General features: G+C 38.4%; 1 protein-coding gene across 1 annotated transcript; it reads right to left on the minus strand.

Moving 5' to 3' along the window:
- Nucleotides 1–20713: 20713 nt before the first annotated feature.
- Nucleotides 20714–22471, minus strand: LOC136864194 (transcription factor hamlet-like). The gene has a single exon (XM_067140874.2). It carries the CDS (start codon nucleotides 22469–22471, stop codon nucleotides 20714–20716), a length of 1758 nt encoding a protein of 585 aa, XP_066996975.2.
- Nucleotides 22472–72089: the final 49618 nt, after the last annotated feature.

Here is a 72089-nt window from a genome sequence, read left to right on the forward strand (position 1 = left end):
TTCAGGAAATGATGACGGAAAAACTGAGTCAGGCTATTGGAAACGTTCAGGAAAACATCAAAGAAATGATAGACCAGGTACAGACAGAGTGTAAGGTAGGAAGGGAGGAAATAAATAAGCGATTAGAGCGAATCGATGAGCGGCAGGACGAATTGGTCGAACAATTGAGAGTCGATCGGGAACGCTGCATTAAGATAACCGAACGTTTAGAAGAACGAGTAGGGAGCGTTGAGGCAAAGCAGGAGGAGATCAGTAAGACCATGGATACGGCAATTGAACGCATTGACTGTGTTGAGGCTCGAAGCACAAGTGTCGCGGAGCAGTTAGACGAGCATATGAAGGCGACAGTCGAATACCAAGAAAATCAGCGTAGGGAAACTGAGGCAATAACTCGAGAAATATCCCAAACCCAGATGAAGTTGAATGACGTACGCCATAAAGCCGAAGCGTTACGACAGGAGTTTACCGACAAGATCGAACTGCGTGTAGCAGAAGAAAGAGAGCTAACGTCCGTAAATATTACCACGATCCGGGAAGAAATCGACAAGAGGGACGATAAACTTTCAGACAGGATCGAGGATTGGTCACATAGGACTCAGAAGGTCAAGCTCAAAGTAGACACCCACGACGCCATAATTCAGGAATTAAAGGAAGAGTTTGGGAAAATTAAAGTAGGGAAGAATTTTCAGGAAGTTGGGAAGGAATTTAGCCCAATGAAACCAAGTCAATTTAATCCGTTCGACACAAAGCCCCAATCCGAAAGATCAGGACTCTTCCAGACAATGAATATGAGTCCAGACCAGATAGCGGGGACATTAGGGCATAACTCAACACTCCTTCCTGTCGAACCTATCCCCATCTATAACATGGTGAAGATGGCGGACGACAAACCAAAACGTTTCAAACCCGGCGGCAATATGACGCCAAAGAAATTTTTGATTGAGATGGACGGTTACATGAGCGATAACCGGATCTCGTCTGAACGAAAGTTACGGGTTGTCGAGAAATTTTTAGAGGACCAGGCCCTTGTGTGGTTCCAAGCATTTCGATACTGCTTCGATGGGTACGAAAGCTTTAAGAGGGCATTTCTAGACAAATATTGGGGAATGCAAACGCAGCAGGGTTTGCGCCTCGAATTGTACTCACGTCGGTATTCGATGACGGGACCGACGCGCTTCTGCGAGTACTTCACAGGACAGCTAGTGAAGATGAGGGAGTTGGACAACCCTCCGGCAGAAGGCGAACTATTGGCAGCGCTCACAAAACAATTTCCCGCTGACGTGCAGCGTATCTTGATAGCGGCAGATGTAAAAACAGCTGTTGAGATGGAGCAAGTGTTACGGCATCTGGACCAGACGTCGGGTGGCCAACACATGCGGACCAGGCAGACTGAAATGGTAAACATCGTGAACTGCCAAGGAAATGCTAATTTGGTCGGTCAAAAGGACCAAGGGACAAGTACGCGGGAATTGTACGCTACAAATAACCATTCAAGGGATAGTAGGTGGAATCCTCGTCCGTGGAAAGAGGATAGGCGTAGTTACGGTCGGCAAACCTATACGAGAGACAGTTACCGTAAGGACCGGCGACCCTATCCGAAATGGCAACCTAGAAACGATAGGAATCCGCAACCACGGGGAGATTATCGTCAGGGAGACCAGAACGACCGTAAGAAAGAATCTCAACGCTACGTTAAAGAACTGCGCGAGGCGCGAAGTAATGGAGACATATGGGAGCAGCCCATAAGGCAACTCTCCCAAACAAATGAGTGTCAAGGGGCAGAGAGTCTTGCGTTACAGCAGCATAACGCGAATCAAGGGAGGTTGAACCCCTGTGCGCCAGAGTATGAGGCCACAGAGGGGAATCGCCTTAAAAAAAAGCCCAACTACTAAGCGGGGAGATAGCCGGATTTTCGGAAGCTATCGATCCTCAGGAGACGTCATGGACGGTCATTACAATAGACACCTGGGTGGTGCAAGCTGATGATTTACTGGAGGAACAGTTGAAAACAGACATTAAGGTCATAAGAGAACTACCCGTTATTTACATCAGGGTTAACGGGGTTCGAGTTCGTTGTCTTGTGGACACGGGAGCCAGCGTGAGCGTTGTCTCTAGAATTCTATTACAAGAACTTCAATCCAAAAATGATATCCCGGTTATCCCAATATCAAATGTCAAGGTTCGTGGAGTAATTCCGGACAGGACCACCATCTGCAATAGCCAAGCGTATCTGGAACTGGAGATTGGGAAGGATATTATTTCCCATCCATTTATCGTTTTATCCAAAATTGAATATAATATCATCATCGGTTCAGATTTCCTAAGGGAATATAAAGCCCATATTAATATGGAAACAAACGAAATTTGTTTAAAATTTGATTCGGCCCAAACCGAGATGAAGTTAAATGATTTTGAAGACTTAGAAACCGAGGAAAGAATTTGGACGACACGGATCTGTTCAGGAAACCCGGAGGGAGAAGAAAGCGGGATAGGATTGGACGTAATCTGCCACAAAGTCTTTGAGGAATCTGGAATGACAATCGCAGCATTGGAGACAGAAGAGGAACCATCGTTGGATTCAACCATTCAAGGGAAAATTCATGAAGCCAAAATTGGGGAAAATGAAAAGGACCAATTGTTCAAAATTTTAGAACAATGTAAAGAAGTTTTCGGTTCACGACCGGGGAAGATCCCAAACTTTCAATATACCTTGGTAGTCAACAGTTGGGAACCATTTAGGCAACGACCGTATCCGGTACCAGAAAAGTATCATGACAAAGTCAGTAAAATCATTGGCGAGATGGAGGCTAGTGGTTTAATTATGAAGTCCCCAACGCCTTTCCTGAACCCTCTCGTAATTGTCGAAAAGGCGAATGGGTCTCTTCGCGTTTGCCTTGACGCGAGGGCTATTAATAAACGCTTAGTCCCCGAGTATGATCAAGCCCCTTGTATCAAGGACATCCTGAAGAAATTTCGGCATATGAAGTTGTTTTCTGGGGTCGACTTAACTTCCTCTTTTCATCATGTAGAGTTAGACCCGAAGACCAAAATTTTGACTGGGTTTATGTTTGACCAGACGACATACGTCTTCAATCGGCTTCCGTTCGGCATTATGAACGCGGGATCTGCTCTTATCCGAGCTCTCGATAGAAATCTTAGCGACGAGGTAAAGGCATTTACGGTAAGGTACATCGATGACATTTTGGTGGCATCTGAGACAGTCGAGGACCATCTCGAAAAGATCAAGAAGCTCTTGCTCGATCTGGATCGAAACAACTTTAAAGTCAACCTTCCAAAGTCACAGTTCTGTCAAAGGAGTATTTTATTTTTGGGACACGTGATTGACTCCGATGGCGTGATCCCAAACCCCGTCAAAATTCAAGCAATTCAAAACTTTCCAAGACCAACTAGGGTCAAGCACGTTCGGCAATTTTTAGGGATCTGTAATTTCTTCTCTGATCACTGTCCTGGGTATACCGAAGTCGTAGCACCCCTCCAAAATTTGCTAAAGAAAAATAACCGTTGGAAGTGGGACGAGGAATGCGAAGCCGCTTTCAATAAGACGAAGGAACTCCTCGCCAACAGCATTAAATTAGGTTACCCAGATTATTCTAAGAAATTCATTGTGCAAACAGACGCATCGAAAATTGGGGTCGGTGCTGTATTGTACCAAGAAGACCCGGAGGCACAACCAAAAATCACGTATCTGGCATTTATGAGCCGCAAATTGAGATCTCACGAGCTCAAATACACAGTGACTGAACTCGAGATGTTGGCTATCGTCACAGCCCTAGGTCACTGGCGGAAGTATATCTATGGCTTCCCCATTGTCCTTCGGACAGACCATAAGGCATTAACTTTCATGCTCAAGTCGACTATGACGAGCGAAAGGGTCAATCGTTGGTGTCTTTTCGTCCAACAATTTGCCTTAACGGTTGAGCATTGCGCTGGAAAAAACAACATTATTGCAGATGCCCTAAGTCGAAACCCGGACTCCAGCGAAACTTCCATTTTTCACATCCAGCTGGAAGATGAGGACCATGCCACTCTAGAAAAGTTGAAAACTATAGGGGAGGAGCAGGAAAGATATCCGGAAACAGGGAAATTGATCGAGTTCTTCAAGCGGAAATTACAACCGGGTACCGCCGAGCACTCAGAAATAGAGAAGAAGGCAGAACGGTACAATTACTTCAACGGGATTCTCCATAAGTTTGTCGATGATAATCACACTCGATACAGGATTGTAGTGCCGCCCGTTTTACAAGAGGACTTAATCTGGTTGGCACACCGAGCCATTGGTCACGCCGGGATCGACAAGGTTGTATCAACGTTAAAGGAAACCTTCATTTGGCCAAATATGAGGAAGATTGTCCGCCGTGTACTGATGACATGCGATATATGCCAGCGGGTGAAGCACAACACCTTTTTGCTTAAACAACTGCCGCGACCTTTGTTGCCGAAGCAGCCCAAAGAGCTCTTCGCGCTAGATTTTTACGGTCCCTTACCCAAGGCACGACGCGGGATGCAGCATATTTTGGTTTGCGTCGATGTCTTTTCGAAGTTTATCCAACTTTGCCCCGTACAAAAAGCGAATACCAGAGCTGTCATCAATCAGATAAAGAATAAAATCATTCCGAGGATGGGTAAACCGGAGTGTATTTTGACAGATCACGGTTCTCAATTCACGTCCGGAGCTTTTAAAAGGGATATTGAACGATTAGGGGTGAAGCATCACCTGAGTTCGATTCGCCACCCCGAATCAAATCCAGCCGAGCGAATCATGCGGGAGATAGGCAAATTTTGCCGGATCTACTGTTCCCGTCAACATTGGCGATGGGTGGACGTCCTTCCTATTATTGAGGAATGTGTGAATGGGACGGTCCACGAGTCGACAGGGATGATCCCAAGCGTCGTTCACTTCGACGAAATTCCAAAAAGACCCTGGGTGAATGCAATCCAATGCCCTCAAGACCCCCGCTTATCCGTGGAACTCTGCATACAGACAACGGCGGAATATTTGAAAGGCCAGGCAGAGAAGCGATTACGGCGATTGCGAGGAAAAAGGTACCATCGTCCGCTGCGAGTTGGAGAACTTGTTCTTGTCAAACGACCAGCGATCTCCGATCCCGCAAATAAAATTTATCATAAGTTTGCGGAGTTATACATTGGGCCGTATCGGATCATCGAAAATTTGGATAATAATTCCTACAAGGTCCAGAGCATGGACGGCACGACTGAGACAGTGTACAATGCCGCCAATTTGAAATTGTACCATCCTCCAGGAAGCAGCAGAATAGACGCCAATCAGGTGGACGAGAATGCCGAAGAAGAGGAAGAGGATTTAGAGAGAGACGAAGATGAGGATCCAGGGGACGAAGAAGGAGATGGTGAAGAAGATCCAGCAGTCCATGTAATGACGGTGGAGGAACGAGATGATTTGAGTGACCAGAGTTGTGAGGAGTGCGTAGAGCTGTACCAGAGACGCGACATTATGGCACGAGTATGTTTCTTGCTCCAGAGAGAAAATGCCCAGTTGAGGTTGGAATCACAGAAACTTAGAGCAGCTAAAGAAGATTGATCTTAGGACGGATTGAGTAGTAATTATTCAAGAAATTCGCAACTCCGTTTCAAATTTCTTGAAACCAACGGAGGGGCAGATGTGACCGTACCGGCACAATTAGTATTTATTTCAAGTGATATGCTTGGTAAGGAGGCTGGCAGCAAGCTTTCTTTGTGTGGATGCTGGGGGTATCGTCAGGTTGTGCAATACGAAGCCCGCCAGAGAGGCGCCTTCACCCGCCCACTGGGTGGCTTAAGGAATCCCCGAGCTAGACACACGTCATAGAAGAAGCAGGAGAAGAACACTATTTAGCGACTCCATATTGGAAAACATCTGCAAGCGTACAGCGATGCCAGAGCGATCGGGCTAAATTTAATGCATTTTTGGCGTAAATAAGGCTTGATTAACAAAACTGCACCTGTTAGAGGAGTGTGCTGAATTTTGGTGGAATTATAAAGTCAAGAGTTCTGATAGAAAATACTCTCCAAGCGAAAGGCGTTGGTAAACAAGTTATATAAGACCCGTAGCGTACGGACGCCATGGCTGAAACCAGATGCTTTTGGGGATTCCCTATTTCCCCTCCAAGATGATAAATTAATTACGGCAGATCCGCCGAACATATCAAATTCCGCATGGCATAGCGTACTTGTGCATATCCGAGTCACACAGTCTAGCGTATTGCTAATTTCGACAGGCTGGTTTATCCAGGAGCAGTCAAAATAAGAGTGGGGATGAAGTCACTAAACCGCCCCTACCACCGGGGCTAGTATAAGTTTTTTGCAGTTCCAGGGAACTGGAGTAGTCGTTGAGGAGCTTTCGACGGGAAACGACGGTCGCTTCGCTATCGGATTACCGCTCCTTGGTATACTCTGTGAACAAAGCGGCAGGGAAAATCTTTCAGTTTTTTTTCTTTTTGTGATTATAATTTGTGATAGGCAACAGACGAGTACGGTAATGAGATATACTTAAGATATCGGTTGCAAAGTAGACTAAGACTTCGTGAAAGATGAAGTAGGATTTTGCATAACAACTACTTGATAGTACGTAGAATTTCTCGAGCAGAACAAAGAACTGTATAAAATCACGCTGTTTCTGAACAGAGCGTAGGTCAGATTATTAACTGATTAACAATCTAGTGAGGAGTGTTCCTTAACTATTAGACCATACAGAAGATAGGGATAGAAAATTCTGCATCATACGAATGCAGGGAACGCCCGGTTTAACAGTGTAATAGACTAGCTGAAAGTAGCCGATATATTCATCTCCTTGTAACTGGCAGTGGGTAGACAAAGAAGTAATAGGAGTGAACGGTAACACGTGTGCAAGAAATTGATAAATTGTGTGAATTACAATCTAGTTTCAGTGATCCGTGTGTTACTAAAATGGATTACGCAAGACAAGATATGGAACTTCTGAACTCCAGGACTACAGGATCCAGCGCCATGGAGTAATCCAACATGGGCAGGCCTCCGGATCCTCCGGGCAGGGCCGAAGACGTCAACTGTTGAGTACCAAGTTATGTTTCTTTCCAATGCTAGTATTTCCCTTTGTAAATAATAGTCATGAAGTATAGGGTTAAAATAACATATAAATAGGTTTAATCCGCCCAAGAATGGTCGGGAATCCTTTTATTCATTTTTGTTTCAATTAATTAATTAGATATGGGAAGGGAGTGATCCTGTGTTAGTGTATGGAATAGGGGACCCCTTTTAGTGGATATATTTGCATGTTATTATAATTTGTTTATTTAGTGCTGAGAAGGAATTGAGGGGGGAAAAGGAGTAGAATGATATGTAGATTAATAATGTAGATCTCATCTGAGCAAGTGCCTAAGTTACGTAGGGATTAGCGAGGTGACAGAGTCATCGACAAGTGCCCGTATGAAAGGAAAAACTTGGGCTAGAATCAGCACTATGTTCGTAAAGTCAGAAATAGCATGTAGTTGCATGGTAATATAAGTTTTGGCTGTAACTGGTGATGTTCAAGGAATGACGTGCCGAGGTTTGAACCCCTGTCCTCCACTACACTATTGAAGTTAGATGTAGAAGGTCTGTTAGTGGTTTGGAAGGATTTAATAATTTAAATTAATTTGAATTTTATTATTATTATTATTATTATTATTATTTTCTTAATGTAACTTGAGCAGTGTGTTTATACTATACATTACAAGCAAAAGGTTAGAAGATTCTTCTTCTTCTTATTATTATTATTATTATTATTATTATTATTATTATTATTATTATTATTATTATTATTATTAGTATTGTTATTATTTTACCTAAGGTGCTTTGATTGATGATTTATACCGATAGATAGGGTAGTATCTGATAGGTACACACACTCGCCTCAGAGGCGGAGAAATAGGAGTATTGCTATGGTCAGGGGCTAACGGATGGTGCACTTTGGAAGGAGAGAAGATACGAGTCGAACTCCAGACCTCCAGAGATATGAGAGAATGAAATGTGAATTAACGGTCGAATTTGAGAAATGATTCTCGTGTACTGAATGTATGTGGGCTGGTCCGAGCATTGAATAAAATGTGCCAGTTTTCTAATGAATTAATTTGATGGACACAGAGAGAGAAAAAGGCCTAGCGGGAAGCAGGCTGAATGGTGTTTTTTTTGTCTCCGGACCGTGGGACAAGTGTCAGCTGAATTTATGGCTGAGAGGGGAGAATCTGGAACAGGGAGGAAGATATACAAGCAGAAAGGTTGGCCGAACCAACATTCTGGTTTCTTTGAGAATAAAGACAGCAAGTGCTTTAATTGCCACCCCGTAGACCATGACCTACAAAGCAATGTAGATGTTTATTTTTGTTATGACAGTTCGATACACGAGTAGATTAATTAGGGCTTGATTACAGTACCCTGGATGGAGACGACCAGAGTCTCAGGTTCGAACCTCATGTGGGCACAGCAGCGATCAACAGCTCGCTAAGACAGCGGGTTACAACGGTTAAATTACAGCCATCGTCTTTATTGATACATGTGTTTGATATATTTTCTTTTTCAGGATGTGTTTTTGTTGGTTACTTTTAATCGATGTCGATTTGAATCTAGACTTCGTGAAAGTCCACTGGTAGTGATTGCAAATGATAGTTCGTTGTTCAAGTCTGTGTTGATTTTATATGGAAGACTTGAGTCCTTTTCCTTTCCTTCTCCGTGTTTTAGTGACGGATTTCTGATATGGTCGGAATGTTCGGATTATTTTTTTTTTTTTTATCTTTACTTCATTGATTCCTAGCGGTAGCCGACCATTCAAAGGCGGACATTTTTCTTTTGTGTAAATAGAGTCTAATGTGTAATACGGGATTCAGTCCCATGGAATACTCGCATTGGGGGAACATGGCTTGTTTTGTTTGTTTTGTGAATATGATAGGGTACTCAGTGGTTTATGCTAAACCGGGTGATGACGCGCACAAAACAATTGCGATAATACACAAAACAATTTGTGTAGCATACATCCAAACTAATGTAATAATTATGTAAGCAATATATGACACAGGCAATTCAAAGTGATAGTATGTGAAAAAGTGAAATCATATTACAACCTCTCGGTTATTCTCTGTTTTGGTAGAGAGGGATATGGATATCTACGTCTGTGTCAAAAAGGAAAATTTATTGGAGTAGAGAAAATAACAGCTAACGTTGCCTTTCACATAGATTTTGTCTGTGGAATGTGGAGGTAACAACCGATGTCAATGGCAGCCCGGATTTTTCCGCTGCTAAAATAAGTGATTTGCTCAGATTAGTTGTGTAACAAGTATCAAGAGTGTATGTAAATTTGTATATTTCACCGAGTGAGTAGTAAATTGTTCCAAACGATTTCATGCCTATCTATACCGAAAAACATGCATCCAGAATCCTCTTCCGTTCATTGTAGGCCTTTAAGGTAGTTTATGTTTTATAGCCTTCATTTGCCGCGAACGTTCTTCGGCCCTGAGGAGTCCGTGTTCAGACCTCAGGAACGGGAGAGTAGCTCTGATCTAGCTGAGTCGAATGGTCGATAACTCTTCATGTGAGTGGATTAAGTATACAATCCCAATGAGGAGAAATCGGCACAGACCAAAAAAGATCCCTTGACTATCGACTTCCATGGAGCATGGTCCCATGTGTTCGTGACCCGAAAAGGTTGGTGTGTTGTCACATGGTCCCATGAGTCATGGGGGACGGTGGGAAAGGTTCCAGTACTTCTGATGGCGTTGGATTGCACATAGCGGGGAGAAAGTAAACATAACCGCTGTTGACCATCAACGTGCCTGAACGTGGGTAATTTTGTTACTTTTTTTTACAATTTTACTTTGTGTGGCACAGACACAGATAGGTCTCATGGCGACGATGGGATAGGAAAAGGCTAGGAGTGGGAAAGAAGTGGCCGTGACCTTAATTAAGGTACAGCCCCAGCATTTGCCTGCCGAAACTGGGAAAACCGCAGAAAACCATCATCAGAACTGCCGACAGCGGGGTTCGAACCCAGTTTCTCCCGAATAACGGATACTGGCCGCACTTAGCGACTGCAGCTATCGAGCTCAGTCGACGTAATTTCGGTGGCATGCGATAGAGGTCACTAAACTCATTGTTCGCTTCTTTCTGGCTGAGAGGTGGTATTTTAGGGTTAGTCCATTGAGAAACAATCTTAAGCAAGGGAATTTTGGATATGCTACTTTAATAATGGCAAATTTCTTACTAAGTATGTTTTGCAAATTTTGCTTTCATCCAATCTAAAGAGAACGAAGACAGATTTTCAAGTATGATAGATATCGCCTCCGCATCGTGTATAATATTAACCCTCTCAAATCTGTGAAAAAGTTGAAGATATATTACATTTTTATTTTATTGGCAAGAAAGGAAGATAATTTTATTTTCTACCTCCTGTTATGTAGGATGTGAGGTGGGATGAATGATAAAATAAAATCACCACAATTTCTTTCGAAGTAATCTGATATTGTCTTTTATTACAAGAAACAAATTACACAATAGGAGTCCACTGACGAGACCATTCATTTCACCAAAATTACACTATCTACAAAATATTACAAATCTGGAATGTCTTTTATTGTATTCAAAAACCCAGACAAAATATAAGACTATTGTCATAAATTAAATACTTAGATTTTGTATTTATGTACAGAGTATGTATAGCATTAGAGTAGACTTTGAAGATGTTCATGCTTTCAATTTCCTGAACGATTTCAACATCTAGTTATGACTAGTGCAGTGTTTAGCACATCGAAAACTACACGTGCCGTTTATATGGGTAACCTTGATTCTTTTAAAATTAATTATATACACTTTATAAGTACAGGTTTGTCTTTTATTAGCTTACTGTATTGAAATTAATTTTATTATACGTTTATTTGTAAGCTATGAAAACGAATTTCAACAAGAAGTTTATTAATTTTACTAAATGTTTGCTTATTTTCTTCGATCAGTTACATTTTTATTTCATATCTAGTAAACAAAATTATATGCTTAAACATATCAAATCTTACTCACTTAACAGTAAGAGTTTTAAGGTATTCATAATAATTCTGTAATTGCTGCACTGATTATTAATGGGAAGAAATTTCATAATCTAGGTTCTAACAAAATTTTACAGGAACGAATTTCGACTTTAATGCGATTACTTACGTATATATAATACGGAAAATTTTCCGCTTTTCAAAATTAATATCAGATAAAATTCGAAAAGGAATATTTTACGTTGATTAATGAATAACTAACAAACATATGTACAAATGCTACTTCATTAAAATTCTGAAGATTTGATATGTTTTAGTTTTAAAAAAAATAGCGTATGGCTTTTAGTGCCGGGAGTGTCCGAGGACAAGTTCGGCTAAACCAGATGCAGGTCTTTTGATTTGACTCCCGTAGGCGACCTGCGCGTCGTGATGAGGGTGAAATGATGATGAAGACGGCACATACACCCAGCCCCCGTGCCAGCGAAATTAACCAATCATGGTTAAAATTCCCGACCCTGCCGGGAATTGAACCCGGGACCCTTGTAGCCAAAGGCCAGCATGCTTACCATGGAGCCGGACAATGTTTTAGTACATACCTGTAAATTACATTTTCAATCTATTTTCCCGTTCATTAAGAAAATCATATAAAGTTATATAAATTTTTTAATCAATACTAAACCGACCTCAAACTAAAACGGCGGCCTTAATGTACGCTCAGGTATAAAAACCAGATAACTTAATTGTTCATACTGAACATTAAAGAAAAGAAACAAACCATCTAAAACTGTTGTACATGAGAACAAAAACAATAAAAGCGATAACCTAAAATACTAGTTTGCTGTCTTTTATTCGGTACTAAAATTAGTTAAGCCCTAGTGCAGTACATTTTGGTATTCCTCATGTTGTATCATAGGTAGTTTGTGTGTAATTATTAAATTTTCATTAAAATAACATTGGAACACACTACTAATCAACACTTGAGTAAAAGGTAACTTTGTAAATTGCACTGAAAAAATAATAGGAACACAAAACACTATAATATTAACTTAACTAATACAATAAAATCATTGAACTGACAGGATTTGTGAAGTAAATATTATTTTAAAAATATTTCATTAATCATTCACTTTTCTATTTCACCGGAACATAATTCTTATATTGTAGATATCCGCACTTCCGAGTGAAAAAGACTTCAATGTCCGATTGTGCAGCTTGATGTTAAACAGTTCCTGCAATGTTGTATATAAATAATTATTGTCACTTGAGCACTCTTCTGAGCACAAAAATTTCATTATCAAACAAAATTGTACACTTTTAGCAAGGGGAGCACCATTACGTAAATTCATACAAAGACAAAGGAATAACTTCATTTACCTTGGTTTACGTTCACATTGATAACACAGTTTATACAAAATAATCACAAAAATTGATTACTAAATCAAATCGATTTTGCCACTGAAGATACCTTCATATTGTTTGTTTACCGTTGTTCTCATTTCAGCAAAAACTGATTTTGTAGCTAAACGGATCCACAATTCAATACCAAAGACTAAATAAAGTACACTTTCATATGTAATTCAGATTTAATTTTATGTTCATAATCAATTTGCATGTTAACTATTTACTGATTTCTTTAGAATAGTGTCCCACGAAGTGAAGTTTCTGAATATCTACGAAGAGACAAGCAACCCATGTGAGGTTTTGGTAAGCTTCTTCAGACTGATTACCTTTTGCTATTACTCATTGAAGAGCAAAGATGTATGAAGGTTCATTTCTGTAGAAAAATCCTTGTTTGAAGAAAACAGATTGTATGCAAGGAGGGGCTCAAATTACATGTTTGTGTTAAGAAAATGTTATTAGAAAACATCAGTAAGAATGTTTCGAACGATTTTGTAGTGAAGTAGCTTAGCATGTGTTAAAGGATATTGTATCAGGTACATGCTAGTATCTCGAGTAATTAAGACAACGATATGCTTACAAGATATCATCTTATGATCTCTATACCATCCGCTCTTAGTTATGTTTGTCGTTAATTGAAGATACACACCGAAATGGCATGTCGTCGAAGGCTATTTACCTGATTGCTAAAGACACTTATAATCCCTTTCAATTATTTAATCTCATCCTGTGAGAAATACACACAGTATAAACGAGTTTGTTGATAACTATAAAAAGGAAAATGCTTTAAATAAGCTGAACATTAGGAAATACGTAACCCTTCCTCGTAATTATTAAAACTCTGCAATGCCAATTGGGAGAGGGGGATACATCCTGCATCAATAGCCTATAATCTTCATTTACTATTATATACGAATGCTAATTACTACGTTTCCTGAGGAGAAACGTCGTGTACTGCATTCATAAGACAAGGTTGTATGTGTGTGTCAAGGTGGTATGCACATTCTGGATAGAGAAGATCTCTCCCTTAGAGATCAAACACCTTTTTCTAATATCTTGGAATTATTTTAATATGATTATATAAATTTGCACTTTTAATTCAGTGATTCATTTAGTATCAATTGAGGGGGTTTCGTGATGATTTTGAAGGAAAATAACTAATGGCACACTAGACAGTAAAACCTAATAAACAAGACCTTAATTGACACGTTAGTTGGAAAAGGTTTGCCATCCCTGCGGTAGACCAATCTTTGAATATGATTTGAATAAATAAATAATGTAGAATACAATTTTGTTTTAATATCTAATTATTACTTGAATCTTGAGCCTAGTTTCTACTAAGAATTCTTCAGATGGAATTTGAAATTTAGTGATAGTGTGCAAACAGTTTATTCCTTAACATCTGTTTGATTTCAGCACCTGATGAGGATTTTTCAAGTGGCAATTGACATTTAGCAAATGTGCAAACTGTGAATTCATAGAAATTATTTCAGTGATCAAATTTAGCAAAGGATGACGTTTCTTGAAATAATCGAACATAGGTATTATATTCTTGAGTACAATAAATTAGGAGTAAATGGCACCTTGAATTAGAATAAAATATTATAATTCGTTTAAATGTTGCCAGGATGCGATACACAATGTGAACTGAGATTAGTGAGTAAACATAGATACATTCTTGCAAACTTTTATACATGATTTACGCAAATGAGTCAGTGCAATTATTGAATTATCTTTGAAAGTATATACCGTAGACCAATCTTAGAATAATATTTGAATAATTAAATAATGTGGAACAGTGTTTTGTAATAATTTCGAGGTATTACTTTACTTAGACTTGATCTTAGTTTCCGCTAAGAATTCTTCAAATGGAATTTGGAATTTAGTGGTATTGTATAAACTGCGAATTCTAAGAGATAATGTAAGTCATGTGTTTAACTTAATCAGGATACGTTGCAGAATTAATGGTCAAAGGAGGTGTATGGGAGTAAACTGGTACGACCTCGCGAGGCGGCGATGCGAGGTTAGTCGAGCTAGAGGACTCTATGATGATGCATGGTTGCTCCAGGGAAGGGCGAGGTTGCACTAAGTCAGCTTCTGCTGGATTGTTCGTTGCTATGGATACCACTGACAGGGTGTGGTCACCTAATACATACCGGTCTTGCTTCTCTGACCAGTTCACAATGCCCGAGGGCACGAGGCCTGCCTGCTTGCATGCCCTAGTTTTACGGAAGTCACCTCTCATAGGTTGCGCCTGCTTCAACTGCCATGCGCTACTTGATCCTTGCCAATAAGAACAAATTCACAACTTCTGATGTAATTCTGGCACTTATTTTCAATGCATGTACAGAGAAACATATGTTTTGGTTTATATTACAGGTTCTCTGATTAAAACCAGACAAGTCTTGCCGATATTACACAAACGTAAAGAACAGTTCATTTGCATAAACTGAACTGCTGGCAACCTTTGTTGACATTGCAAATTAAAATATAACCCCAGCTGTAATATATATTTATGTCTAAGTAGCTAATGACTATTATTATTATTATTATTATTATTATTATTATTATTATTATTATTATTATTATTATTATTATTATTATTATGGATAACTAGAATCTAATCATTCTTCAGCAGTACAAGCACCTTCGTTCATCTTAGGTGTAACATACTGATAAATACTAAAAGGAGTTTTGTATTCATTTGGAAATATTATTTGAAAATTCTCATAACTGCCTTGCCTTGTATGATTCATCAACATAATACATGAATGCGAATATAACTTTGCCCTTGTGCGTAAATAAATTCACTTTCAACGTGCTGAAATTGATCTTGTTTGCATCTTGAGATTATAAAGTTCCTAACACGTTGTATGGTGACAGATTCATTTCCCAGAATTTTCTAAAAATGATCTACATATTTTACTGCTTACGTGTAACATTATGCATCCCACTAATTGATTATTATTTAAAATTACGAATAAATTTGCTTCACAGAACCATGAACAATCTTTTTTCCTGTTTCCTGTGAACTTTTACAGAATGTTGTGATTAATTTGTTTGAGATAGAAGAGAGATGAAATAATAAACAACAAAATCGGACTAATGGGAATAAATATTTGAAGGAGATAGTTTAATTAAATACACACACGAGGGGATATTAGCACACGAATATAAAAAAAACTAATAAAATAACATCTGATTGCTGTGAAACGTAGAATGTATTGGAAATAAACGTAAGGGAGGAGAAGAAGAAGTATTCAATGAATAAGTACAGTTTTAGGTACTGGTGTATAGTAACTATGTCACCCTGAATCTTGGTATCGCACACGGGTTACGGGTTATGTGTGATAATCTGTGTGATGGTGGTGTCAGTGCTAGTATATGAATTTATCAACAATTTGTGGTGTACTAAATAGGTTCCGTCTTCGTTAGGATGAATTCTACCGATTCCAAACCATTTGTAAGGAATTTAAGTCATCCATGGTAGAACTCATGTCAATCGGCTAATATAAAACTCTGCAAAAGTCAATGCACATCGTTGTATAACAAGTACCGATATTAGAAGTCAATGACCATAGCATTCAATATTGCCTCTCTTTATCACCGGAGTGTTCAACTAATTCAACCTCCTACTTAACACATTAAAGGAATTACGCAGGACATAAAATTTAGGTGAAAATATTTCAGTTTTAGTTTCATGTTTCCATAACATGTAATTTCTCTTCACGCGATATATTTTGACTGTCTTTCCTTCCTTTTTCCTTTTGTTGATGGAGTTGTTAGTTGTGGTAAATTATAGGGACAAGCAAGAGAAGAGGCGGTATAACACGAAACAGTAAAAGTGTAGCCACTAGCGAGTTACACCAGCTTCAAAACGGTTTGAGAATATTGGCACGTGTAAGAAGGTCTTCATGAAAGGCTGGAGTGGGGAGTTCACATTGCCGTCATCCTTGAGATGAGCCTCCTCCTCAAAGGTTCCCCTCTTTCTCCTCCTTTTTTCTTTAACAGTGTGTGTGTGAGAGAGAGAGAGAGAGAGGGGGAGAGAGAGAGAGAGACTTGATCTGTTTTCTTATTCTGTGGTGGACGGACTCTTAGTTTCATTTTTCGTAAGGATGGCATGTTTTACAGGGCGCTTTCTCCTATGTAGAAACTTGCACTCTGCTAATTATCTCAGGAGTAGTAACAAATATTTTAGCAAAAAAAAACAGAAAGAAGGTTAAACATAGCCCATTTTGCTACAGCGCTGATGGGCTTTAGCGTACCAACTGACAACTCCTCAGCCCCAAGAACTGCAGATAATGAGGTTACACCTGGTCATCGGGGCGAATCCTCCCTGCCGTTATTCTTAACTTTCTAGACTGGGACACTCGTCTCACTGTCAGATGGTGTTATCAATTAGGCTGAGTGGATTCACGAACCCGGGGCCTCCAGTTAAGAGGTTAAGGGGCAGGCTTGTTACCTATAGACCATGGGACGACAAATATGTACCGATAAGATAATAATCGACAGAAATAATAATTACATGATCAATAACCATGATTAATGTCTTTCTCATGTATACTAGAAGTGTGAATATTTATCGCACAATATCATTTAATAGAGAATTTTCTAAAAATGTACTAAGGAAAATTCCAGTACAAGCAAATGGTTAATGTTTCATAGTTCCTATAATGAGGTAGCTAATTACCACCTATATAGTATTATTGAAGGAAATTATTATTTTATATCCAAGGCACAAAGGAATAACAGAGAGGAACAGTAGGGTGTCCTTTGAAAAGTAAGGTTCGTACATCGTTATGAGTCGGACTTAAAAGCAAGTAATCAAACTTTTGTGTTAACTACTGGCGTTTAGTTTTACAACCTATAATTCTCGAACAGCCAACTGAACACTGAAGAGAATTACTGAACCCAAATAATTAATAATAAATTGTATTGATTTTACATACCACGAATGAATTAAAATTTTCTCTAGAGTATAAAAAGATGAGGCCTCTTTGATTTTAAAAAATCTTCTATATGTCCCTCAGTCATGGCCAGCCATCAGTACTTCACATCACAGCCTGCACGGTTGTTAGGTAACAACGCGTCACGCATTTTTGTATCGCAAGGTTCGTGACTAAAATTTTTTGATAACCCCAGCTGTAATATATATTTATGTCTAAGTAGCTAATGACTATTATTATTATTATTATTATTATTATTATTATTATTATTATTATTATTATTATTATTATTATTGGAATACGATTAATACATTTCGCTCAAATGATTGTTGATTTTAGAATTTACCACACTGAGGCGGATTAGAGAAGGAACTTATTCACTGTAAGTCAGAGAAATTAATTCAGATGTTGATGGTTTGAATTGATAAGAAGTGAAATATTATGAAAGAAAAAGGCTCGTGTTGAAAATCGGTTAAGGATCTCAGTATCATAATAGGTTATCATATTGTTATATATGGACATGTTTGCTTACGTCTTGAATGGGCTACATAACACTTTTAGTTCTGTCCGTAAAAGGAATGTCTTACCATAACCTACTCACGACTTCGAACGGAGAGCGAATTCCTGTCGGGTGATCGGTCAGTTTAATAATTATTTATTAGGGAAAGGATGGTAAAAGGATGAAGGATTAATGAGACAACAATCGTTCCTCACTCGATGATGAAACAACGAATAAAGAGGAGTACAACATTAAGTCTTTGTTGAATCAGCTTGTGGAGGAAAAGGTCTAAGTAACACAGACTTGAGAGACGTGTCTATTGAGAATGTACTCTGTCTGTATATTGTGAACAGAAGATTGGAGTGAACGTATTACCACCACAAATGTTTGGGAAGCACTGTTTGGCTAATTTATACAAGGTTACATAGGATCAAACTCTGGTGCTATTATTTGACCTACTAGAGTGATTAAATGTGAAATATACGGGCCGATAGGTTTCCTGGGGCACTAAAGAACTCCCATTTCAGAGGAAAATGTTGACACTGCCTTCTTGTGAATGGATGTTTAACACGTTATATTATTATCATTATTATTATTATTATTATTATTATTATTATTATTATTATTATTATTATTATTATTATTATTATTATTATTATTATTATTATTATTATTATTACAGTAGTAGGATTAGTATTCATTTAAACCACATGGATAACATACTCTTACCAAATTTAACGAATTATATTAGAAGTTAGTTTACAGCTTATAATCAGTTGGCAAAGAAGTAAGTAAGAAACAGAAGTTGTAATTGTACCTCAGTGAAATAATATGTTCTCTTACACCTGGCCTTAGACGACAACATCTGTTAAAGTGAGCAGTGATTAAGATTTCAACTCCGGGCACATTTCCTAGGAATTGTTTGTGAAAGGAATTCGTTGTTCCAGTTATTTTATGTAATATGTCTCCTAATGCTGTGGTCAGTGATGGCTTAGTGCTTTAAGGGGGAGACCTAGCTTAACACAGGGAAAATAGGCCAATATTCATTCGATTGTTATATATGCTGCAAACGTAGTTGACAAATGCTGCACATAACCCAGTATTGGCATGCTTCAGAGCAATCAGAAGCAACTTCAATAATGTCAAAATTCTAATTACAACATTTCAAAATAAAATGTTCAAAATTTCCCGCCTTTTTAAGGTTTTCCTTCATAACTCTCTTACTGTTTCACGGATAATTATGAATTTTTCAGAGTTTCCTCCCATAGTGTTGTACTACAATCTGTACCTCATTCAGATCAATGGGATTGAAATTAGATTTTATATAACATATTTATTTACAAAATTGTTAATATTTTCTAGCGCTCGGAATAAAAACCCAACAAAAAATCTGAATTACAGTCTATGTTAATGATAGAGGTTCATTTTGTAGTTGGAGTTTTGATACACACTTTAAAAAAAGGAAAAGTACGAAAATTCTTATAAGCTTGGAATTTATAAAGGAAACAGTGATATACTGTTAAAAAGGCGGGAAATTTTGAACATTTTATTTTAAAATATTAAAATTATTAAAATTCTGACATTATTAAAGTTGCTTCTGGTTGCCAGGAAGCATGCCAATACTGGGATATGTGCAGGAATTGTCAACAACAATTGTAGCATATTTAACAATCGAATGAATATCAACCTTTTTTTTTTCCTTTGTTAAGCTGGGTCTCCCCCCAAGAGTGTATATTTAACGTCACTGAAAGACATTTACAATTAGCAAATATTACCTTGATCTACAGGTGGAATCTCTACTCGTTGACGTATTAGTCCAAAGTACAACTAACGGTTACATAGTGATGCCAATAAAACAGTGGTAAAGAGGCATATTAAGCGACAATCCTCATGTTGGTAGGGTGGTCTATTTTATCTCTCCCTTCCCTTAAATACTGGACTTGTCAACGTCAGCGGATGTTAAAAAGTTCGAAATTCAAACAGAAATTGTTCTTCGACGTCAAGTGAAACACACTGCTTGACAATATAGGTATCAGGAAAGTTCTCATTCAGAATTTTGTAACCGGATGTACTGTAGGGTGGTTGGTATTTTCCCTGAAATTGAAGAAAATGGATATGCAGTTTTATAAATGAAAGTAAGTAAGTTCAACATGACAAGACCGCTAAAGGAAATGAACTCGCGCAATCTGAAAAATTCTACAGTAGAGTGCCTGATTACTATGAGCTAATGAAAGTGAATTACTCTTCTGTTCTATGTAATAAATAAATCACCTTGTGAGTATGGATCGACTTATCATTGTAAGTGCGTTTTCTTTAATATCAATTAAATATTGAAAATGATCCGTAAAACTACTTTTTTTTCATAGAACACGTTATCCTTGTTTTATAATTCCTGCTATAAATAATTTAAACAAACAATATGCAGATATCTGTTGGAAAATATATTTTAGGTGTTAATTAAAACGTAACTAATTTCTGTCGTAGAGTAAGCAAGAATTTGAACACTTTCAGTTTTGAGCAGACATTATTAAACAAACCAGTCCAAAGAGAACAACTCACGGGAGGTAGAGAACAATAATTATATTACCCAATCCATTTCAGTTTGTTCTCTTTGGACGTGTGTCTTTCTTTCCTTCATGGAAGAATATTCTTGAAACTGCGTCTTATTCTTCAATGACGTGTTGTTCTATTCAAGGCCGCAAGTTGTCTGCCAGAGTGAGTGTGTCACACCAGTAGTTGTGCCTCCTTGCTACACTTTCGCCACGCCCTTATCGTTTGTGGCCTGCGGGCAGGATCTGCTCTCGATTTTCTCAACGAGACATGCGAAAGTGTAAAATGGAAAGTGCTCCTCAGGTGTTGTTATTATTATTATTGGCTGGTGAGGGAGTAGGAGGAGGCGATGACCGGTCTTCTTCCTCGGGGCTTGTCGGTTCCACCATGGGCGGTGTGGTCTCCATTTCCTCAGGTGTGGCCGTATGGGAGCGGTGTTGGGCCGTCATCGGAGAGAGCTGCGGCTGATCTTCTTCCTTAGACGACATTCTTGTCACTGGAGGTGTTGGAGACGAGGCCGTGCGAGAGGGTGAAAGAGAAGAACCGGCTATTGATGATCCTAAAGATGAAGATGATGATCTAGATGAAAAATTATCCTTTTCAATAGAAAATGACCTGCCCCTTTTTCTGTCATCTTCAAGAGGCTCCCGGTGAATATCTAATCCTGGAGGTGAAATACATCGTCGAGCTAGATGTTCCGGGAGACTGTTATGACGTTGAAAGTGGTTGAGATGGTAACCAGGTGCTGGAATTGCTGTTCTTGGATTTTGTTGGCCCAGAGGTCCAATAACCCCGCCATCTGCTGTCACTCTTCCCATAAAAGAGCGAATTTCTTCAAAATAAGATTCATCTGCCATTACACCTGGACCTAGGGAAAGTGGGGCACGATTTCCTGGTCGCTGTGCCAAAGCAGCACGATGGCCATTTTCATCCAGAATCGTGGGTCCATCCGCTTCGTGCTTCTTTAAATGACGATCCAGGTTGGTTTGTTGTCCAAAGCACCTGTCACAGAGAGGGCATTTGAATGGTTTCTCCTTGTTGTGGATATTCCGCACGTGACGTTGTAGATTGGACGAAATGCTGAACGAGCGCTCGCAGTATTTACATTTGTATGGCTGTTCTCCCGTGTGTGTCCTCAGGTGACGTGTAAGATTGGCAGAACGTGGAAATACTTTGCCACAGAACTTACACGCGTAGCGGTCCTTGAGTTTACCTCCAGCACTACTACTTCCTCCATTAGCATGAGGTTCTTGGTGGAGGTAAGGTTTTTGAAGAGCTGGATGTTGTTGGGACTGATGATGGCTTCTCATAACATCAAAGGATGGAGGAGTTGGAACACCAGACTGAGAGGGCTGATGTCCATTGAGCAAGCTAGGATTCAGGAACGGATACGGTCTAGGTGGTTGAGGATACCCTGGGGGACTAACAGGGTATGGCATTGGTAACCTTGGGCCTCCATCTTTGGATGCAGCCCCTCTATACATTGCTTCTAGCATAATAGGATGTAAAGGTTGGTGGGAAAATAATACAGGGTAAGGATTTATGCTAGGAGAAGTAGCCTTAATATTGTGGTTAGGAGTGCTACTATTGTTATTATTAGGAGAATGGGGACTTGATTGCAGGTCTTCGTCTTCCTTGTCAGCACGATCTTTATCCTGAGATGGTGGTGAATACGGCGAAGGAGATCGCAGTATGACGTTTTGATTTTCGTCTTCTATACGACGCCTTATCATGACCAGGGAAAGTTTCTTATGTTCAACGCGGAGATCTAGTGGTTGATCATCGGCTGGTCCGGCTGGAGGGCGTCCAGCAGGGGACATATGAGGTCCTGCAGACCGAGTGTTCCGTGACAGATCAAATGGCATCTCGGCATCACGGTGATCCTCTTCCTCCTCAGGTACCCGCACCGACAATGGGTAGACGGCTGCCTGCTTCGGCGAGCTGTGCCCGCTAGAAGAGAGCAGCATCTTACGGGGGCTCGAGTCCTTCTCACGCATGGTACAAGTCCTCACATGGGGCAGTGAAGCGATCCGGGGATAGAAGCAGTACACACTCATCGGGGTTGTAGGTGCGTCGTGCTGCGGCTGGCAGCTATGGTAGGGCCCCTCTCTGCAAACAAAGAAAGAGACCAGTGTCAGAAACATTGACCAACACACAGAATTTTATATTAAACTTTATTTGTTACTTCTGAAACAAGTTTAAGGAATTTAAAGTTTCCTGAAAAAAAAAACATAACAGAAATATTAATGTCATAGGTGTTACGTTCCACTAACTACTTTTACATTTCTCGGAGACGCCTATGTGCCGGAATTTTGCTCCACAAGAGGCTGACGTATTTGAGCGCTTTTAAGTACCATTAGACCGAGCCAAGATCGAAGTCGCCAGCTTTGATTCAGGATTGGTGATTGTGCTGTTCCCAACGTTTCTACAGCTCGATTAGTTCTATACCGCATATCTTTAAATAATCAAAAATTGAGTCTGATCACCGCCGTCTTGGTCACCCTCTGCTTCCCTTATCTTCCATGGCTGAGGTCATAATTATTTTGGATAATCTATCCTTCTTCGTACTCCTCACATGACTCCATGATTGAATCCGATTTATACAAACAACTTCATCCTTCGAGTTCATTCCTAACTTAGCCTTCACCTCCTCAGTCGAAGTACCCTCTTCCCATTGTTCCTGCAATCATTCTCACTCCCTCATATATGTTAATTATTACCTGCGAATAGGCTCTAGATTCCATCGAACGGAATCATAAATTAATTAATTATTTGCCAACCCCAGTGTTCGGTTATTCATTGACTTTCTATTGCCAAGGTAGTAGGTTCGTTGCTCGGCATACGTCGATGACATTTGGGTCTATCTAAAAGCGACACGTCAAAACAAAACAAGTTAAAAACAAAAAACGAAAACAAAGAAAAAGAAAAAACTAAACTGAAACAGAATAAAATACGCACAATACCACTATACACTTTTTACCGGTATTTCAGAAAAAATCTTCTGTCATAAATTAAGTTCACAACATGTCATGTTTGAAAACAAAGCTTGTATATTCCACAGCTACTGTTATCCGTTACCTGTAACATCCTATTTAACATTCGAATGCCTTGACAGATTTTCAACACATCCTGTGACTTTGCTTTTTAATTTTGACTCCCTTTATGGAATAAGATACTCTGCACTAAATTGTATGAGATTTCATTGTAATGACTTCAAAAAGTAGCACCAAGAGTTATCCACAATGCATCTTTATATTTTAATCAACAAGTATTCCGCAATTAATTCCTATCAAACAATATAATTCATAAATAATAATAATAATAATAATAATAATAATAATAATAATAATAATAATAATAATAATAATAATAATAATAATAATAATAATAATAATAATAATTTATTTAATGTGTGCAAGAGATAGTTACAGGTTCAATTTATTAATATGTTAATAATACTACTACTTCTGTAATATATGTGGTTTAGTTACAAGATTAAATTTTCTCAAGTAGTAATGTTATTAGAAGAGTTATGCATATAAGAAACAGAGTAATGTAAACATGTAAACAACATAATGAATGAATAAATACTACTACTACATTGGTTCAATGAACCCTGATCTCATAAGGATATGATTTGACTGCTCGCTTCTTTTTATCCACACCTTTTTTCAAGAAATTTATAATTTAATTCCACATTAAATCATTTTAGGCTTTGTTAGCTCTAAATAGACCACCTTTAATCACTAGTTTACGTCATTGTATGCCATATAGGGTGCATACATTGTATCAGTCACTTTTTACCGTATTGGGGTAAAGGTAAGTCGTTCAAAAATTCCCTTTAAGACATCGCGTCGTACATAGTGGTAACTGAAATATTGTGCATGTTCCTCATTTTGAAATACTGCAAGAATTGCCTATTTCTAGGCCTAGAAATTATTTCATTCTCTCAAATTTCACGTTCTTTCTCTTCCCCTAACCGATAGTATTAATTTCTAGATCTCTCAATTCTTGCTTAGATATCACGAGATGCTCATAATTTGCGTTATTCCTGTTAGAGTCGAGATAATCGCCACCTTCAATGCCTGTCAGACTTAATATTAGTTGTCTGATGTTATAAGATATCGTTATTTATTTAATTATTGGTTATAAAGTTGCTACAGTGTAATGAAGTTATGTAGACTTAAGAGTGCATACAGTGTCTTCCAAACTATAAATAGAGAAGTTGTTTACAAGATTTAACATGTAATGTGCTTAGGTTCTGTTTAAAGTCCTGCGATGAGTTATCGCAATCATATGCAATATGTGAGACTGGAGCCTAACACTACCGTACATCGTAATTAACGGTATATACACATAAAGTTCGTACTCATGGACAGGAAATTAAAGGGGTAATGTCGTAAAATATAAATATGCCTTCATATCTTACCACTCATTCCATAGCTATTAGTAAAGAATGATTCTGTTCTTTGTTACAGGTCAAAGTAAATGTACCGATTATGTAGTGCTGAATGGTTTGCATTCTGAAGCACCAATTTACCTCGGATGGACTACCAAAATACTTTTGCACTGGAACTCTGCATTTTTTCAGTAATTCACTCTATTTTTTCGCATGAATATTTATGAAACTAAAAGGATTCCCAAGTCGACAAACATCTTAGATTTGTTATCAGAATGGTGGTTCACATGGAGTATTAATTGAAATTCCTACGTAGTCTTCCGTAATGTCCAATGATGGAATCAAATCGTTAATGAGTCTGCGTGGGAATATATATTTTTAGTTGCAGATATACATATCACGATTTCCCGTATAGTGTACAAATTCATGGACACCACAGACGTTCCGGCTCTCCGATTACCGTGTATCTTACGAATGATTGAACTATCATCCGTATCAAGTCCACTGCATCTTTCTCCGACTTAGCTGAACTACATTTCTGTTTTGTATAAAAAATTTAGTTCCTGTGTTCCAGTCTCCTCATTTGAGTAGATTACATTTATTAGTTTCATTATTCGTAAAATGTATGTAGCTTGAATGCACTGCACTTGGCTACTAAGGGTGTGTATAATTATTTCCTTAGGCGTCCCATCTGGAGCAAACAGGATGAAAGATCCAATATCCTGTATTTTTCACACCATTATTTTATCAGAAAATAAAAACCAGTAAATCATCACAATCCAGCAGATTTTGAGGAAAGTAATTCTCATAAGGATATGACAAAATGCGTATTTTGGAATCAAATGTTCATATTTTAATATTAAATTTCTTTCAGTGAATGTTTGTACCTTTCTATTTTCTCTTTCCAAGGTCTCAAATGTTAGGTTTATCATTTCGATTTATTTTGATAAAATACTTATAGTTTGCATTTTATTTTCCGTCATTTAATCCAACTTAGTGCTTTTATGGAAATTTGCAATTCCGTCTTCACATTTGTATTTAGTAATGATACGTTATTCATACTCCTGTTGTGTAAAAAGTAGTGTATATCTACTACTACTACTAATACCACCACCACCACCACCACCACTGCTGATAAAAATAATAATAAAACACCAGGAAAAATAGACAATTCAATGGTGAAGTATTGATCACGTGAAAATTTTTGTCAGCCTTATGAACATGGAGTAGATGACAGCGAATGGTTCAGAAGCCATTCACTTTGCTTAGGCGCCCAGTTTTGGAGAAAAATCTCGGCATTTAAAATAGTTTTCTTTAAACTTCAGTCCTCTTGATTTATCGACCTCCCTTCCCCCTGAATCGTTAATTTATTCATTTCTACTTTCTCCAACTGGAGATTGCTCCTGAGGACAAAGTATAAAAAAACAAGTTGAATATTAACAGTAATTGTGATTTGATTACATAAAGGTTTATAGGCATATGCCGAAAGGAATTGTGGATGTATAACATGTTGGCTGACTTTTGAACAGTTTGTCAGTTACGTTCTGTCAAAAGGAAACCATTGTACCCACTGTCACATCCGTTGGCGTTGAAATAACTTTATGGACGAGTATATTGCTCCATTTCCCTCAACTTATAATTGCTGTGGAAGGAGGTGCATTACAGTAACTTGTACATCCTTCTCACGTCAGATAACGTGCTGAGTTCGAGACCCAGGGGCTATACCTAACCTGTCACCGTTATGTTCATGTAATACGAATAATTTCAACTATTTTTCAGTTTCCGTTACCACGGCACAGAAAAGATGTTCCTTTCAAATTTCAGATGCTTCTCACCGTGAGAGATTTGCTCTGACTGCTTTCCTGTGGTCAGCAGGAACTTTTCGAATAAGTTCGTATTAAGTGGAACATTTCGCCAAGTTCCCGCGTTACTTTCTTCTCTAATGATATGTAAATGTAGAAAAGTGACAGTGTTCCGAGATTGGCTGATCACCATGATCGCTTTAATTTTTGAATAGATTACCTTTGCGACATTCACTAGATGGCTTCAACAAAAAGAAAGTGCATGCAGAAGACAAGTGTTAAGTTCACTTTTAATCTTGTGAGGATTGCAAAAGGAACAATCAAAATCATTTTCTTTTTCGTGGTTGAACGTCACGCTAACTTATGGAAAAAAGTGAAATGGCGTATGGCTTTTAGTGCCGGGAGTGTGCGAGGACAAGTTCGGCTCGTCAGATCCAGGCCTTTTGATTTGACTCCCGTAGGCGACCTGCGCGTCGTGATGAGGATGAAATGATTATGAAGACGACACATACGCCCAGCCCCCGTGCCAACGAAATTAACCAATTATGGTTAAAATTCCCAACCCTGCCGGGAATCGAACCCGGGACCTCTTTGACCAAAGGCCAGCACGCTAACCATTTAGCTGTGTACACACACACACAACTTATGGAAGAATTGCGGCGACGCAAGAAATGAAAGGTAAAGGGTTGGGAATACAGCGTCCGTGTCCTTAATTAAGGTGAGAATGGGAAAGCATTAAAAAAAACCATCGTTAGGGCCTACGGAGGGGTTCGAATCAACCATCTCCCTAAAGCATGCTCACAGCTATGCGACTCAAACCACGCAGCCAGCTCGCTCGGATTCATAAATCACAACCATCTTGGTGATCAATGAACAACGGTGCTCTTGCGTGAACTGAGGACGTATATTGATTCAGTTCCGGTTGCGGAGGGAGTCTTCTTCTTTTACATGAGCTTCTTATCAATCATATAAAATCTAGATTAATAAATATAGACTAAATGTAGAAATGTACGTGGCACACTGTGTCTTCCCGCATTAATATGGTCTTATGTAGAAGTAGTATGTCAAACCGAAACCACATACTGTAGCAGCAACGTAATCCCCACCTCCTTCCCAGTGACTGCGTAGAACACATCAGCAGAATCCCAAAAGATGACTAAGAGGGTAGACTTTCTTGGAGATGACAATTTGAGAGAGTGGATTGGTAACCCCAGCTAAGCCCAGAATTCCTTTAAAGCCGGACTGAGTGACCCCAACTTAGCGGGTTCGATCCTGACTCAGTCCGGTGGTATTTGAAGGTGCTCAATTACGTCAGCCTTGTGATGGTAGATTAACGTAAAAGAACTCCTGCGGGACAAAATTCCGACACCTCGACGTCTCCGAAAACCGTAAAAGTAGTTAGTGGGACGTAAAGCAAAATATTATTATTATTATTATTATTATTATTATTATTAATTCATTTAACTTACTGATGATTACATTTAACGCATATGAATATCAAGATCGTGAGATTATGTGTGTGTAAAATCTAAGATCTAGAGTTGACCAAGCTAAGAAAAAAGTTAGGAATCCACAAACCAATATTTACATAGCTTTAAATGCAGTGGGAACTATATATCTTTACTAACAGCATAACATTGTTTTTGTATAGTCTGACCCCTGGTTGGATGGTCAGAATTCCGGTATTCGGTCTGTGACGTTCCATGTTCGATTTCCGGTCGATTCATGTGATTTTAACCATGCATGATTAATTCCAGGGACTCGATGCATGGGGTTTTGACTTAACCTAAAAGTTAACCTAAAGTGCCATACACTACATATCCTTCCACTAGATTCCCACGTAACAGATAACAGGCGCCGCCAAAGGCGTTATAAGACAGCAATAGCCACGCAGAATTCTTTATTAATTTTTATACTCTTTGCTTTTATTGTTGTTATTATTATTATTATTATTATTATTATTATTTTCACGTGAAGCAACTTCATGATTTTATTCCCCCCTCCCCTTGCCTTGCTCTCTTGCCAGTATTTCTTCATTTTTTAACTACGTTCCCTCCTTGTTTCCCCCGTCCAGACAGATTTCCTTTGCTCCCTTTCATTCCCATTCATCTCCCCGAATTCCTCCATAATTGTTTTTCTGAACATTGCATTATTTAATATCCCGTTCCTTGTGATATCCATCTCAGCCACATCTTGTTTAACTACGATTATTATCATTTGTACCTTACTGTTATCGTTTCGGAAGGAATAGTCCTTTTCGAACTATCTTGTCCCTTTCTGCGAACAAAGAAAGTTTCTGAATTCTAACCGGACAAGTCTTGGTAGAAAGTGAAATCGCTCTCTTGCTGTGTGTGGACCAGTTTTAATCGCTATATATAGCCAGACACATATCATACGATCGACTTCGTTATGAAAGATCATCAGATTTCATGACGCTAAAAAGGAAGGCCAAATGGCAGCTGGTTGCTGGGTGGTTCATCATCTTATTTGGGTCAGTAACACTAACAAGCCGTCGTCCACTTCCTGCCTTCCAGCAAACTTGCGGAGGAACATTACTCAAGCCTCCGACAGGAACACACACAAGGAGCCGACGACATTTCTACGAAACGAATGTAATAGCAATATCTTCAAAACAGGTTATTGTCAAACAAACTTTCAAATGTAATAGCGCATTCGTAGCATTAACGAATAGCAGAACAATAATATCAGGAATTTGGAAACACTGGTATCTACTCCTTCTTCTTCTGGTGCTTTATCTCACGAAAGGTTGGCGACATTGCTGGAGTAAGATATCCTATTTTGTGTTTCCTATGGTAGTTGATCGGCAAGGTCAAATCTGACTTACAGGATGTTTAAAGGACATGGAGATAGTAAAGGAATTTGTATGCCTTGGGTCAGTCATCAATGACACGGGAAGCTGTGAAATAGATATCAAAAGGTGCATTGTTCTAGGTCGTGCTGCAGTGGTTATACTCACTAAGATCTGGTAGAACCGGGCAATATCAAAAGCTGTGACGATGCGCTTGGTGGAATCACTAGTGTTCTCTGTCTTTTTGTACGGCTGAGACCTGAACCGTGAATGCTAGAGACAAAAGTAAAATTGATGCCTTTGAGATGTGGTGTTGGCGGAGAATGCTGTGTGTACCCTGCATGAAAAGAAGAAGAAGTGTTTCCATTCTGAACGAACAGAGCATCAAGAAACGTATATTTTCCCATGTGGCCACTTAGAAAATACAATTTTGCAAGGCAAAGTTGAAGGCAGCAGAGCACGGGGAAGAACAGCAAGTAGATAGTTAAATCAGACGAAGAATATCACTGGCCTGTCTCTTCAGATCATTTAAAGGAAAGCTGAAAACCACTCTGGATGGAGACATATCGTCAAGATTGCAACGCAGAAATGATATAATTATGAGTTCTCGACGCTCAGCAATGAGCTAAACAACTAATGTTGATATCAGGGTTGCATTCTCGTGGAACTCGAACCAGAGCCAGACGTTCCGGGCCCTGGATAATCCCCACTAACATCAATGTTCTCCTCCTTACTTTCCATGATAACATGAACAAATTTTGAAATTTTGGAAGATGTGATCAAAATAGGTTGCTTTCCTGAGTTTTGTGCAGGTTAAAAGTTCATGAGATTTCCCGGCATAGCGGAATGCCTTCTTGTTGGTGACGTGCTCTACCTATGAATTCTTGAACATTGTGCGATACATCCATATTTCAAAGATCTGTATACGATTCATTGATGAAGACTAATGTAGATTCCTCATCACCTTAAAGCAGCAGCGGGAGCATATTGCGAACACTTCACGATACGCCAAAGAATTCGAATCCGGGGTCGAAGATGCACACAAAAGGTTTTGAAAATGAAAATCATCAGCCTGTTCCCAGTCATTCGACTGGGTCAGGAATGGGATAAATGAAGCCCCCAATCTAGCGGTGAGGATAGGAACTGTGCCGGCTACCGAAGCCTGTCGCGCTCCTCTGGGGCTATTATTAATGATTCACAGATGAAATGAAATAATACTGAAGAGTGTTGCTGGAATGAAAGATGATAGGGAAAACCGGAGTACCCTTAGAAAACCCTATCCCATCTCAGCTTTGTGTAGTACAAATCTCACATAGAGCGACCGGGATTGGAACCACGCAACCCAGCGATAAGAGGCCGACTCGCTGCCACCTGAGCCTCGGAGGCACCAGACAAAATGTTTTTATTTCACAATTTATATCTTGACACTCAGAAATGAACTGACAGTAGTAAGGATTTTCTTCGAAGAATCCTATACTGCATCACAATGAAAATAGACATAGTATACAATTTTTTCCAGAGAGGAATATTTTAAAATTAAGTTGGAAGCAACATATTAACAAAATGAATAAAAGGAGAGAAAACAAACGCAATTTCTGAAGATACAGGAGCTGATAATCTCATTGTCTTCCCCGTTAAAATTAATTATCGCCACCAACACCATCTTTTGCTACTTAGATAAAATGGAAACAATTTTGGGTGGAACTAAGACTTGCCTGCACCCTTAAGTCCACGAGAAGGACAGGAACATCAAACATAAACGTAATATAAGATATATGATGGGAGAGGAATATACCGTCCCTGTTCTGCCAAAACGGCGAATGTAACAATGCTCTTCCTATCCATTATTTCCCTTAAGACTGGTCACGCCTTCCAGCCACATATTGATATGCGGTCCATCATAACAATTTTCGTTGAGTTCATTTTCCTATGCGCGTGTATAAAGGAAAATGAACCTCAAATACATCACACTCTAGGAGTGGGTAAATATCATGCAAAGATACATTCCTTCAGTATGTTACAGTAAGGTTCATTTTCCTTTACACACGCACATAGGAAAATGAACTCAACGGAAATTGTTCTGATGGACCGAATATCAATATGTGGCTGAAAGGCGTGACCAGTCTTAAGGGAAATACTGGATAGGAAGAGCATTGTAACATTCGCCGTTTTGGCAGAACAGGGACGATATGAAGCTGTGAATTTTAAAATCACCGCCAAAGAAGTTCCAACGCAAAGTAAGAGGAATGGAAAATGATTGAAGGTATGAAAAGTCGGGATCATAAAGACTAGCAGTGGACATCTTATTACTGCAAGGTGAATAAAATCAGCGAGAAGACCTTTAAAAATAATTCATCGTGTGGGGGGGCCTCTTGGATACGTCACAACAGTCATTTCATTAGGAGATGTGTAGGCGGGTGTCCGCACTGCATCCGACCCACTTGCCACAGTTTAGCCGCAGGCTACTGTGGTTAGCTCATCGCGGATGTTTGGAGGCTGCTGGCCATCGCATCTCACCTCCATCCGCTCTGGAGATGAGTGAGAAGAACAAGTTTACATAGTTCAGTGGGTATGACAAACGGCGACCTCATATCCGGCAGTCACCACGTCGTGTCCGGATCCAGGTGAAAGTCTATACAGGGCATCCCAAAATCATGTCTATACATAAGGCTAAGTTCACTATACATTGAATATGTTTTAATAACGGGCTTAATAATATCATTCATGTTAATAACATATATGTTTACGGTCATCGCACAAAAGGCGCACTGAAGCTAATCAGAATTCACTCCAGTGTTTGCACGCATCTTTTCCCACAGTTCACCAGGCTTGAAAATACTTTTAAGGAAGAAGTCTGCTCCAGAAGACCTCAGACACTAGGCTATGTTTTATGCACGTTCTTCACCACCAACCTGTTGTACGCAATTTCAAACTGTAATAATATTCTCTAAAGAAAAAATGTTAACTTTTAAATACTGCATGGAACTCTCTTTGCCAGGAGTTTGTATAGGTTTCTTTCCAACTGCTTCATGAGGCCTCGTTCATGGAATTTCTTTATTTTTAACTTATTATGAATTCCTGTACATCAAAATTAATTATACAATATTTCACGAAAATTACTTCTATTTTCCACCTGATGTTTAGTGTTTCTCAATGCTTATACTATCTCGATCAACTATAAATCCGAATTTCATTTCTACGATATATCTTTATCTCTTAGATAGATAACAATGGGGACAGTATTAGTCATTGTCTTGTCTTCGCACACACATACATACATACATACATACATACATACATACATACATACATACATACATACATACATACATACATACATACATACATACATACATACATACATACATACATACAGTACATACATCTCCGTTATAGACTGTTACGCCTTTCAGAGTTCAGTCAGGAAGCATCTGTGAATTATCCAAGCATCTTCACAATCATCTGTTTCCAACTAACTCTGTTTAATGGTTTAATACACAGTTCTTACTTTTAAAACATCAACAACTTTATCTGACTGTTATCGCCAAGGTCTGTCTGTGTTCCTCTTAATGGTGGTGGTGGTGGTGGTGGTTATTATCTTTTAAGAGGAAGTACAACCACCCTCTCTTAACACTATTAATCAGAGGGAAAAATGGAAGGGTCCATCACTTCAAAACCAGACGTATTGGCCAAAGAAAGACAAGTCCAACGAAGGGCGTGAGAATTAAAGACTCCCTAGACCTCTAAAACCTAATGCCGTAGGGGTCGTAATAGAGCAAGAGTTTACTAACGGCGTCGGATTCGGATGATAAAATTGAGGAGACTGGTATTAGTAAGTGGAAACAATGCCAGGCTCAGATAGGAGAAGCATGGTCACCATTCCAGGCTCCCAAGTTGAGAACCTCTAGTCCCCCTTTTAGTAGCCTCTTACAGTATTCAGAAAATACAGTGGGTATTATTCTACCGCCCCATCCACATGGGAGGGGAGCGTGCTTCTCCTACCTTCCATAACCGAGTCCATTCTTCTCCTAGGTAATTATTCCCTCCATTCTTCTCACTTGACCCTGCACTGAAACCAGTTTATGCGTACAGTTTCATCTTACGAGTTAATTCCTAACTTAGCCTTCATCTCCTCATTTTCAATACACACCTACTAATGTTCTCACCTGTTTCGGCAGTATTTTTTTCCAGCGGTTTAGCGTTACCCTAATACATTTCACTGGTGTGAACATAGGAAACCACGGAAAACTATCTTCCTGGCTGCGATACGAACCAACCATATTAAACTCACAGCTACGTAATAACACTGTAACCTCAGCAATCTTTCTCTCTAACTTCACGTCTGTGTTAATTCCAACTTGTGAATAAGGTATTCTGATTTCACCTTCATCAGTTACACTATTTTATATTAAATTACATTAAATTTATCAAAGAAAATTAGTTTTGTTTCCGAATTCAAAACACGAATTAATGTATAAAATTTAGTAGACGCCTGGTTGCCTGAAAGGATTCCCTCGAACAAGTTATAAGTACATACACGTTAGTAAGAAATAGCATTCTTATCGGTGCACTGTTCGGTTTCTTACCGAAGCAAATTACATCCTTTTGACTTCGGCGAGCTGCACTATTTTCAGGGTTTGGAATATGCAAATCTCTGTATTCGAGATGGATTGTTTTGTTGCTTTACAAAGATGCTACGCAAGTAGCGAAATAGTGAAATTTTAAACTCTCCATCAGGACATTGGTTGTATTTGTAATTGACCACACTCGGCAAGCATTCTCTACTATCTAATCGCTTCATAGTGAAATCGCCAATCTTATCGAGCTGTGAAGTTTTAAACTATTCCTCAGAACTTTGGCGTGCTCACCCATTACGCAAGTTAAAAGAGAAGAAAAAAGGCCTGTAAATGTGCGCACAATCTTAAGTGTGGTCAGCCAGATGTTAAAGGTTAGTACATGAGTAATACTAACATGGTTCAGGTCTGGTGTGTGTGTGCTTCTGGCATACAGTGTTGGCGCTTCTGTTCTGAACGTGATCCAAGCAGGCTCCTTCACTCACTTCGCCCGCATAACACAGATGTTAAACATGTAATCAATCTAGCTGCACTGTTGGTACAAATTTACTGGAAATTAATTGGACAAAGGAAGTCAGTTCTTTTCGTTTGTTACACAGAAAAAGACATCGCCAACAGCAGCGAAGCAAGTATACTTAACTTTGATATTTAAATGCTGGATAGCCAAAACATGAAAAAAGAAAACTATTGTAGTTAAAAACACAATATCGGCTGATTGGCTCTCTGCCAGTAACCTTTTTTACAGAAGAAAAGAGATGAAAAGAAAAGGAACTTGTAACATTCTCCACGACAGAGCATGGTTACCCAGTAGTTGTGCATGTTAGCTATCTGGTGGTACCATCTCGTATGCAATTAGAACAAAACATACACGCTATCACACTTCACTTCCTCAACCACTCCTCCAGATCACTGATACACGGTACATCTCTCGAAGCTAATTACTCAAACTCCACACACTATTCTCCTTTCTCCAAGATGTGATGCATGCTCTTTTTAGAACAGCTAATATGATATTCTGGCAAGCCCGTCTACGTGACTTCCGACACAAACGACGTTTCATTCTAATATTACAGATCACTTTAGGTTGTGTGTTGCAGTAAGCGAAATTGAATTAATATGTAGCGAAGCCAATGCACTGAGTTCGCAGTTCAGTAAGAAAGAAATCAGCTCTTAAACCAAGCCAACCGAGCTCGATAGGTGCAGTCGCTTAAGTGCGGCCAGTATCCAGTATTCGGGAGATAGTAGGTTCGAACCCCACTGTCGGCAGCCCTAAAAATGGTTTTCCGTGGTTTCCCATTTTCACACCAGGCAAATCCTGGGGCTGTACCTTAATTGAGACCACGGCCGGTTCCTTCCCACTCCTAGCCCTTTCCTGTCCCGTCGTCGCCATAAGACCTAACTGTGTCGGTGCGACGTAAAGCATCAAAAACGAAGCCATCTTTACATCGGTTTGTTTACAGGTCGACTTTGCTGTACGGGGGCGAAAAATTAGTGAGTCAGGAGACCTGAGGCCCTTTCACTTACTCATTACTCCACCTTAATACATTAACCTGTATTTAAAAATAAATGTTTGCATCGGTACTTGGACGAATCATGTTGAATTACAAGTTGGAGAAGCTGGCGATCCCAGAAAGAAGAATGCTACGGAAAATCTTGGGCCCGATCCAGACTGAAAAAAAAAAAAAACAACTTGGGAACGACAATGGAGTCTACAAAAATGTGAAGAAAATTTCGGAGACCGTGAACAAGAGGAGGTTATCATTCCTCGGATATTTGTACAGAATGGACAAAACCAGACTAACCAGGAAGTCATTCGACTACCTGTGCAACAAGAAGACAACAACGGTATGGATTAAGGAAGTTCGTAAATATATTGAGAAGTCCAACATCCAGGAAGTTGAGATGTTAGACGGGAAAACATTTGGGACCATGATTCAAGATTTGGAAGGGTTTCAAGATGAAAGAACTGCAAAGACGGGAAGAGCCTGGACAGTTGAACAGAAGAAACAGCTTAGAACTCATATGAAGGAGTACTGGAAGAAGAGGAAATTTTAGACAAAGAAAAAAATGGATTCTAGCGTGATTCTAAGTATTCAATTTGCAAATAATAATAATAATAATAATAATAATAATAATAATAATAATAATAATAATAATAATAATAATAATAATAATAATAATGACAATAATTGGTTACTCTAATTATGATTAAGCTTTACATGATCTTCGACAATTGCATAAAAACAAGAAGTGATAAGATCAAATTCGGCTGAGTTATTAGAAGCAGCACAGAAGCAGATACCTTCCGATGAAAGAGAGAGTGACCAGCTTGTAGAAAGATTTAAATGCATAACCTAGTTGGTGATATAAAGATTATTCTACTAATGATCACTTTTTAAGGAAATCTGCATTAATACTATACAAGGGAGTGGAGAGGAGAGACAAATGCTGGGCGCCAAATTATAAATAAAACTAGATCTCTCCAAATATTTGAAGAGTGAGTCATAAATTGTGGAGCACTGGAATCTTGGATAGGTTACTGGATCACCTTGCTACGTCTCTCCTTTTCTAGTCAGGTGAAAAGAGAAGAATTCTCAGGAACTGTATCAAGAAACAGCTCGGAGTGTTGAGTTAAACATAATGCTTTGTTAGATAGCATAAACATCAGAGGCGAGAGGACACTACTACCTTACTAAGCAGCCGGATGTTGTGCTGACTTTTAAACAGCAGCAGCTGCACTGTTCCAGATTATGGATGCGCAGTTTGTTCCGAATTCGTTACATCTGGAGGCTCACAGCACCTCTTTTAAAGAGTGTTAACATAGTTGCCATGAGAGGGCTCGTAAGTCAAGAATGAGAGGTTAGAATTGGAATTATAGTAAAATCTTGAAAAATGGAGGGATAATGATGATAATGATGGCGAGATTTACCTATTCAAGATCTTGGTGAAAGTTTAATTTTTCCAGCTGATTGTAGTATTAATATTGAAAACATTCTTAGCAGACAAAGTAGGGGTCTCCGTACTACTAAAAATGTAGAATTAAGCGATTTTCTTAATTGTAACGAAAGTTGAAGGGATAAAAGGCCCGGAAAATTTTCAAATTATGAATCTTGGACAGCTCTATCAAAATAACAAATAAATTTAGAAAATCACATCCGGCCTAAATGCAGTTCCTGAAATCGGTTCTTTCCTTACTCCTTTCCTTTTTTATTCAAATCCTAGCCGAATTAACTCATTTACATACTTTCTTCTGCAATGTGTTGCTTGGTTCAATGCCCCCAGTCGTTGTTCGATTTTTGAAAAATGTCCGCAATGAATGTAGTTACAAGGGCTTAAGATATTTTTTTGCTAGTTGCTTTACGTCGCACCGACACAGATAGGTCTTATGGCGACGATGGGACAGGGAAGGGCTAGGAGTGGGAAGAAAGCGGCCGTGGCCTTAATTAAGGTACAGTCCCAGCATTTGCTTGGTGTGAAAATGGGAAACCACGGAAAACCATCTTCAGGGCTGCCGACAGTGGGGTTCCAACCTACTATCTCCCGAATACTGGATAGTGGCCGCAACTAAGCGACTGCAGCTATCGAGCTCGGTGGGGCTTAAGATAAACTCTGCACTTACTCACATTAGCGCTCGTGCTGGTTCTTAAGTGAAACAATGCATTGACTCACATTAGAGTTCGTAGTGACATAAAAAGGCAAACTGTTAGTCTAATCGACCGGGTAACGGTGATTAAGAAAAGGATTGAATTCTTAGGAATAAATAAAGAAAACATGCTCATATTTTATTATATTTTATTTACATAAAATTCGTAGCTCATATCCCTAGGATGTTTTCAACACTGAGTTACTTGCCTGAAGGGCTAGAACTGTGAACATTTCCACAGAATTTGGAACATTCTTCTGCTCCCCGAAAGCCTGTGAATTTCTCCTTTTAAAAAAATGTATATTTCAGCGCTCAGGAGACATAGGGATCAATCAATTCAAGGTTTGAAACACATAATGGAGTAAATAATTGAATACACCTTGTGACTGCTAACATTTGTATTAGTTCATAAATAACATTCCGGTAATCGTATTTTTGTTTGTTTAGAATTGGCTATACCGACACAACAGGTCATATGGCGACGATGGGAGGGGAAAGGCCTAGGAATGGGAAGGAAGCGGCTATGGCCTAAATTAATGTAACAGCATTTGCCTGGTGTGAAAATGGGAAATAAGGAAAACCATTTTCAGGCCTGCCAATAGTGGGGCTTGAACCAACTATTTCCCGGATGTAATGTCACAGCTGTGTGCCCGAAGTGCACTGCCAGCTCGCCCGGTTCCGTAATCATTTTATGTTTTACTTGTAAAATTCTTGTAAGGGAGTTCATTGTCCTCGTTTTATCGAAGATGGGCAGGTATAGTAAGGGGGGGGGGGAATCGTTCATCGTAAAGCTGCTATAAAAAAAGGAAGGAATGTTCGGTGAAAGTTTGTCCCCGCTGACCGCACGCAGTTCTCTGCGACACTTTGGCTGCAAACAGAGAAGGTGAAGATAGACCTCTGTAATACGTGACCGAGAATGGTAGAGCTCTTTTTGTTTAGGATTGTAGGAAGTACTGCGTAGGATGCTATAGTGCTTCCTCATCGCAGATATCACTGTGTTACTCTCTGTGTGTCATGATTCTTAAATAGAGAGAACAGAAGTTCATGCTCTCAGTAAAGCATGGATAGGAAGATCTATATTTTTGACCTCTAGTGTTGTTTCTGGTTCGAAAATAAAAGTATTAATGTATTTTACTTCCAGTCTTGAAAGTTTTACTTTCAGCCCAATACTAAAGGCACCACTTCATGTATGAAAAAAAATTCATTTTGGACCCGTATTGAAGATTATGTTAAAGTACTTTTCCCTGATTCCTTTTGATTCGCAAGTTCAGACCAGAAGTAACACAGCAATGCAGTTTGTTACAGGAGCACCGTGCACGTTATTAGTGTAAACATCGATGGCCATGTTCTTGCTCGTCTAGTATTAGAACGGTTAAAGCCAAATGGTCTAAGATTCAAAAATTCAAGTTTCATTTAGTCTAAAAGTGATGTGATAGGTGACTTATGAGTTTTCCCTTTATTGTATTAAATAAATTAAGAGAATAATTTGTTCCCCACCCTTTAGGAAAAAGATATACAAATTTGATTAACACAACTCATTAACTCAGATATTGGGATTCACGAGATAGCAGTTAGTACTGAATAACGAAATAGTTACACGTGGAAGCTTTGAATTCCTACGATCAGGCAAAGGAATTTTCTAACTCAAAAGAGATTAGCTGAATACGCCACTACCTAGATCCTCGATCTGTTATCCCCTGGTATGAGGAAGAGTTTGTCCACCGATTCCGTAAGGATAATCGATGAACGAGTGAATTACATTATTTTAGTGTAGAATTCTTTGTTTATGGAGACATCTTCCGGGCCAATAGTTGAGTTACTTTGAATGCACTTCACAACGAACTACTATCTGCGCACTTTTTAGCGATAGATTTGTGTACGGGTTTGAGGAGTAAGGAGGGTGCATTTCCGGCTCCGTTAGTACTGCCAACAGAATGAAAATGAAATCTGAATTGAATCGATAATAGGATCCATCGATATGAAATTTCTAAACCATTGTGATTTTAAGCCAACAACTGTGTCACACACACATTACATAACATTATATAACATTTCTCGATGCGAATCTTATTCCTAGAGTGAATTCTATAGTTTGGCTTTGCTGTGTAAATAACAACAGTACTAGTACGTAAAGTGTACGCCAGACGTCGCACAGCGATGCATGAGCGATTCATAGTTTGTGTTTCAAAGTTGCCAGTGCGAATCTCGAAGATTGCCGAGGTCGACCGCTTCAGCACTAGGGTGTAAAAAGTGCGCAGATAGTACTGTCAGCCATGTCACGGGTAGTACTGTTAAGGTAATGAAATGGCGTATGGCTTTTGGTGCCGGGAGTGTCCGAAGACATGTTCAGCTCGCCAGGTGCAGGTCTTTTGATTTGACACCTGTAGGCGACTTGCGCGTCGTGATGAGGATGAAATGATGATGAAGGCGACACATACATCCAACCCCCGTGTCAGAGAAATTAACCAATGATGGTTAAAATTCCCGACCCTGTCGGGAATTGAACCCGGGACCCCTGTGACCATAGGCCAGCACGCTAACCATTTAGCCATGTTAAGGTGAAAGAACTGGAAGATGAATCTTCCTTAGTATTCAAAACTCATTATCCCAGTTTCTGTGGTAATAAATAATAATTTCTTTGTTCTCACATCCTACTACCTACATTTACCGTTTTTGGAGACACCGAACTGCGAATTCGTTTCCACCAGCCAGTAAATCTACTGAACGAGACTGTCGTATTCGAATATTTTCAAATATCACCGGGCTGAGCTGGGATCGAACCAGCCAACATGGGCTCAAAAGGCCAGTCGTCTACCATTTGAGCTCCTCACTCCAGCTTATATGGTAAATACATTATTTTCTTCATTGACCTGTTTCAGTTTTATCGTTGACCAAGACAGTCTGAAAGTAACTGAGTTATGAGCGATCCTAGTAACACCACTCCTCATGCAACCAGTTCCTGCGAGGATTGGCGTGTGAAGGTGCCATATATGAGTCGTTTGGTGTACGCAACTCACTCGGCTTGGCTGACTGATATGTAATACCACTGTCTGACCCAGTGAGGAAAACAACAGGAAACTATTTCAGTCCTCTTTTCCCTAGTGCACCTCGTCAGTGACACCTAGAATATATATGCCAGCTGATGGTGGAACCGTTGAGTGTCCAATCAGGCCTTGGGCTAGGGAGTCAACTCACTCATACACATACTATGTCAGTTACCGTCATCATTCCATGTCCCTCTGTTCTCTAAGACAGAGGTTTCTGCAGTTCTAAATCATGGCAATTAATTTCTCAAAATACCTCTTACAAACAGCTGTACAGAGTATCAAGGGATAAATTAATTAAGCATGATAACGGAGATTGGCTTAATAACATATTTTTGTATGTTTCCAAACATATCTTCTACCTATAGTAGTATCGGGAGTGAACTGTTTAAGACGTCATGCTTAAAGTGCCAATTTACTAAAACTAACTGATTCCAGACGGAAGAAGAATATTTATTATTGCTTGGAAAGGAACGTGGCATAACATGAAGCGACAGTTGTATGAAGCGAAGAAAGAGAAATCAAAACAGTGCATGTGCAAAAAGGTAGGCTCATATAATTTATCGGTGGAGAAGTAGTCAAACAGCTAACATCTGGCTAGCGGTAGGACAGAAATCTTAGAACAGGCTGCATTTTCCCGTGTTTTTTTTTTTAAATTTAGCTTGCTTTTCTTTTTTTGGTATCAAACTAGAATCTCTCTCTTAGAACAGCCGCTACGAAACTGGAAACTTGCCTCTTGATGTTCCATTTTAACAATGGTACAATATGAGATGAAAGGTACTGCACTATATCAGAAAAGGACCTTCTGTACTTAGGCAACCTGGAGCTGTTGCAGGAAGATTGTATAATAAATGATAGCTAATATACATTTCATTCCTACAATTGAGTGGCTCAGAAATTAAGAAGTACGTGAGTGATAGCATACTGACACAATGGACAGCACAGAAGAATTGCAGCCCGAGACGCTGGCACAGTCACCCTTCCCCACCAAATTCAGCTGGGCACATTGGACTGTGACTCTACCTGTTGAACTTCCTACCAACTAAACTAATGACCTCAGGCGCATGCTCAAGTTACCCCCATATGCGGCATGGCTAATACATCCCCCTATTACAAAAAAAAAAAAAAGCACATTTTCCATATTTCGACATTCTTACCTTTACTCCATCTTTGGATAGGGATCCTGAGAATGGGATTGTTTTGTTTGGAAAGGTGTCATCCAGAGATTTTTTTTGTATTTACATGTTAAATTATTAATTTGGAAAGCAGTAACATTTGAGTTATTTTTTTTAGATTCCTATCTTCGCAATAAAACAGCTCACTCTGAGGATCAGTAGTAGAGTGCCAGCCTCCAGACCCCCAAGATCGCAGGTTCATACTCAGCTGTGGTAGTTCAAATTTTGGAGAGTGGAAGAAATTCCATTCGACAGTTGAAAATGTTGGAAATGTTTTCTTCTATGTGTATTAACCCCCTACTTTACATATTTTTACTTAATATGTACATGTTTTACACGTTAGTATAAAAATTGGGACCTCACACAAGAGTTTTAGTAGGTTTTCTGACCATCCTCATTTAATGATTTCTTCGGTAGTGGGTGCATATCAATAAGCTTAGCTCCTAGTTATTGAGTGTCTACTTTCACCAGATCAGAGATGAAGTGCCTCTTATGATATTAATTATACTGGGGATTGACTGCACCTGCAAACCGTTATACAACTGTCATTAATTGCAACAAGAGAGAGTGGACCATCGCGTCATCGACTCTAACTAAAATTTCGACTGCCTACGCCTTTATGAACACTCGTCGATTTTATCAGATCCAATACTAATATTTCAGAAGATAGAATTCAAAATTACAGTAGCTTTAGCCCAGGATTTGTAAGGTGTTTAGAAATATGTCATAATTTAGATTTTTATTGCTGAAATTAAAACAGGCACAAGATTAATATTCTACAACTTTCACTGAATAATATCCCCACCTCCGTATCGTAACGGTTAGTGCTATTAGCTGCCTTTCTCGGAGACACGTGTTCGATTTCCGGGAGAGCTGGTATGTGGATAAAATGATTCATGGAACTCGTCTCCATTGGGGGTGTGCCTGAAAAGAACTGTACCATCTCGGGATGAGCACACGAATTTATTTGGGTCCTTGGCTTAATGGTCAAAGTAGTGAACTTCGGTTAATTGGGCCCCGAGTTCGATTCCCAGTCTTGTCGGCGATTTTAATTCGTATTCATGGGCTTATGGTGCACTGGTACCTTTCTCATTATTGCAACAAACACCAAAAAGAAAGGGTTGTTCTAGGGTGTCACGAATTATGAGTAAAAATTCCCAGTTTGTTCCCTTAATCCTTTAATGCTCAACATGTCCAACTCATTGGCTGAATAATCAGCGTTGATGACTTCAGTTCAGAGGGTCCCGGGTTCGATTCCCGGCCTGATCGGGGATTATAATAGCGTCCGATTAATTCTTCTGGCTCGGGGAATGGGGGTTTGTGTTTTTCCCAACATTTTCATATTCGGAAAACACACTACACTACCAACCACTACAAGAAATTCAATAGTGATTACATCCGTCCATATAGGGTTGGCGTCAGGAAGAGCATCTCGCGGTAAAACAATGTCAAATGCACATGTGCTACACAGTTCACACCCTTGACCACACAGAGGTGGGTAAAGAAGTACAAGAATGCACAACATGGGCCGTTAATAAGCTTCAGAAATTCTGTTATTTTTCATCATGTGAACTCGCATCTATGTGACATCTGCACGCACAAATTGTCACAAAAAGGACGTCTTGAGTATAAATACCATGCATGAAATTTTTTAATGTTTGTTTAAGAACCTGTTAATACACTGTGTGGACCTAAGAGATCCGGATCCGATTTTGTGTGTAACAATATGTGAGTTAAACACACTATCGAATACCTGGGCCGCTCAAAGTAGTTCCGGTATTATCAATCAGTTTAAAATAATTAAACCTGCCGTGCTAGAGTGAAATAAAATAAGATGTCTTGGTAACTTCTTCCACTTGTATTTATCTTGGTTTATAAGAAACATTACGCTAAAATTTGGAACTCACACGTATTTGAAGGAATGCAGACCTACCAAACCCATTTAGTGTGTGTATGTAATTAAGTGAATTAGGGCAAAGACGGGCAATGAGAGAGCGCCACTACATGAGCTAACAGTATGAGAGCGGGAAGTTTGTGCTGTAAATACTAGGTGGCGTCAAGGCGCAAGCAGAGCCACAGCACTGGATCTGGCTGAGTTTATTATGTTGATGCAACACAATTGTACAGTTCATTGTTTATTCTCTATTCCTAAACAAGCTTTTATATTGGCCTACAGCTTTTCTATGAGTAGAGGTATTAGTCGAAGGAGTATTTAGTTCTCCTTCTTCTCAACTCTAACTTTGGTGGGTAACATGCATGTCTTTCAAGCGTTTCCATCCTTTGGCCAGCAGCTTCAGGTAATGTTGTCTATAAGTTGCACTCTAGGTCTTGCTTTGGTCTTTCTACGTTCCATTTTCCCTTCAGACAGGATGGCATTCCAGTCAAAATGACGAAACAAGTGGCAAGCGATGTTATTTCTACTTTGGTGAAGGTTTCAACGGAGATACTTGTCTCATTTACTCTTTCAAGAACGTTATTAATAGTCGATGTCAGCACCTTGAGTTTCATCACTTCCGCTTTTCGCAAGGTCCATGTTTCTGAGCAAAATATAATTAAACGTATTTATTTAGAACATGGCGTTTTTGAATAAAGCAAATTATTATTTTCTTGCCATAATCTAGTCCACAGAATAGAGCGAGACATTGGGCACAATAAAAGTGTTGAAAGTATAAATATGTTTAGATACGAGCCCCTTCACTAGTTGTAACCGAGCTCCGAGCAAGCAGCTGCTAGGCTGTACACTGCTCCTTTACCTGTCTGAGATGAAGCGCTGCTCTTTGAGCCGAATTGTGGGTCGAGATGGTGTCACCACCACACATCAAATTCCCCCAGAAGTCTCTGTTCCCTTAGTAGACATTTTTCTGATTCAGAGAGAGCGAAATGATTGGTTTAGACTATAGAGTCATTATGTTTCTCTTCCACCTACGAAGAGTTTGACGCCCGCTTGTCTTCCTGCATGTGACTTTACACTGAATCGAGTCAAGTTTTCAGAGAAATAGTGAGCTCCCGGGGCGTGTTCCAGCCAAGCGTGACAATAGATGAGTATTATGACCTACACAGATGGTTCCATTGTGATCATAATGCTGGAAGCCAGCCAGTAGCTCGTGATGTTCTTTCTCTTGAAAATAGCTTGTTGTCAACTAATTCTCAGAAAAATCTATTTATACTCACTGAGCTGTCGGGACGTAAACATTGAACACTATTAAAATACCAAACGTAGAAATAATGTGCACAATCCTTCATCTTTAACATCCTATGCTAAAATTTAGGGGATGGTTGACTATTTATACTTGCTCTTAAAATAATGCCAACGGCCGTAACCGTGTTGAAACACCTGATCCCGTGAAATCTCAAAAGTTAAGCATCATTGGGCACGGTCAAGATTTGGATGGGTTGCCACACGCTGTTGGTGGGGAGTAAGGGAATGGAGGAGCTGAAAGGAACTGGCCAACCTACCGTACGTAAACTCCGGCTCAGGCACACCTCTACGGAGGTTAGGACCTGCCTTCGGGCAGAATGCACCCTTTAATTTGTCTCTAAATATCCATGTTATTCTAATACAAACCTATTGTTCTTGTAGAGTATCAACACGAAAGAAATTCTTCACACATGAACAAGTGAAGTAAGTTGTTCAAATCAGGATTAACTGACCCAATTGGCGCAGTTGGTTAGTTGTTGTCTTTCTATTCCCAATATTTTCAGTTCGATCCCGCCTAGGTCATGTGCTGTTGAATATATTCAAACACGCTTCGATTGAAATTGGCTTCAGAACACACAATAAACATATCGCTCGTTTAATACAACAACTTCATAACTCGAAAGAACCAAAAAGAACCAAGAATAGTATACATAACTCAAACCAGGCCGTTTTTGAATCATGAAGTTCTTGTATTAAATGAGCGATATGTAATCATTCAGTAATTCACGCCATCATTTGGTGAGGTCTAAGATCGCTAATGCTTTGCGACAGAAAACGTGGCAGGTGCACGAAGAAATCTCATGCGTTTCTTCAGATAGTTCTACTAGAAGAGTTTCATTATTGCATATTCTAACACCTCTGGTCATGGCATAATTATTGACCCTTCTGTCCGATTCGAGGTTAGTCTTCAATAAGGTGAGGAAGGGGAATAAAGTAAAGAAAGCTATATATGAGCATACTCTTAATTATTTCAAAGACAGATATGAGCTCAAATGATTTGATGTAATAGGTATACTGATAGGAGCACGAGATTCTATACCTCGTTTTCTTGAGTAATTTCGGAAAAGGTATCACATTCCAACTTTCGTACGAGATGAGATAGTCACCATAGTACTAAAGAAGAGTTGCCAAATCCTGAATTACTACATCATATTATTATATTTTAATATTGTACTTATAATTTTAATGTTAATTGTTATTGGCATGTGCGTATACTGAGACTTTTGGAGCTATCTCCGTTGGGAGGCAGTTTTTTAAATAAAAAATACAAATACATAGACTTTATGACTAAATACGTGTATAATTCTAATGATGTACTGGAATTTAATAAGTAAATAGTAATCTTAATTATTATTATTTATCGATACGGCCACCTGTGGGCCACGTTTATACAACCTTCCTTCTGTCACGCAGACCGATACCCTTCTCTTTACAATATCGCCTACGATTCTTTGACTTCTTCTTCCCCCTCTCTTCCACCGAGATGTTCCGTGGCGTCGCATGTTGCTCTTCAGACGCATCCCTCAATCCCGCAAACTGCTTCCTAAAATGATGTCCTTTCTTTTATATCCTCCTCTTTGATACCTACTTCTGACAAGTCATTATGCACCTGTGTGAGCCATCCCGGTTGTGTTTTCCACTTTTCCTGCAGAATAAGTATCCTGTTGGTAATCTTAATTGTAACAATAATATTGCTTTAGATTTTAAGGGACACCGGAGTGTTGAAATTTTGTCATGTAGAACTTCGTTAACGTGGATGAGAATCACCTTTGTTAGAGGAGAGAATTAACTAGAGCTTTCGCTAATTAATATTCCATCATGCTGAACTAAGAAAGTTTCAAACACTGTTACTAGATATGGATAAGAGCTTCATGGCGAATGTCAGAGGAAATACCTTCAAATGTATTCTCTCTTGCGCTCAAATTTGTGAGATCAAATCACAGTTCAGTTCATTGGCATTTAAAAGCAGAAAGATCAGCAAATGAGCTGTAAATGCCTTTTGAGGAGTTATAGGTGAAGTCTTCAATTATCCATAACCTCAGCACTGAGTGTGATAGAGTGACTAGCTCTATGTCTGACATCCTCTGCCCCCCCCCCCCCCCGAGAATTAGCCCCAGTGAACAGGAGGCTCACATGGAAGAATAATTCTCCTTTTTAAATTTTTCGACTTATTTACAGGGAACTGAACCCACCTTCGTGTGAGTGAATCGATCATGTCGATCGAATTTCCGAAACATGCAGCACTAGGCGTGTCGACATGAGAGACGAGAATGGGTATTATCATATCTATTATCATATCATGTCATTTCTAAGAACAGAGTCATACCTTGAACATCCATCTGATGAGTACACAGAAAAATATCTCATCCCTTACTACAAGTTAAAGTATCGATTTGACAACGTTAAAATGATATGTTCCTCGCATAGTTCTGCGAGGACTTACATATGAACAATACCTCTGTTCTGAGAATTGCAATTAGGCAACTGCTCTCAAAGGCTCAGTTGCAATATTACGCAATCATTTATACGGACATTAAACAATAAAATCAGTTTTTAATGATTTAATGATTTTGAAAAATCATGGTGTTCAGTAGGCTTTGTCTTTTCGTAATCCCTGTATGGAAAAGCTTACTGTTTCTTCTCAGGCAATAAAAATAACAGAACCTGTTAGGATCAAAATTCCAGAATTTCAGCATTTCTTGCAACAGTAGTAGACGAAGCGATATACATCTTTATTAATGCAATTTGATAATGAATTGAGGAACCATCTGTAAAACAAGTCTTTACAAAGTAATTCTGAAGATTATGAACTTTATTAATTATTAATCCCCCCCACTGAGCAATGGTATTTCTTTGCCAGGTACATAGTACAATATTGCTCTCCGGAACTTTTGCTCAAGATCAAACAAATCTTTGTCGTAGATATTTCTGTCTAAAATGTAGGTCAAGTGATTGTTAGCGGTGCATAGGAGGAAGACAACTCTCTAACCAGGCAAACGACAGAGGGATGTTAATCATAAAAGGAGTGGAGAGGACGTTGTCAGGTAAGAGGTAGGAACTAGGAGTGAAAGCCATGTTTTGTTAGGCTCCTGCCACCCTGACAGCTAGCAGCAGGTATTGATGTGAGTCAGTAGGCTGCTCTACACTTGTCGTGTGGTCACTGAACTCGCTTCATCAGCACTTCCTGATACCGAGTCTTTCGCAACACTGCCCTAGTATCACTCAATGTTACATAAAACACAACGAAACGCATTCAAAATTTTAAATAACAAGATTGGTTCCCTTTCCTTTTTTTTTACTATCCTATCGTGGTCAGGTATGTTGTTGGCTTCGGTTCTTACACCCCGTGTTCTAGTGCATGCCGTACCAAAACAGCACGCTGTAATTTACCCTGAGTGGAACCTCGATGATATAGCTCGCAGAGCAAATCGACACTGCAGGATTTCAGTGAGAGGCTATCATTAGAACTACAGCACTAATTGTTCATTACATTTTCATTAAAGGAGGTTTACAATTTTAAGTTCAAAGTTGAATAATACTTTATATGCTGCAAAAAATGTGTCTTACGATGTACGGGGGGGAGTTAAGTGAAAATTTGCGATTAGCCATATAAAATGTGTGGCGCCAGTTGCTGGGAGGTGATTGGGTTGCTCTTCGGTGCGCGACGATCTGTCACAAAATGTGTTCGATTAAAATTATCGTTCGTTTTTGAAAGATATTCTTCTAGACGTTTGCGTAATTCACAGACAATAGTAAATCAATAAATTCCTCGTCAGGGAATAGGGGAATTTCATAATTAAGCCCATTTTACCCTAGAGAGAGAAGGTCCACAAGGGATAGCTGTCCTAGAAGAAGGGAGACCGTACGGTAACAGCATTAAAATTTATAGTAATGTACTTAATGACATTCCATTTTTCACACTATTTATTTTAGGATAAAATGAGCTTACATACTTTTTAATTGCAATACATTAGTATCACCTTGATGCTCTTATGTGTTTATAATTCTTACCACTGTTACTATTTTATTTTATGAGACAAGTTTTAATTTCCATGCACGAATAAATACAGAAAGTGTTTAATTAAACTGGCTTAATTTTTCCTACTCTGAAGTTATATTTTACAATTTTTTATTAGCCACTGTAGAGGATATGCATGTCCTGTATGGTCGTTAAAAATGCTGTTTGTGTGTCATTTTTGACCATGTAAGTCTTACAAACATATGTGCGGTAATATACATAAATTACATTCTTTCTACACGTTCGTGAGCTCTTTTCATAACTGTCATTCGTTTAATATATTTTAAAATGCCGTATATTACTTCATCGTGCTGGTCCCTCGGTGTAGGGGTAGCGCGCCTGCCTCTTACCCGGAGGCCTCGGGTCGATTCTCGGCAAGGTCAGGTATTTTTACCTGGGTCTGAGGGTTGGTGCGAGGTCAACTCAGCCTATGTGATTGTTGAGGAGCCAACTGGCGGTGAGATAGCGGCCGCGGTCTAGAAAGCCAAGAATGACGGCCGCGAGGATTCGTCGAGCGGACCATACGACACTTCGTAATCTAACAGGCCATCGGGTTGAGGAGCCGTCGCTTGGTAGGCCATGGCCCTTCGGGGCTCTTGTGGCATGGGGTTGTATTTGTATTTGTACCTTGTGTTTGTATATCATAAACATGCACAAGTTAAGGAGAAAAAATAAATATTTGTGATTGCAAGTATATCTGGGGGCAAGATAAGGGTATGGAAAAATTCTGTTCATCCCTCATTCAAGAAACAAAACAAAACCAAACAACAAGGTTTCTTGTTGAATAAATCAATTATTCATAAACCTACCGATATGATCTACGGATTCCTAATTGATAGTGAGCAGAGATCTTGCTCGCATGCAACTTAGATTCTTCAGAGTAATAATAATATCATCATCATTATCTAAAGGCTTCGCCTTGTCGCTGCAACCATTGATCTCTTCTCTCTGCGATCCTTTTCATCTCTCCATAAGCTTGGCATCCCATAATCTCAACTACTTCTTCAATGATCTTCTTCCGTGGTTTCCATCTGCCTTTCTTTCCCATCACCTTGCCTTCGAACAAGTTATTTATGAAGTTATTATGCCGGAGAATGTGACCGAAAACTGACGCTTTTCTCCTCTTTATCGTTGTTATTAAATGTCTCTGGGTGTTTATTTCTCTAAGCACTGCTCAATTAGTTTTCTTCTCAATCCAGCTAGTTCTGTCATCTTCCTCCATACCCACATTTCAACAGCCTCTAGTCGTTTCACGACCTCCTTCAAGAGAGTCCATCCTTCACAGCCATATAGCAGCACACTCCAAATGAACGTTTTGATAAATAATTTCTTTTGTTCAGTATTTAAGGATTTATTAGTTAAGAGCTGCTTCTTCTCCTCAAAGGCTTTCTTACACAGGGAAATCCTTCTTTTTATTTCCACAGTGCATCTGTTGTCATCGGTAATAACTGATCCTAAGTAGCAGAACTTGTGCACCAGTTTTATTAAAATATTTCTAATTCTGAGCTGTGCCTCTGGCTTCATTTTAGATTTGCTTACAACCATAACATTAGTTTTATTTACATTAATGTTAAGTTGGAAATCTTTTAAGATGGATGTTCATTTGTTGAGCATGATCTGCATGTTCTTCTCATTGTCAGCCAGAAGTGAAATATCGTCGGCAAAATATAGTGACGTTTATAACATCTCAGAAATAACCCGGAAAGGGATTAAAACTTCACAGTAAGTGGTCTGTATTGAAATTGCACAGTCATCTTAATTGCTCTATTCCCCTGAAATGGAATGTTGTTCTTATATTAGGTATGATAGCGGGAAAGTATATAATTTGGTGATTGTAAGGGACAAGTACTCTTTTAAACGAGCTTATTTTTCATAAATTTTAAATCCCTTGATAGAAAGTAGTGAAAAATTTGTTTCTTACAACAAGGAACAAGTTTGTTTTATTTGAATTTCCTGTTACTTTTGTTAGCTAGGTTTTTCTTTAGTTTTAACGAACTATGAGAATACATTATTAATGGTAGATCACTAAATATTTTTAATTCGCTTATAATTTTGTTCCTTGAAAATAGGGGACTGAAATGATTTTAATATTAATTTTTGACAAATTGGCCAATTTGCTCTTTTAGACTCAGTATCACGCTCTTGTTATCTTTTTTTACAATACTATAAAGTCCAAAGAAAAGATGAATTGTTTCTATTCTTACTCCTCTTACCCATAGGCCTATAGTGTTCTGTACTTCCCATTTCTCTTAATCATACAATGGAGGGAAACATGAACGTCCAAGACAGCCTTATCCACCTACTATCTTATAATACATGACGTAGTTACCAAATATAACTGTTCTCCCATGCAGTAGTCTGACAGATGTATGTTGAGATTTACCTGGCGATATACTCTTGAGAAGTTACTATTTGCACTGACCATGCGGGAGCATAAAATTAAGTAGACAGTTCTTTCGAAATAATGTGCATGTCTTGTCTTCAATTTCCTTCCTTGAGATAACAAGACCACCGAGAAGATGATGGCGTACTGAGGCTGAAGAAGTACCTGCCATGAGCAGTCTGTCTTCTCTGAATACGAAATGACTTCTGGTAAAGGAACAGTATTGTGATTCTGAGACAACCATGCAAGGCTATTAACGGAGCTAGTCTGTAGATCAGTATTATTAACATTTTTCTTTAATATTAAAACATTCAGTTTAACTAGCAGAAGAATGATTAAACTTTTCTCTACAAAAGTAACAAATAAGAAAAGATACTGTGTGTTAAAATATTCTACTGTTCGCAGTACTGAGTTAAAATGATAATTATTTTATATTAAGAATTCCATATTTTGAGTTATAGCTTCTCAATTTCATTAACTGATATAACGTTCATAAATTCCCTGGAATGACTAAGTATTTATTTATTTATTTAATAAAAGTAATAACAACATAAGAATTCACTTATTTTTTACTCGCCCTCAATGTATTTCTCTTTCAAGTAAATATTTGTTAAAACATTTTAGTGGAATATATATTTTACATTCCAGTTAAATTATTCGTTTGTGAAGTCCGATTTAGAATTCTCATATAGTCGTGTAGTCTTCAGATGATTCAAAAAGTTAGAATTTTGACACGATATTTGGGAACATATTTAATGGAAGAGAATACATCTACTGTATCTCTGATTAATATTAAACACTAAGGGATTACAAACATAAGGTCTTGTTTGAGGTAATTTTGCCTACAGATTTCGATTTAAAATCCAAATTCTACGATATAGATCATTCAGTAGTTTCCATCATTCTCAAGAACATTACTTCTTTATAATTTATTTATTAGTATGAATTGTATTTTCTGTGATACTTTAGTCCTTTGCAGGTAAATTAGAATGAGAAAAGTGATTTTTAAATTATGACTTAAAAAATAAATTTCAGGGCTGTTTCTCTTCATTATTCGCCACTCGCCATTTTCAGCAGTAGAGTGTTGACGTACCGCTGAATTTTTCGGATAATTATTCCTGCCCTGTCGCAAAATAATTAAGTTGTTGGAGAATACAATGATTAAAATATTTAATTTATGAAATGTTGCGTACGGAAACGAAGTGACAGTTATGTATTCCCATTTTGTTTTCTCTCAGTGCAGGATATCAACACAACCATTCCATCATAGTTTAATTATCTGCAGAAATGTAACTCTAGTGGTCTGATTAATGTGGTATGAATATTATGATAAATACTTGAATGGTACCATTAATATTAAATAGATCAATCATTTCTGATGTCATAAACTAATTTTTCAAACGACTAGCAGAATCACTGAAACTATATAAAGTAAATTAAATTACTTCGTTAATTTTGAATCGTAAGGATTTAAATAAGGCTTATGACAATACGGGTCCTGTATCGAAGGCCTTACATTCCTTGCTTTATTGTATTTTAAGGAATAATGGGTCATTTATGCGAACCAATAATATCACGTTACAATTGAAGAAGACTAATTTTATGATAAACAAAATATTTATGAATTTTAACAACTAGTCAATTAAATGTTTAAGATAGGAAGTGAACTGTAGAGATTTTAAACTGTGATAGCAGGTTATAGTGAGAGAGAGTAGTTAGTATAATAAATTACACGCTCATTTCCCACACTTAAATCTGATAAATACATTCCTTCCCTGGGTGGTTAATGCTTGCAGCAACAATTCTGTCCTCTTTTGCCGCACTTACAGTTACTTGTCTGCATAAAGTTACAGTGATCCTATAATTTGTTATGCGTACAGACTGGGCTGATAAAGACCGAGTGGACTTTGCAAGGTGCTAATAGCTATCTTGAAATCATCATTAGAAGGTGTGCAGTTGCCTTAAGTAACTTGTTCACGGTGAAAAAATCAATGGTAACGACGTTTCGGTATACAATTTAAATCCCAGAGGTTTACACTAAATAGAGGGAAGCAGAAGCTAGTTTGCATGGATCGATAGTAAAAATGAATATAATAACTAGTATTTTGTGTTAGTACCTGATGTTTATTGTGTTAGACGAATCGAAACGGAATTTCAAGGTATCATCGTAAACATTCAAGAGGTGTCATATTATATCTCTAAAGGCCATCTCACTTTGTTTGCAATATAATATAGACATACAGACTAAAATGTTTTATAACTAACAGCTATCTGATATAACTTCTTACTTTCAACAATCTCTCTTTATTATCTGTAACTCTTTGTGTTTTTGCCTCGGAAAGAAATGTTTAAGTAGTTACTCTAACTGCACCATTAAGAAGCTGCGATTATCTTCGAATGAATGACTGAATTTATAAAATGTTCAGGTCAAGGTCTTAGCCTTTCTTTACAAGTTGTTGCTTTCACTTGGCACCGGCACTGATTGATCTTTTGACGACGATGAGATAGGAAAGGGCTAGGAGCAGGAAGGAAGTGGTCGTCGCCTTAACTGATGTACAGCTCCAGAATTTGCCTGGTGTGAAAATGGGAAACCATGGAAAACAATCTTCAGGGCTGCCGACAGTGGGGTTTGAACTCAATATCTCCCGAATACTGGATACTGGCGAATGAAGCTATCGAGGTCGGTAAGGTCTTAGGTATTGAAAGACTTAATTTCATCACTGTCTGATGATTATGCTCTAAAATATACTTCAGAAGGATTCACAGAACATTGGAAATTAGGACTTATGTAACTATGCCCCTGTTAATTTGCCAATGTACAGATCGATTCATACGTAACTTCTATTAAATTCGCCATGATACTAAGACGACGTATCTGAGAAAGTGAGTGCCCTCTACTGTGTGATTATCTGTCCATTCTGTAACTTATTTAAACGGTTATAACTCATCATAATCATAACCATTACCGTTAATGTAATCATTTCTCCTTATTTAGACGCAGCCAGGGCGGTGCGTTTACGCTCCTCTCGATTTTGCAACACATTGCTATGTTCGCATCCATTTTCCTTGTTCCTCGGCATTTCTTTATTTTGTAATAACACAGCTCGCTTTGGCTATACCTCTTCGTTTATGACCTAGTGAGCTCAGTCTGATTTCTTCCAAGTTTATCACTTCACCATTCATAGATGGTTCTAAAGGTCAAAGAAGATCTCCAACCTCATATTTAATGTTGATAAGAAACAGAACAAATGTTCCATTTCAGCAGTGCTTGAGGATAGGAAAGAATAGAGGCTCATGGAGGGAGCAATGGACAGGAAGCAACCATGGCGTTAATGAAGATATTTACCTGGTAAAAAAGTGAAAATGGGGAACCACGGATAACCATCTTCAGGACTCATCATGTTCCGAACACGAACTAACAGATACACGGCGAATACCACGCAGCCATCTAACTCATTCTTAAAGTAAAGTGCATTCCGTTGCTAGATAAGATTATCGATATATCATTAAATGCTATAAACAATGATTTTTACTACAATACCTCTGTATTGAACCCGGGTTCAGTAAGGCGACTTAAAGTGAAAATTACTTAAGGGCTACTTGTATGACATTCCTTCTCGATGCTCTGAAATATTTAACTTCTTCTAACATAGATACCAGAGAAAATTAATTGGTCTAGATATGACTGCCAATATGGCATCCACTACTGGCGAATACTACTGTAGTTTATTACGAATAAAATAATTGAATACAGTACATTCAAATAATGTAAATCAGTTACAACATTGCATGAGAATTTATGAGGAGGGGAATGCAGGAGTGTATTTTATTGGTTAATTCAACCGTGTAATGACTTTTTCAATACGTTCTCAGATTTACCAACATGAGCTAACTCTCGTGTATAAATATTATAAATCGTGGTATGACGTCACATTGGGATATAGAGAGGTAGAAGCATGCAAACTTCCTGTCATGTTATACTCACTTTATCGCTAAATGTTGCTGTCAGGTGGAAGAATTACGCCAAGTCTTCCTTCCCACTACACTTCGTGAATACACATGACTGATAGTTACCTGTACAGTCGCTGCTCATGCTGGAGCCTTACACAATGCACTAGGTGTAAGGTTACGGATAGTCAACCATCTCTGGGCTGATGGCCGAGATTTTACAACTCCGCTTCAACTTAGTACAGAATATAATCAATCGTACACTGGCCAAATTTTAGTCAAGAAATAATCACAATATCTAAAAACCGTGGCTCCACGAAAGTGGCATGGGACAATCTGATCAATCTACTTGTCTACTTAGTGAGTTTGCGTTGCAGAGATTAAGGCCGGCATTGTATGTTTATTACTTTCGTCTGATGAATTGTTAAGCCAATGGAAGAGCAGATAACCGTCCTCTGTTATCTGGTACCAGTCTCTCTAATTTTTAATTATGTAAATAGCTTTTCAAAACAATTGTGATGTCTTCTAAATAGTGCGCTAAATAAATCTCGTTTTCTCAAGTTAGAAAATTAGTGTGTTAACTCCGGAACCACTGTGACAAAGATTAATATTTCAAATTCTACTAGTTTTGAGAAATACCGATATTTTTTAAATTTTTGCAGGAAACATTAACTTTGCAAAGTGCCTTTGAAACTACAGACCAGAACCTGGATGGAACTGCCAGTAAATCAATCATCTGTGCGACCTCACGTTTTCATAACAAGCGAAGGTGTCAGTATCGAGGGAAATAAATAAGTTGATTTTATGAATGCTTAAAACGCAAATTCTTCTCAGACGGATGCATAAAAATAAGAAATAGATCTGAACTTAAACCTGTTTATATGAAATACCCTGAGTCGTTTAATCTATAAGACCACAGATTAGCTTCGCTACTGATGGGACCATTTTAATCCAGTGAAGACATATCGTGAGGTATGAATCAAGATAATGTGTAACAAAATATCTAATGTACCTATAATTGCCGCGTCAGGACAGTTAGATTCATTAGAAAAATGAATGGAAGTAATCACCAATGTAATAATATGTAAGTGATTGCTGCGTAAGTACCACTACAACAATTAGCACTCCACATTGCTTTCAATATCAGGAGTCTAAATAATATAGCAGTTCTCATAACTGTTGTTAACGACTAAGAGTTGTGATTAAAAGAGAGCTTTGGAATCTCCTTCTCCTTTCCTTTAAAGGGAAAGTATAATAAAGTACATTCAATCAGAACTGAAAGGAAATCTTTGCAGTGATCTTAAAAGACTCAAGGAGACATGAATGAGGGAGTGAGTCAGTAACCCAATATCTTGTCTACTGTAGAGGCGGAATAAGACTCGGAATAACAAAACCATGTTCAATATTCAATAAAACATATATATTTTTTGTAACTTTAGATTTCGATGATGTGGGACATTGGCTCCGTAATGAAGAATTATGATTTTATATTCGGAAAATCACAGACTTTTGAGTTGCATAACTGACTGTACATGACTTATTTGTTGTTACATTGCCCTCGTCCCACGTGACCTGTGGAGAGAACACACAGCATCTCGTGCCTCAGGATCATTTTATATAATGAGTTTGTGCGTTAATTACACACCAGTTAATGCTGGACCTTTGTTTTGGATGTGACGAATTGCAGTGCATTTGGTTGTCGGAACTTATTAACAGACACATGGACAATAAGAAAATATTAGGTGCACGCAGAAATAGAAATGAAGAGATGAATAGGTAAGCTTATGATAGAATGTAGTAAGGAACTGCACTGAACCAGTCTCTGCACTAATGACTCATAATGACGACGACAAAGAGAACGAAAACAGCAAAAGCAACAACCCTATATCCAATGATGGTACGGGTTGCTTTGGAAATTATTGGTAACTGTTACTATTAATCAAGTTCTTTAGCTACATTTCTCAATGGGATTAAGTTTTAATTAACGTTGTATGAATTTCTGATTTATATACTTTGAACAGAGCGAGTTGGCTAATACGTTTCGATGTGTGCAGTTGTTATCTTGCAGTCGGGAGATAGTGGGTTCGAGTCCCACTGTCGGCAGCACTGAAGATATTTTTCCATGCTTTCCCATTTTCACATCAGGCTAAAACTGGCCTGTAAGGCTGCGGCTGCTTTCTCTCCAGCCGTAGTTGAAAATTATCTGAGACAGAGCGACGTTAAGCCACTGTCAAAAGTTATTTTCCGTGTCCTAGTCTTGTGGTATCCCATCGTCATCACAATATTTCTCTGAGTTGGGGCGACGTAAAATAAATATAAAACACTTTCGAACTAATAGTCCGTCGATATGTCTTTTTAGGGGCAAGTGGGTAGTGTGTTTCTAATTTTAAGCGTATTTGACATTTTATTCAGAATTAAATGCTGCCATTATGTATATCGGTAGTTCCATACTGAGAAATATAGATCACCTTGATCGATTCACGAACCTAGGATTGTAGAATAAACTTTGACCAAATTAGTCAGTCTATTAAGGTCCTATAAGTTCAATACTTTCGATGCTGCATATATCTGCATATACAATAAACTTTGATGATAAATAATCCGAACAATCTTTGGTAATTTCGAACATCAGGCGTCTCTGTTTCTTCTCAACTGGAGAGTTAGACTCGTCATCTGATGACCAAGTGTTCGGAATCTGAGCAGCCATTAGGCTCAGAATTCTACAAATATAAAGTTACAATGGAATTTAGGATAACTGAAAACACAATAGACAATTCAAAAATAGAAGAGCTTTAAACTAGAAACATTAAGGTAGTATCTTTCTAACTTTATTAACATTAATAATTGTTAATGCAATTATTTTAATACTGTATATAGGTAATAGAACGCATATAGTCCAACCTTTACTTCTATTTTGAAGTCTGAGGGTAGAAGTTTCGTTTAAGTTATACAGCTGAAAGCGAATCTCCGCTAACGTACAAGTTGATAGCAACAAAACATTACTACGCTTAATTGCCATATAATGTCATAACAGAGGAACCTCTAATTTACTTGTTAGTTTCAGCATCTCCGCTCAAGAGACATCATTAGGCAGGTACCCAAAAAAAATACGAGATTTTTGGTGGGGGTAAAAAGTGTCCGTGGCTTAGATAACAATTCAGCTAATGAGGAGGTAGTAGTGAAATTGAAATCTTCCGTGTTATTCTTTCGGAAGTTAATACGCGAACCACTTTGTGACAGATGCTGTTGCGTATGCTGCACACTTTCCGTGCTCACATGTGAGGGAAAGTTCCCAAGCCTGGACCAAAGTAGAGCGTGTGATGAGAAGATGTCCATCATCATCAATTCAGTTTTATACCTCGAGGTAGGGGAAAGAAGTGAAATATCATTTTAATGTCCCTGACTAATTTGAACAGGACCGAGTTTTGTGGCCGTGCGTTTTAAAGCGCTACGGCTCTGAAGCCAAGCTCTGAGTTCGTAACTCACCATCGCCTGTCCTGAGAATGGCTTTCCGTGATTTCCCATTTTCACTTTGGACGATTCCTATTAACAGGCCACAGCCGATTCCTTCCACTTCTTCACCCAGTAACATTTCGTCTTTATTACCTTCTCAGTTTAAGTTGGGATCAGGAAGGGTATAATGGCACAAATCTTGCCCTTTAAATTCATACCTTCTCATCACCTAACCCCTATCAGAATATCGGAACTAAGTGGTAGACATACATAAATACTAACTAGAAGTGATGGTGGTGATTATTGTTTTAACCCTACAAGTGCCGATTGTTTTTCCCTAAATGCCAGGCAATTTACCTACACATTGCACATTTATTTTTTAAACAAATTTAATCCCGCTTTGATACAGAACAGTTAGATATGCATCACACCGTATTACACAGAAAACTTTATATAACATGATCATATATTATGTAAGTACTAGATAATTGACTTAATTATCTGGTAATTATGAGGCGATCACCGTTTTGAAAAACTAAATAAGTTTCTGTTTTTCATATTTTCAACTTCACCATTAATAATATGAAACACTAATTTTTTAAAATCACTATATACTAAACATGCAAAAATTCTTCCAGTTTTAAGCAATATTAAGTTCTCAGAGGTAAACACTGAAACAAAAACACACAGTTCCGTCAGCCGCCGAGCACTTGAATAGTTTTCCTCTCCTGCCAGGGCTCATAAGTCATAGTCATTTGCGGCTGGTGTGATGAAAGACTTGAAGCTTTGTCTTCAATGTCTTACTTGCTACAATAACGTAAGTGAAAGAGAACAGTTTGATATGCATCACACCGTACTACACAGATAACTTTATATGTGATTAAGCGAATGAATCTAATATGCGTCGCGCATGCGGCGTTGGCATTCTAGTGAAATTATATTACGTCGCAAGTGCAACGTTTGGCAGTTCTAGGGTTAATAGAACATACAACTGAGCAACCATCCTTTCCTAACACTAATCAGAGAAGTAAAAGGGATCCTACACTTCGAGAAATGGAAGCGTGATAAATTTGAAGTTTTGACATTGTACAGAGTAATTTTGAGTCGCGTATAAGACTCAGACGAAGTCTATTTTATTACATTCCCACCACCATAGTACAAGCTCCTGTAAATAATTGCATAACCCTTGTGAAATATGTTTGCAAAATCTCAGCATTTATTTTATTTAAATTTACATACCTCAATTTAGCTTTATTTCATGATTGATGTGCATGATTCAAGCATGTGCTAGCCTTATTTTGGGGGAATTAATACATAAATAGCACATGCAGTATCTTGTAGAATAGGATATTGATCCTTTTTAAATATTGAGTATAATGCTGAAATGTATTATTCATATATGTTTAATATTTACTAAAACCCATTTCACATAATCATATATTGTCTGGGCCACAAGCTTTATTATTTTTTGAACAGATGATAGCGGCCTCTACTTTCTCAATTGTGAATACCTCCATGTCGAAGTCAGAGTCCCCCTTGATCTCGGGGATAACCGTCGAACGAGTATCCTTGTATTGCAGTACATTGCTAAGGTGAGTCACCCATGTCTCCATAGGGATTCTTCTGCAGTATCTTGGTTGCCTTGGGTTCAATGTTTTGTATGGGCACTGATCCGCTGCCGCTATCAGCCTCCGCTCCTTTTGCTCCTGATACCGTTCCTTTGTTTCTTTTATGAGGGCCTTGTATGTCTTCCTCGCAGAATGTGTTTGCGAACGCTGCGGCGAATACTGTGAAAGGTATCATGCGACGCACTGTACACACAGACTTGAATCCTTGACGTCCTTCTGTTGTAACGACTAGCCTGCTAGCACTTATAATGTATTCTATATTCGCTTTTACCATCCCTGTATCATTTTCTCTTTTGGCCTTTAGCTGCAATAAATATTTTTTTCACATAATCCTTATTTTCAGACGAGTGAGTATTCAACCGTATTAAAATTTTAATAAAATTGAAGCATATAGTCCTACCATAGTTTCTGATTAGACCCTCTAATTTGCTTGGTTTTCCTTTAAAATTTCTGAGTAAGTGTGTGATTTCTCATAAAATCCCATCTATCTGATTACCATCTTGGGCATAGCTTGTAAACTCGGAAAGTATGAATTATGTTAATGATAATAATTAATAAGTCAAACCTAATGTAATTTTCACAGTAATACCAAGTAATCACGACTACATACTTTACATCTCATGCATCAAAGTAAAATGTTTCAAGAAAAGAAGTACATTAAATTGAATTCTACGTGAACAAGTTCGTGTGTACACTTTCCTTGGTAATTATAGAGGCTGCGCCATGATTGCATGTGTGAACATAAGTGAAATATCTCCCATCTTACTGAAGTGATCTACTCCCGGAACCTCAAGTGATGAGATAATTATTTCCTAAGCGTTCAAGATCATACGACATAATCACAGTTATCGTTGAGTATGATAATGAAATATTTGCGTGTGAATGGTCTCCGAATCATTCGATCATATTCTCCTTTAGATGTTGAAGTTCCCTGTTAGACCTGTTCTTCGCAACCTGTAATTGAATATCACAGCTCCTTAAGGTACGGTATAGAATTACTGGAGCTTGCTCCGATTCACTTAATGTTGCGAACTGTACGTTTGAATTAATATCTTTATACTGTCTGCCAGGAGTTCAAGATTCTTTAACAATATAGCGAAATGTTCCAGAAATGATTTTTACCATAATTAATTTCGCTTGCCTTGGTTTGGTGTTTGCTGGAATTTATGTTATATAGTTTTAGTAAATATCCATGAGAGATTTCCGTTTTATCATGATTTTTCTATAGGTCCGTCCTAATCATCCGAGTGTAGTAACAAGACATGGTAAGAACCATTATCTGACAGACCATAACTCATTAACATGGACTGTTATTATGAGAAATATTTGGGTGAAATTTCACCTGAAAATATGTCATAAAATGAAATAAAGTGAATATCGTTATAGATAAAGTTTTCTAATAAACTGAATATTCTTTATAGAATTAATGGGCACTTTTGAAAACAAATCCTCTTGATCTAAGAGTAAATTTATAAAGATGAATTTTGAATACTGAATATATAAAGTTTGGAGTGGAATGCAGAACAGATGGAGGAAGAGATCTCCTAAAATACCTTGAACTAATACAGCGTGCTCCATCACTAACGTGAGAATTCTAATAATGTTAAAAACCTGGAAATATTTATGAAAATATTTGTGAAAATGTGTTAAGCTGCCTAAGGCGTTTTCTTGAAATACGGAGGTCTGTTTCCTCGCTTACTTTTATGGACAGTGGAGATTCGAGGATAAGAAGGACTTAGATCTTGCTCGTCTTGATATAGTACCGTACTTAATGATATTTATTCTTTCTGGATATTTATGATGTCAACGTATTAATCAGTTAGAATGGAAAATCCAATACATATGCCTCAAATAAAATATTAATTTTAAATAGACACACTCGCATTCAGCCGTTTTAAATGTTTAAAAGTGTTTTCATTTCGAAGGTTTAAAGGCAGTCGTATTCGTATTTAAGAGCAATATTAAAATAATAATTCAGGTTGACTATGCGAACTAAGAAGTACGAACAATACAGCAGATAGCGAGCACACGCCATTAGTAATTTAATACAACATTTGAAGAGAACCCAATGGATATCTACATGGGTACGTTATGATGATACAAACGTTCGTTATGTGACTGATGAGGGAAAAGAAACCAAAAATTGTAGTTCCTAAATCTGGAAAAAGTTAATACGATTCTATTGATGCCATACTGCGAAAGTCTACCATTTTCAGCATAGTTTTGCAAGAAGGGATTAGGAGAACCAGGACCGAAGAAAGGTAGTACAGGCATTTGTTAAGCATCCTTTAGTTGCAAAAGTGTCTTAGAGGTCATTTGTCTGCAACTCTCTCCCGCAAATTGCCTCAAATTTTATACGGAAAGTTGTTCTTTACTTGCCATATACACTAAAACAGATTTATCACTGAAAGGTGAAAGCGAGCATAACGAAGCAACTCCTAAATATTGAACAACTACGAAATATACAGTCCTTAATAAAGACAATGACGATCATGATAAGAAGTAGGAAGAGGTGATTATGGGTAGATTGTACTGGTATTTATATTAATTGCTTGGTTGTTACTGACACTTTACAAATAGTCAGCACCTCTGGATTGAGCTGTAAAATGCACCTCCATGTATTTACATTAGCGAGATAAACAGGTAATTACCCTCCACGCCGTCTTAACGAATAACGAACACCTTGTAAAGTACGTTCTCTACTAGGTAAGGAAACATAGATAGCGTATTAAAGACTCTTTATTGCCTTGTCCCTCCTTGTCGTCTAGTTGTAGACGATTAATTCTTCAGATATCATTATCTATTTTAAAAATTGTTACGAACGAGGATAGCAAGAGGTGTGCATCGCAATTAAACATGAAACATAAAGGGTACATGAAAGAAAATACCTCCATAATATGCAAAGCTGTTCGGAACACTTAAATAGGTAGTCGTTTATTTATTTGGTTTCAAGATCAATTTTTACAGCCTAAAGTTCCACTAAGACATAATAAGGACCACAAATATGTATGTCTTGTTTTACTGTATACTATAAAATATGGTCCTAGAAAGCGTGCAGTGACAATTGACCTCTGTTAGTATGATATTTAGAGCTGAAGAAGCATAGTTTATGTATTCTTAAATGTTTCTTTTCCGATTTTAAATTTTAAAACTCTTAACCCTTGCCTTATTGAAGATAAAAATTCATCTGAAATCCTAGAGAGTCTGATTATGCACAAATACATCTGTTCTCGAATTCAATCTGTTGTTGCTTGAGACTGGTTTGATGCAGCTCTCCGTGTCACCGTATCATTTCTACGTTACTGATACATCTTATGTCTACTCTAATCTGCTAGTCATATTCATACCTTGGTCTACCCCTACCATTTTTACCACCTACACTTCCCTCAAAAACAAACTGAACAAGTCCTGGATGTCTTAATATTTTTTCTAACATTCTATCTTTTCTTTTGTACAAATATTGCCTACTCGTTTCCCTCTCACCAGTTAGATTAAGTCATTCGTAATTCAATCTTCCGATCTCACCTTCAGCAATATTCTGTAACACCATATTTCAAAAGCTTCAATTCCCTTTCTTAGTTAAGGTACATGTTTCACTTCCATACAATGCCTCGCTCTAGATCAAAGTCTTAAAAAAATATTTTTCTAATTCCTATATCAGTGTTCGAAGAAAGGAATTCCTTCCTTTTGCTAGTCTGCATTTTTTGTCTTCCTCATTTCTTGCGTGGTTAGTTATTCTGCTGCTCAAGTAATACTATAATATTTCTCTACTTCCTTTAATAATTTCCTACCGAGCTCGATAGCTGCAGTCGCTTAAGTGCAGCCAGTATCCAGTATTCGGGAGATAGTAGGTTAGAACCCCACTATCGGCAGCTCTGAAGATGGTTTTCCGTGGTTTCCCATTTCCACACCAGGCAAATGCTGGGGCCGCTTCCTTCCCACTCCTTTCCCTTCCTTGTCCCATCGTCGCCATGAGACTTATCTGTGTCGGTGTGACGTAAAGCAATTAGCAAAAAATAATTTCCTACTCTAATATTTCCTGCATCACTTGACTTCATTCAATTGCAAAGCATCACTTTATTTTGGATTTATTTATTTTCATCTTGTATTTTCCCAAGACTGCGTCCATACCGTTCACAACATTTCTCCAGATCTTCTGTAAACTCCGATTAAATAACAGTATCTTTGGAAAATTTCAGAGTTTCTGATTTTCTGACCTTGTATTGTAATTATTTTTACAAATTACTCTTTGATTTCCTTTACCGTAAAGGTAAATGGAGAGACTAAATATTCCTAAAGATACATGTATCTTCCCATAATTCAATCTCTGTCAGTCCTTCAGCATCTCGAGACTCATTAGTTGTTTAAGTAGCCATTACCAAAAGAAGAAACTCACTCTAACACTCCATTGTCCTACTCTTCTTTTGGAATGACCCTTGAAGTCATTTACTTTAGAATATGGAAAGTTCTTGAAAGAAGTTTATGCGCAGGTGATTCAAAGAGACCCTGATGTTCTAACAGGGGAACAAGTAAGAATAACACTGCGTTCTCTTTGGAGGAATAGGACAGTTGTCGGAAGCACCGCATCGGTGACTGAGTTATATTTCTTATTCAGAAATTCAATCTCAGATTCTAAATCAGTTACATTTGAGCTAAATGTTGTCATAAGCTAACTCGATTAAGAAAAGTAAGTGAGAACTCTAAAATCACAAATATCTCCGATAGCATTCGTCGTTTCAAAGATAGACTAAGGTATAGAAGACTGCAAATTATTTACACATAACTTATCAAGTACCCTGTATTATAATTTGTATTTTCTTAAGCAGTAATACATAAAACATATATGTTTGAACATTTCATTTAGGTCTTCCTATAAACTACTCTTCCACTATACAGTTTTGCCATCCACGAAGACCGTAAAAGTATTTAATGGAACATAAAATCAATGTTATTATTTCCTCATGACTCAGAATCAGCCTCGCTTCACACCAGTGGGAGAGAGGAATTCAATTTGTAAAGATATTGTTAATGCGAACAGCTATTGTTCATAAACACTGAGCGAGCGTACCCACTGATCTAGATGCAACGAAGTGAGACTTACCTGATATGAATATCTGGAGCATGTGATACTTAAAAATTTGTTTAAAGATTTTGCTGAGAATTTCAGACCAGGCGGGATGAGTGGCTCAAACGGTTGAGCAGCTGGCCTTCTGAACCCGACATGATAACTTCGATCCAGGCTTAGACCGGTGGATTTGAAGGTACAGTAATCAAATACGTCAGCTTCGTGTCGGTATATTTACTGGCACGTAAAAGAACTCCTGCTGAGCTAAATTCTGGCAATTCGGGCGTCTCCGAAAACCGTAAGAAAGTAGTTAGTGGTACGTAAAGCCAATAACATTTAACACACTCATTTCAGATCTTCTTTTGCACGTGAGAAAATACTCAAGGAAAATTCTGAATTATCAATCAATCAATCAATCAATCAATCAATCAATCAATCAATCAATCAATCAATCAATCAATCAATCAATCAATCAATCAATCAATCAATCAATCAATCAATCAATCAATCAATCAATCAATCAATCAATCAATCAATCAATCAATCAATCAATCAATCAATCAATCAATCAATCACCACTGATCTGCCTTTTAGGGATGTCGCCCAGGTGGCAAATTCCCTATCAGATGTTAGCCTAGTCTTTTCTTAAATGCTTTCAAAGAAGTTGAAAAATTATCGAATATCATCCTTGCTAAACTGTTCCAATCGGTATCGCGGGTTATTTTGGCTAACAAATTTTCCTCCCAGGTTTTTGATGACTATACTGTACTCTGCATTTTCAGAAGTATAGTTTTTTTCAAGGGCAGTGTCCTGGAGCTTCAGATTCTTGGTCGGGGATACAAATGGGGAGAATGACCAGTACCTCGCCCAGGCGGTAGAGGTGGGATTCTTCACTGTGTCCGAGGGAAAAGCCGACCCTGGAGGGTAAACAGATGATGATGATGATATGTTTTTTAAATGCTATTTGTTCGGGGCGTCGTCCTAGAAAGATCTTTTGCCCCTACTTACACCATATGTGAGGAACCTCCATGTATTTTATGAATGGCGGAAGTGTAAAGTGTTGAGTGTGAGGAAAGGAACATTCAGGACGACACAAACACCCAGTCCCTAGGCCAGGGATATTAATCATTTACAATTAAAAACCCCCTGACCTGGCCGGGAATCGAACCCAGGGCCGCCGGGTGACAGGCGGACGCGTTGCCCCCTACACCGCCGGACCGGCCAAGTAATAGGTTAGAATGCAAACAAATTTGGTTATTAAGAAGTGTAGTCTGGGCCGCTCTTCCTTAGTGTAATGAGAGTAACATAAATTCTAGGGGTGCTGATGGGCCGAGCCCCTTATATTTATGCCGCTCTTATAACATAACCATTGTGCAGATAAGACTATACTTGTTACTCGTTTCAGTTATTTTGCATGCTAACCTATTACTGCATAAAAATCCGGCTCTATATGATGATGCAAAAATACTCCCCAAGATTAGAGTAGGAAGTCAAACCTGAGTGGTTTGTATCGAGACCACAGTGACTTTAGACTGAGTGAGTTCTTGGCAAATAGCAATGCTACTAATGCGTTCAATGCCTTCTATTTTCTCTGGAAGAATATCAGTAGCACAGGTGTTGGAATAACGGACCACTTCCACGGGGACACTTGTCGTTGCACTGAAGGGTCTTAACAGACTTTCTTCTCATACGGAACAGGTAATGGGATGATCTCAGATTAAGAGTTCACAAGTGGACCGAAACGTTCAAGAGTCCTTTGAGTTCAGACTGCTTTTCAATTCATTTGGGTGAAAGCCTAATTGCTCAAGCGGTTTACAAGAATTGAGCTCAAGTTTAACTTTAAAAGAAAGTTCTTTCTTCTATCTGAGATACTTTTCAAGACGATATTGGTGTTGGGACAATTTCTGACATTAAAGTAAACCGTAATGCTAAGTGTAGTATATTTCGTGCTGGTGTTTTCCCTTATTTTTCCGTAAGTTAGACATGTAAATAGAAACCCATATGATATATATATAAATAACTTGTGTTAATTTGAATTTCAAGAATGATGTGTCCAAGTACAGTTGAATGTGGGCGAATGCGTTTGTGTGCAGGTATGGAAGTGGTCTGAATGAGTATGAGCTCCGATCCTTGAGTATTTAGAGGTATGAGTGAGGGTATGAACGACTGATTCCTTTTACTCTTAATAAGTATAGCATAAATAAATACAATTGTTATACTAAGAGTACAGTGTTTGGAATGTAAATATGCAAATTTAGAAATGTTTGTACATATGTAAATATTCAGTAGAGTTCATTTAAACATGCATTTGGGGCTGGGTGGTAGTATTTCCGTGCATTCGAGACTTGGCGTTTCCCCATTTACCACCCCTACATTGTTCAATTTAAGTAAAATAAATAACAATAATAATATTTATAAAACATATCTAGCAATACAAAGTAAAGAAAGCTGTAAGGTAGATTCCTCCAATATCCGTGACACTTATCTATATAGCTCTAGCCTGGCCGTCTATGTCTCCAGATATTAACCTGATATCCATTTTCGGTGAATGCTGATGGAGACCACACCCATGTGCATCTTCAGATGTGGAAGTATCGGTTCCAGATTTTTCAATTTCCTGACGAGGAGTATAATTATCATGATTTATAAACATGTAATTATTAATGAATTTGGTTCAGTGCAAGAGAAGGCCAAATGACTGTAGGGACTCAAATACACATATTTATGCCCTATCTTCCTAACGCATAGCTATTCCAAAAGAGACAATAGAAAAGTGAAGTGAAAGATCAATTAACAAGATCCTGAAATTAAAAAGTAAGAACATTTCTACTCTTTAAAGAATTTCACTGCGATTTATTAAGAGTGCTCAAAATTAAGCTCATAACTATAGAAGAAATAATTATGATCTTTATCTCGGTAAGTGGTCTGATTTAAAGACGAGTGCACTCTAATCTTCTTCACTACGATGTAATAAAAAGAGGAAGGCTACTTGAAAGGATGCTCTTATGATCCATAGGGTGTCCTTGACCCATATTATTACAGCAACGTAATGGTGGCCGCCAATGTTACAATGATATTGCACTTGGCTGTTGTTTGTGGAGTGAAAGTCATTCGTTGATGTGGGTGAGAGAGACGGAACGTGAGTCTCAGCAATATGATTATTCATCACTCACGAAGAGCACCATAGTTATGACAATGAAAATGTATCCTATTGTTTCAGAAACTTATATCTCGAACTTTTAATTTTTGAGTTGTCGATTCAAGTGCCGAGTTTAAAAAAATAAGCTAAATTGTCTTTCTCATTTTATATAAACTACTCCAGTACAACCCCGAACTATATCGACAAAGACATCCGAAGTTAACCAATTAATATAATACTCTACTTAATTTCCAATTCGTAAACGACATTAAATCCATTTTTTACTGTCTTGAATATGCAAATGTTTGAAAATGCGACGTAGGTGGCTGAAGTTTTACGGGATCCTTCTGTGAATAGACAACGACAAGCTTATGAAGAAGATCTTCTCTCTCATCAACAACTACAAGACAGGAAGCATGTGGCTCATTGAAGTAACAAACGACTTAGCTTCCGCTGGGATTTCCGATAATAATGTACCAGACTGCCCCAAATTTTGTAAAATGGTAAAATGGTAAACTCATTGGTTTCTTTATCAAACGTTATTAAATCCTCATACACAAGAAAAGAACTAGTCATAAATGCCCCCTAGTGGACTTAAATCACTAATATAAAAAGTATGAACGATTTTATTTCTCGTTCCAAAAATTCAAAACTATTTCAGTAAAACCCCAAACATCCGCTATCTTACCGATCGAATCTCCGCATTATCCGAGGCTAATCTACGAATGTAAGGAACTACTCGTCTTCCAATATACGAATATTTATTAATCAATTGTGTGCTTACTTTGAGAGTGAAAATGTAAACTATTTCCTTTCTTGTTTCAATCATCCATCACTACTGCAACAGAACTCCGTTTATCTGGGCTCCTTTTAACTGACAGTTTGTATTATCCGAGGCTAATCAACGACTGTAATATACTACTTCAAATTCGTAAATGATGCTCAATAAAAAGTATAGTCTTGTATTTAGATATGTAAACGATCATTTTGGTGCCATCTTCAAATATCTTTCTTTGTACATCTTATTACGTTTAAATTTCTAATTTTTAGGAACCTAGATCATATACAATTTCTCTGCGCGAAGAAAAATTCCCTCAAATGCTAAAATTTTATCACTGAGGTCTAGCTGTTCCTTGACTGTATGGTCAGCGCAGTAGCATTCAGTTCATAGGACCTCGGGTTCGATTCCTGGATGGATGAAGTATTTATGCTGTTCCCAAAATCGCTGCAACTTGGAATCCACACACCACCATAGTAACATGCATCTTGCCATACATAGCAGATGCCACCCACCCTCGTTGGAGTATCTATCTTACAAGGACTGCACCACGCTAACAATAGCCACATGAAATTATTATTATTATTATTATTATTATTATTATTATTATTATTATTATTATTATTATTATTATTGTAACGGAATCGAGCAAGTGGATGTGGGGTTTGTGTCACTTAGTTATCAGCTTGTATTTGGAACCCCACTGTCGGCAGCACTGAATATGGTTTTCCGTGGTTTCCTATTTTCAGTCCAGGCTGCACCATAATGATATCCAGTATTCGGGAGCCCTTAAGATTTTTTTTTCTGTGGTTTCCACACTTTCACACCTTTCCTATCCCGTCATCGTCATGAGGCCTATCTGTGTATGTGCGACGTAAAGGGATTGTAAATAAAATATTATAAGAGATTCCATTTAAAACAAAGAGAAAGTGATGGATCACCCGACAAGGATACTCACTAGCTTCGAACCTCTTTGACAAGCGTTCAGCAGGTGTGCCAATATACTTTTAAAAAGGGGAGAGATAATGCTAGTAGTCACAGAATAAGACGATTACAAATGCCATTTTTGGAGGTCTGTATAGTTCCCCAGTACGATGTTCAAGGATTAAGAATACAATCACCACTACTGCCATCCGGCTTTATGGCTAAATGATTAATGTGCTGGCCTTTAGTCATAGGGGTCCCGCGTTCGATTCCCGGCAGGGTCGGTAGTATAATAATAATAATTTCGTGTGGCTGTTTGTAGCCGAGTGCAGCCATTGTAAGGCAGACCCTCCGATGAGGGTGGGCGGCATCTGCCATGGGTAGGTAACTACGTGTTATTGTGGTGGAGGGTAGTGTTGTGTGTGGTGTGTGAGTTGCAGGGATGTTGGGTACAGCACAAACATCCAGCCCCCGGGCCATTTGAATTAACCAATGAAGGTTAAAATCCCCGACCCGGACGGGAGTCGAACCCGGAACCCTCTGAACCGAAGGCCAGTACGCTGACCATTCAGCCAACGAGTCGGACAGGGTCGGTAGTGTTAACCATCATTGGTTGATTTCGCAGGCACGGGGGTTGAGTGTATGTGTCGTCTTCGTCATAATTTCATTCTCATCCCGGCGCGCAGGTCGCCTATGGTACTCAAATCAAACAGATTTGAAGGCTTTAATTGATTATTCTTCCGTCTCTCATATAGGGATTTTACTGGCGAGCCGAACTTGTCCTCGGACACTCCCGGAACTAAAAGCCATACACCATTTCATTTTACCACTACTGCCACCATTTCAAAGACGAAAATATAACAAAAGATTTTTGACGTAGTGGCATCTAAGATTATATGATAACCGTAGGTACAAAATATACGTTGCAACTTAAGGTTAGTGAAAAAATGGCAGTGATATATCAGGACTTCGGAGGTTCAACAACGCTTGAGAGTTGAATTCCCTTCCAGCATCTCGTAAGACTTAGACTCACGGCTCGCACTTTGTGTATGGTTATGTACAATATACACTAGTATTCGTTGGAATAATAAGCACGTGTACGCTTATTTGTAGCAGAAGCGGTTCATTCATCATCTTTTGTGAGGGAAGAGTTGTAATATGCGTTCTCCCCCCGGGGCCTGATGTCACGGGCTCTCAGATATTAATTATCTCGTGGTGGCCCCAGGAGACACTCTGCAATGTTTGCTATGACTAAAACACTTTTGTGTTAACATACAAGGCCTGCTTCAACTACTCCAAACACTTTGTTCTTCTTGAACATTTATTAATGAGAATCTTATGCACTAAGCCCATCTTAAATAAGTAGCCTTTCTTTCGGCGTTACACACGTTAAACTAAATAAATGCTGGTTCTGAAAAACGAGGTCATAAATGTGACTTTTAGTTCAAAAGATTTGTACTGCACGAACCCGGCTAATACGTTTCTGAAAACATTTTTTTTTTTTTTTGCTAGGGGCTTTGCGTCGCACCGACACAGATAGGTCTTATGGCGACGATGGGATAGGAAAGGCCTAGGAGTTGGAAGGAAGCGGCCGTGGCCTTAATTAAGGTACAGCCCCAGCATTTGCCTGGTGTGAAAATGGGAAACCACGGAAAACCATTTTCAGGGCTGCCGATAGTGGGATTCGAACCTAC

This window comes from Anabrus simplex, chromosome 1, assembly GCF_040414725.1.
Source record: "Anabrus simplex isolate iqAnaSimp1 chromosome 1, ASM4041472v1, whole genome shotgun sequence".
In the NCBI taxonomy this organism is placed as follows: Eukaryota; Metazoa; Arthropoda; class Insecta; order Orthoptera; family Tettigoniidae; genus Anabrus; species Anabrus simplex.

Bases quoted from the DNA above. Each gene is read 5' to 3' on its own strand.
- LOC136864194 (XM_067140874.2), bottom strand. From the start codon at position 22,471: ATGAGTGTGTACTGCTTCTATCCCCGGATCGCTTCACTGCCCCATGTG.